Source organism: Trifolium pratense, linkage group LG7 (assembly GCF_020283565.1).
Source record: "Trifolium pratense cultivar HEN17-A07 linkage group LG7, ARS_RC_1.1, whole genome shotgun sequence".
Lineage (NCBI taxonomy): Eukaryota > Viridiplantae > Streptophyta > Magnoliopsida > Fabales > Fabaceae > Trifolium > Trifolium pratense.
Window position 1 is genome coordinate 25,350,268 of NC_060065.1, and position 72,089 is coordinate 25,422,356.

Sequence of the window (72,089 nt, forward strand, 5' to 3'; positions counted from 1 at the left end):
GCCCAGCCTCTAAAAGGCCAAGGTTTGATAATCGAATGCAACTCACTGGCAGGGACGTGTTGTATCCCTGCGTGTTTTTGACACTCTTGACAGCCTTTCGCATATTCTATGCAATCCTTAAGCATGGAAGGCCAATACAAACCTTGTCGAAACAAAAGCCATTTCATTTTGTGGCCTGCTTGATGGGCACCACAGGCTCCACTATGGACATTTGAAATTGCTACATACGCTTCATTCTCATTTAGGCACTGATGGTTATTTTTCGCAAGTGCACGAAAGCCACGTAGTAATAAAATGTGAGTTGTCGATCCACAGGAATTGTGTGATTAAACGAGTTCAAAAGTATCTATACACATTATGCAAAAGTAAGACATGTATCGGGGGTTTGATTGAGTGATCAATTGGTAGAAAATCGTGCTTAGAGATAAATGGAAAAGCGAGGTAGAATCATCGGAATCATCTAGTCTATAGCTAAACCACATGCAATCTACAATATCATAGGAATTACTCAAGTGTTCACAACTAGATCGACAAAGTAGTGAATCGCAATCTCTTGTCAAAATCCACTCTATTCGTTGTCGATGCTCCCCCTCTCGGGTGCTAAGCTATCTACAACGAATGAGGTTTAAGCGCGTCGATCGTTCGCTACACTCTATGTCTCAATCTCTCGACCGGAGACACTCGAGTATTAAACGCAATCCAGTTCAGACATTAAATCAATACTCTCGCACGTGACTTAACTCGAAATCATTATAACACTAATGAAGGATTATAAAGCATTAAGAACAGAATTGCATTAGATGAACACTTTGAAAAGAGTACATTCTTACAATATTGCAGGTTACAAGTAATTCATCTACATCCTAAACTATCCTAGATCCTACCTCCAAAAGAAGCTTAGCTCCTCATGTTGCTTCGTTCGCGTCCTAGCTTCAACTTCATGGCTTGAGAATCCATGCCTATTGAGGTGCTTGGAGCTATCCTCTGGAGTCTTGAATCCCAATCTTCTAGTTTCTAATCCCAGAATGTAGATCAAAATTTGCAGAATTTTCCAACCCAGATCCAGAAAACTGACTTTTCCATATATACTGACTGCAACCACGCTGCGCGTGAGATCTACCACGCTGCGCGTGGTTGCTGAAATTAACACTACGCTGCGCGTGAGATCTACCACGCTGCGCGTGGTTGCTGAAATTAACACTACGCTGCGCGTGATAGATCTCACGCCGCGCTTGACTAAGTCAGTGAGCAAGTCTTCTCAGGTCAGAGTTTCACGCCGCGCGTGGACACTCCCCACGCTGCGCGTGATCAAAGCTGGTTTTTGGTCTCTCTGTGATAAGCATCACGCTGCACGTGATGGACCACGCCCCCAGCGTAGTGCAAAACTGTATTTTTCTGCATAATTTCCTGCTTTCTTGTATTCCAAGTAACCTTGCTTCCAAGTTGATTTCTCTTGATTTTATTGCTTAAAACCCTCTAAAATGAGTCTAATGTCCCTCAAATAAGCATGGATTATGAGAGTGTGACGATCCGTCATCAGGCACTTCAACAAAACCCCTTCAGGAGTCTTCTTAAATAGCTCATTTCCCATGATTGTGTAATTCAAGGCTCTGTACTTAACCTTCTTATCGGCCATACCCGTTGGATTTTCTATGTATTTAACAATGGGTTGTCTCCAATCCTTGTCAGCCAAATTGTCAATCACGAAGACTTCAGTCATTATTTCATCAAAGTGTGCATCAGCCATTTCGGACTCCCTTTCGACATTTAGCTCATTTGCCCCCAGCTGATGGGGTATTACCTCACATGAGATTAGTTTTTCTTTAATTTCAACTATCTCATCTAATTTTTTCCATGTTACCTTATAACCAGAAGCAATTTGGGCTAAGTCATTTGCTTCTTGGTTTTCGATCCGAGGCACGTGTTGAATGTCACACGAATCGAATCGTTTTAGTAACGAGAAGGCAATGACAAAGTATTTCATCAAATGTTCTTGAATGCATTTGTATTCCTTTGTCAATTGTTTTATTACTAACTCAGAATCTCCTCTGATTTTAACATGTTTTGCCCCCAAGTCTAAAATAATCTTTAGACCTGCAATTAAAGCCTCATACTCGGCTTCATTATTAGAGCATGTTCCATTAATCTTATACTTAAATTTTGTTGGAATCTTTAAAGGAGAAATGATTAAGATTCCAATTCCTGTACCATGTTTGTGCTTCGAGCCATCAAAGTGCAACATCCAAGGTTCATGTTCTACATATGTTATTGGGGTCTCAGCCACCGAGTGGTCAACAAGAAAGTCAGCCACTACTTGACCTTTTACAGCCCTCAGGGGTTGGTAAGTCAATGAAGATTCAGTTAAAGCTAAGGCCCATTTCCCAATTCGACTATGCAAAATTGGTTTTAATAACATATGCTTAATGATGTCGAAATGAGAATAAACATAAACATGAACTGGTTTGATATATTGCTTAAGTTTGGTACAAGAGAAATACAAACATAGACAAAGCTTTTCAATTGGACTATATCTAGTCTCAGCATCATTCAAGATTCTACTTAGATAATAAATAGCCTTTTCTACGCCATTTTCATCCTCTTGTGCGAGCATGCTTCCAATAGTCGAATCTGATGCTGCGATGTACAACTTCATTGCTTTGTTTCGAATAGGAGGCATTAAAGTTGGAGGCTTCGACAAGTATGCCTTGATATCATCAAATGCCTTTTGTTGTTCCGTTCCCCATTCAAATACATCACCTTTCTTGAGCCTCAGCAGTGGAGAAAAAGGTTGAGCTTTGCCACTTAGGTTTGATATAAACCTTCTCAAGAAATTGACCTTTCCTAGCAAAGATTGAAGCTGTTTCTTCGTTCCTGGAGGTTTTGTCTCCATGATAGCCTTTGTCTTATTTTGGTTAATTTCTATGCCCTTCTTATGCACAACAAAGCCAAGGAAATCTCCTGCATGTACACAAAAAGCACATTTCAGTGGATTCATTTTTAATCCACATTTTCTCATTCTTTCGAACGATTTTTTAAGATGTTCGATATGTTCATCTTGGGAGGAGGATTTCACAACAATATCATCAATATAAACCTGCATAAATATTTCGATAAAATCATGAAAAATTAAGTTCATGGCTCTTTGGTATGTTGCTCCAGCATTTTTCAATCCAAAAGGCATCACCACCCACTCATAGGTGCCTAAAGCACCAGGGCAACGAAATGCGGTCTTTGGCACATCATCTTCGTCAATAAAGATTTGATTATAACCTGAATAGCCATCTAACATACTCAAATATTCATGCCCTGCTGCTGAGTCAACTAACATTTCGGCTACAGGCATGGAATATTCATCCTTAGGTGTAGCATTATTCAAATCTCTAAAGTCTATGCAAACCCTAAGTGATCCATTTTTCTTAATAACAGGAACAATATTAGCTAACCATTCCACATACCTGGTTGTTCGAATGAACTTGCATTTGAGCAACCTTTCAATTTCTGCTTTGATCTTTGTCATGATTTCCGGTGCAAACCTCCTTGGAAGCTGCTTTACAGGTTTCTTATCTGGTCGAAGGGGTAGCCTATGCTCCACAAGATTTCTGCTTAACCCAGGCATTTCGTTATAGTCCCATGCAAAGCAGTCTCTGTATTTCTTAAGCAACTCGACCATTTTTTCTTTTAGGGTTGGGTCTATATTGGCACTAATGTAAGTTGACCTTTTAACAGAGCCATCCCCAATATCAACCTCCTGCAAAGGATCTTGGGCTTGCATTCTCTGAATCGAACTATGTGGATCTTTCTCAAAACCCAAAGGCTCATCATCATAGATGCAATCTAACCTTTGCTTTTTTCCATCATTTACTTCACTAGCCTCCAAGGCCAGTTTGTCCCTTAAGTCATCATTGACTTCGACAGCCATATTTTCTTGAACATTAATGGCCTCAAGAGCCATTTTGATTCTGTTCTCGGCTGCGTAAGCCGTAATTCGATCCCATGCTGGGGACTCAATCATCAAACTCATCATGGTTGACCCATCCAAACACTGATGGGTCTGCATCCTCACACAAGGGTTTCTCTATGTCTTCCCTTTCCCAACAAAAGCCATGGGTTGGATGCAACTTAACTGAGTGGTATACATTTTTTGATACCACTTCATTTGGATCGAAGGCAGCATCTTGCTCACCACAAGGAGCAATCAAAGCCAGGTTTTTGTCGAAGTTCTGTAAAGTCACAGTGCCTGTCTCTGAAACATATGCACTTTGATCTGCCTCTACATTCTCGACTAAACCATCTTCTCTCCAGATGATTAATCTTTGGTGCATGGTTGAGGGAACAGCTCCAACACCATGTATCCATTCTCTGCCTAATAACAGATTGTAATTAGGTTTGGCAGCTATGACCATAAACAAGGTCTTTCGAACTGTACTACCAACACAAACTTCCAATTGCACTGCCCCCAGGGAATGGCCAGTTTTTCCCTCATAGTTGGCCAACACCACATTGTGGGAATGAAGGTCTGTGTCATAGAGACCTAATTTCTTCAACATGAAGTGAGGCATGATATTCACCACAGCTCCTCCATCCACTAAGACTTTATTGATTCCCACATTATTGACTTTTGCCCTAATGAACAAAGCTTTCAAGTGGTTCTGCATTCCCAGATCTGGCTTTTCGAAGACAGCTTTTTGCTCTTCGACACAACCATTTTGCATAACATAGTAACACATTGGCTTATGATCAGCCAAATTAAGGGCTTCGAAGTTCTCTTCCAACTCATTGACTTCAGTAGGCACATCATATTCTAGTGGCAGAATAGACACCACATTGACCATGACATCAAAATCAGACCCCTCATCCAGGAGATCATCATCCTCCATGTCATCCTCATCTTCTGCCCCTCCTTGGGCATTTTCGGCTATTGGCTCTTCCAATATTATGGAAAGCCTCTCCTTTACTGGCCTCTTGGCCATTTCAACCTTTTCAGCCTTCTGGGTTGCAATAACCTTGCCCCCAGCCTCGACCTCTTTTGCTGTCAACTTTTGTTTCCTCTGGAACCTTCGCCACTGAGTGCGGGTCATAGGATTTTTTCCTTTATAGTTATTCCTATAAGAGTATTTGTTGACTTCAGTGGCAGCATTCATTGTTTCCTTCCCAGCTACCACTTTTGAACCCTTAGGTTCAGCTACAATGTTCACGTTAACATTGCTAGAGCTTCCATTTTCCATCATCCTTCTATTAAAAGTGACGTACTGTCCACTCACCCATTGGTTAACAGGTGCTCTCCCAGATGGTTTGAAAGTGTTTTGGGGGCCTAGCCTTTGCTGGATCGAAAGGCCTTTGGTAATAGGTTTTCCCCAATTGGCCCCTTTGTAAGGCCAAGCTTTTTGATTTGGCCTAGATTTTGGCCATTTTCTCTTGTTTTCAGCATACGGTACAACACTTTGAAGGCCTGCAGTAGCCTCTTTGTCGCACACAGCACTGCATCTAGGGCAAAGCATCACTTCAGCATTCTTCAGCTTGCACCTATTTAGGAAGTCCACCAATTCTTCCTCAGCATTGGGGTACACCTCACGTACCCTCTTTTCATACTCCTCTTCAGGCACAACCTTGATTGGAGCAGCAGCATCTATCACTTCAACCATGTTGCAGTCATAGACTTCGACATAGGTAGCGTCTGCAGGTGGCAAGGGGTCTGAATCTACCTTCATTGGAGGCTTTGCCTTATCAGCATACTTCAGCCTTCCTTCATTCAGCGCTTTTTGCACCAAATCCCTGAAAACAACACACTGATAAGTTTTATGTCCCAAATAATTATGAAACTTACAATAACCTCTTTTCTTTCTTTGTTCTATTGGTGGTATTTTCATGTCTTTTGGCACAATAATTTGGCCGTCAGTCACCAATAAATCAAAAATCTCATCACATTTAGTAATATCGAAAGTATAAGTCTTCGTAACAAACTTATCATTTTTTGGTTCGATAGGATTTTTTCCATTCGACGGCCTCAACAATTTGCAAGTGTAAGGAGGCCCAGGCTTTAATTCAGCCACATTAATATCACTATCATCGAAATCTAAGTATTCATCACTCATTTCATAATCAATTTCATTATCATAGGAATCAACAAAACCTATTTCTTTCTTTTTCTGAAACTTAGAATTTCTAACTTTTTCAGCTTTTAACCTTTCGATTTGTCTCACTCTGTCAGCCAACTGTGACATGTCTCGAAGGTATTGGGTATCCAATTTCTTTCGAATTGAATAATCTAACCCACCAGCAGCCATTTCCACTAGCTCGTGTTCAGGCACTTGAGTAAAGCACCTGGACTTCAGCAAACGAAACCTATTTAGATAGTCATCAATTGACTCTTGGTTTTTTCTTTTTACACTGGCTAACTCTTTCAGACTTATCTTGGTTTGGCCCATATAAAATTGCTCATGGAAAGTTCTTTCCAATTGGGCCCAACTATGAATCGAATTGGGAGGCAAAGTTGTAAACCAAGTAAATGCATTCTTGGTAAGCGAATTAGGGAAATATTTCATTCGCAAATTTTCATTATTCGCCAAATTCCCAGACTCAGCTAAATACCTAGCAATATGTTCTACGGTTGACTCATTAGTGTCCCCAGCAAACTTGGTGTATTTTGGGACTTTCCAACCTCTTGGTAACTCTGTTTGCAGCACGTATTCAGTGAAGGCAGAAACAAAGTTTGGCCTTCGACAACCCGTGTTTAGGCCGTTTTGGGCCAAAATCGTTTCGACCATGTTAGCCAAATTGTGTTGGCCAAGCAAATTATTGTTTTGCACCTCTCGCACTACCTCGTCAGGATCCTGGTTCCTCCTAACCATTACCACTGGGGGGTTCTGATGTACCACTTATGGATTTGGGTTGATAACAGGAGGGTTTTGATTTACTACTTGAGGCATTTGATTAACCTCGTGAGGATAATAGGTTTCCTCTTGTACAACTGGCGTAGGTGTTGGGTTAGGAACTGTTTCAGTAGCCACATAAGTTGGCCTTTGCTGCACTGGAGTCGAAGACATTGCAGGTAATATTACTTGTGGAGTAATGGGATTTACTCTAGGATGTGGTGGAGGTGTCCCAAAAAAATCTGCAATTCGACTCATTTGAAATGCCAACATTTGATAACTCTCATTGGTATTCTGAATTAATGGATTAAACACAGTACCAATTTGTTGTGTTAAGAGATTAACCATTTCGTGGTTGCTCTCGTCCATTTGCTGTCTCAAAGACAGCACAGACGCAGTCGTTAAGGGTGTGGGGGTTACCCTTGACGAAGTATACCTATCAGATTCGAAACTCGGCATCCCTAAGCCAAGTGTAGGGGGAGGTCCATACATAAAACCCTGACCGGATGGTGGTTTCGAACGTCCAAAACCAGCAGTCACGGACGGAATTGCCATAGTTGGTATTGGCAAAGTTGGAATAACATCATGCACAGTCGAAATGGTTGGACTGGAGAATATTGGAAAATTCACCAACTCAGATGTTACCAAACTTTGTGGAGGTGGATCGACTCCACCACTCGAACTTGCTTCGCTACTCATCGCACTAGAATTTGGAGTTTTACTAGGATTAGATCTCTGAGTAGTTTTAACCATAACCTAACTTATCATCGGTTATATGCAAGTAACAAATTTTTATTCCACAACTTAAAAATAAGCACAACTTTAACAAACACAAAACCAGTCCCACTGGGCATGCCAATTTGTTTACGTGAGAATTTGGTAAACAACCGCTAGTTTAAGTGTTTAAACTCGCGAGATCAACTAGTAAATCTCAGGACAATTTTGTGTTTATTCGTTTTAAGAAAACTGTTTGAATGTTCGTTTTAATAAGGAAACGAACACTTAGGAATTAAAATGTTTTAAAGCATACAAGAGAAACTAATTCGAATCGCCTCGAAGTAGCAGTTTCTCGAGCAAGTATCTGAATTTAAACTTGGAGAAGATTACTGGAAAATAAATTGCATTGAATGAAAAGCAATTACAAATAAAGATGGTTCACAAAACATACATTTCTCCTCTGAATTCCGTTCGTTCGATCGCTGAGTACTTAGAATTTTAGAGAGAGTGTTTGCATAAAATTTTTGTGACCCTCGTTCTGAATGAAAAACTACTATAAATACTACTACAAAGTGGTAACTGTTTCTTGATCATCTGGACGCTCCTCGATTTGCCACGTCGACCACGTTCTCCACTTTCATCTTCCATTCCTTCAGCGCGCCAATGCCTTTTGGGCCGCTCGTTGTTCCGTCTTTGGGCTTAGCCCAACTCTCTATCGGTTCGATTTCATACTTTCGATAGCCTTCTGGCAAAACCAAAACTGGACGCGTTATCCATATCTTTCGAAGCGCTCTTTGGCTTCGACCCAGTTGGCTTTCGACGCCAACTTTGAAAGTTTTGTTTTGACAATATCACCTCCAAATAAATATTGGACCCACCAATTATATTTAATTGATAAATACCAAATTTATATCCAACACAACCCCAATTACTATCGTTTTTTTCTCTTTTTTTTCAGTTTTTTTTAATTAAAAAAATAATAATTATACATTCATTAATGAATTGACAATAAAAAAATAAATATAAAATAAATTAATTCCACTTGTACGTGCCACGTCATCAATTTTGTCCAGTCAGCATCCATGTTATCGACTGAGGGGGTAAATGATGGAATCTTCATTTTACAGGGGGTAATCACAAAAAAAAAAATTACAGGGGGATAACGCAAAACTGGCCTATTTTACAGGGCGTAAAATCCTATTTACCCTTTATAAAGACTAACAAAATATATGATAAATTTTCGCTCTAACCCTGTTCCTTAATGAATTTTGATATTTTAAAGAATGCCCTTTGACGTGGATAGAATGTTCGATGGTTGTGTAAAGAACTACTATTACAATAAATGCTCTTTGTTATCTTTTCCTCTTCAGACTTGAGATCAAGATTATAAGGTTTTATCCAGTCATTGATTTCAGACCGTTGAATGGTGGACTCCGTTGAGGAGGGGACACATTGACGATCAAGTTAATAAGCACCGAATGTGAGAGGTATTAGGGTTTAAATATTGCATACTTGACCAGTGGCGGAACTGTAAAAAAAAGTTGAGGTGGGCAGACAAAAAATTATAATGTATAATAATTTTATACTAATTGTAATAGTTTATTCTGCCAAATCATTCTTTTGCATCTCATTAAACTCTAAACTAAATATAAATTTATATTTCATACAAAAAATTAAGTCAATAAGCACAAATTTGATCATCAACAAGTTAAATTGTGTTATTTTAAATAATATATTTTTTTTGGAAAAAAGATAGAAATTGTGCTTCTTTTCTTTTGTATTGATAAAGCTAAAAATATAAGGCTTAAATGCACTTTTGGTCCCCCTATTTTCAAAAAAAATGAAGTTTTGGTACCCCAATTTTAAAAATCAGTTTTTTAGTCCCCGTATTTTCAATTTTTTTTTAGTTTTGATCCCCCATCCTATTTTGGGGTTAATTTTGTTGATGTGGCCTTGTAACTAATGATGTGGCAACATTCATGTGGACAAATTTAATATCCATGTCATTATTATATATTTTTAAATTCAATAAAACTTTATTTATAAAATATTTTAATTATTAGAATTATATATTCAACTGAAATAATAATTGTTAAATCTTATAAAATATGAAATTTGAAACCTTAATTATCAAACCTTCAATTACTAGAATTTTATTCACCGTCAGAGAGAATCCTTCCTTACGGATTTCATCAATCCTATGGTTTCCGTTCAAACTCAACAATTTCTGGATTTTTAAAAACGATAAGAAATTAGAGATGATTTTGTGTTTCAATAGAAATTACTCATACTCTTTAAACTATTTATGACTTTGGATGAGTTTGAATGAAAACCCAGAAATTGTTTTAAGTTTGAAGTTGAATTCTAGATTGGTTTTATATAAAGTTGGATGATGATATGCATTAGTGGCAATGCCACATTAACAAAATTAGCCTTAAAATGGAATGGGGGATCAAAACTCAAAAAAAATTAAAATTGGGGGACTAAAAAGTTGGTTTTTAAAATAGGGGGACCAAAACTTCATTTTTTTGAAAATAGGGGGATCAAAAGTGCATTTAAGCCAAAATATAAATTCTTCTTCTTTTGTATCGGTATATATACCTATGAATATTAGATTTTTTTTTTAAAAAAAAGGAAAAGAAAAAAAAAGAAAAAAATGAAGAAAAGAGAAGAAAAAAGAACAAAATGTACACCTGCTATGCAGGATTCAAACTACCATCCTGGGCATGTAATGGCATGCTACAAGCCAGTAGGCTACGCCTCCATTTTATTATTGTTTGCGTAACTAAATATATATCTAGTATATTGGTTTTATTTTAAAAAAATATCAAGGGTATAATAGTAATTTCCTATTTTTCCGAGGGTGGCCGCGGCCCACCCCAACCACCCCCTAATTTCGCCTCTGTACTTGACCTAGACTATGAGTTAGGCTTTTATAAATAGATAGATAGATGATGATGATGATGATGATGATGATTAGGGTTTAAGGGAATAGCTTGAAGTCTTTGTTGAACTGGAAGTCTCCTCCATTATGATTGCTTCATTGTTTCTGGGTATTGGCGCTTTTGAGGTTGTCAGACCTTGTAGGTGACATGTTTTACTCAAAGTATCGTTGAGTTGTTGACCCATTGAAATCTTTCTTTGGTGACGTGTTTTTGCATCTTCCGCACTTTATAAACAACAAACTTGAAGTTCTAAGATTTTGTCAAAATCTTCCAAGATGCAATTTTGGCTGTATGTTTCTCCCTTAAGTGTTTGTTCTGAATGATGAAACATAAGAAATAAGGGTTTGAATTTTGTTGGTGGATGTTGACATTTTCTTAAATAAAAACATTTGAGCTAAAATACTAATTTAGGTTCATTATCAAAACATTTAAGTTCGATTTCAATCACAAATTGAGTTTAAATTAAACATTTTGTGCGATGGAAGCGCTTTCAGATCGATTCACGTCTATCATGAACGTATTGGTAAAGATTTATATGTGAGATAAAACCATTTATCGACTTACGATGATTATAAGTGCGCTAAGTGAAGATTAATCAATTTTTTAGATGAAATTTGAATAACCAATTAATTTTTTTTTGAATAACTCGCTCTAGTTTAACAAGTTTCCAATTCCTAAGTTCTAACCCTAGCCGTCACCTTTTTTCTTCTTCTTAGTTTATCAAAGAGGGGTGATTTCAGGTCAAATCTTGACCTAAAATCACCCATCCAAATTGTTTTTTCTTTCTCGTTATTAAATAAGTGTGATTTTTCACATATTTGTTTGGTTTTGTGTTATTTGTTATCCCGTCCTTGTGCGGTGTATTCTGTTGTGCCGTCTCTGTGCAGTGTATTTTGTTTTCCCGTCTTTGTGCGGTGTTCATTTGTTTCAGGTTGAAGGATTAGATCCGATCAAGTACAAATCTATCCAATGTCGACTTTTGTGTCATCAACGCTGTAGATCTGGGGGCATGGACATTCCAGACACTTCAATATATATGTAGGCTTATGTAATTTGCCGTTTTATGCTATTAACATGGATGCTGTGAGTTTGTTTGCAGATTCATCCTTTTTGTTTTTAGCAAATTTGAATTTGTATTACATCGATGTACTCTATCAGTTTGAATGAATGAATGAATATCCTTTATTTTTAGTAAAAAAAAAAAAACAAGTTTCCAATTAAGCCAATATATGGAAAAATTCAATTTGAAACTTTTATTGAGCAATTGGTGTTCAAGCTTTCAATAGGTTTATTAAAAAAACAAACGAAATTGACATCAAGTGTTTTTATCACACACTTGGTGTGCAATATTCAAAGAGTTCTTGCAAAACACAATGAAGCTTGATCAACCTATAGGTTCCAAAATAGACAAATAAGACCTGTTGAGGACAAAATCCTTATTTGATGTTTTAAAGATAACAAACATGTTAATTAATTTTAATTATGATTATCTTGTTATCTACTAATGTGTTTTGTGAGAAATGTTTCAACGATAATGATATCATCTGTCAACGGTAACGTTATGAATGATGAACTAATGGACAAGCAAAACATTACAAGCATGAGTAGCAACAAAGGTCTTGACTTAAATGATGAAGTGCTTCACAAAGATATTATTCCTTTGCCTCATCAAAAGTGGTAACATTTTAAGGAAACACTTATGTAAGGAATATGCCAAACATGGCATAAATTGAATCATGGGCCATAAAGCCTTTTTGGACTAAAGTAAATAAAGGCCCCGTTGAACAAACAAAAGAAGTTTCCATCAATGATTGAAGAAGATTTGAAATTCAAATAAAAGCCACATCACACAATGATGCCTTGGACGAAAATTGGCCAACAAGGTGAAGTCACACCATAAGACAAGTTGTAGCTAGTCTCATTCTCATCAAGGGAACATAGAGGGGACAAGAATCCAACAAGAGTTATCCCTTTGTGAACAAAGGACAATGAGTCACCAAAACAAGTACAATAATTACTTGATATTTTTTCCCACTTGCATACAAGTTGTCCAACCCTAAATTAGGAAAGATTCCTTCTTATGGACATATATGGGCCACGTAAATGCAATGGTTGCCTTAGATTAAAAGTGAAGTGCAAATTTCCATAACGGTAATGTTACTGAAGCAACGATAACGCACTATTCACAGCAAATTGACAGCACAACATTGTGACATGTCAAGTTGGATTTGAAATTCAAATCCCTCTCTCATACGCTCCTCCAAAGGTCATATTTGCCTATAAATAAAATGGAGCTACATGAAGGAAAGATTAAGAGTTTGCAAAAAGAATCAATTATATACTTAGTTGAAGCAAAAATCAACAAGTCATAAACTCTTCAAAAGCAAAGCAAATCATCAAAGATATCATTCATAAATTTGTGAAAAACAAATAGATAAAGCTTGCTATTATCAATCTCTCACTTGAGTTGATTTAACCCATATTCCCCACAAATATTGTAACCCTCTCAAGTCTTTCTTTCATGTTAGATTGAGTGTTTGTGAGAAAGTCTTTTCGAGTGAAGAAAAACATTTTGAGTGAAAGTCTTTTCGAGTGAAGAAAAACATTTGTGTAAAAGTCTTTTCGAGTGAAGAAAAGCAGATTGTATTGATCCAGTTGTGATCAAGTTTTTGATGCGAAGCAGAAGGTTCTGATCTTAGCATTTTTTAGTGGACAATCTCACAAGGACTGTGAGGACTGGACTAGCCCAAGTTGGGTGAACCAGGATAACTTCTGTGTGTTTTTCTCTTGGACTCTAAAATCCTTAAAACATACTAAACTAACTAACTGAGTAATACCAGAGTGCTCTGGGCCTTAAACATTTATTCATTCAGCAACTAACTCAGTATTTATATTGTTCAGTTATATTGTTGCTAACTATATTTCTTTTTATATTGTTAATTGTTAACTAACCAATTAAAAGAAATATTGTCTTGAGTTATTTTAAACTAACTTAAAAGATTTTAAAAAGGGTCACAATTCAAACCCCCCCCCCTTTCTTGTGACATTTATTGTTACTTCAATTGGCATCAGAGTCTGTCTCTATAGGTTTATACACTTAACTAGTGTTAGAGGAAGATACATTCCAGAAGGAGGATCTGCTTCAAGACCACCCTTGTTCACTGGAAAAAATTACTACTTTTGGAAAAACAAAATGCAATTGTTTTTAAAATCTCAGGAAGTAGGAATGTGGCGCATAATCACAGAAGGAGATTATGTTCCTACAGTAACTTCTGCTGAGGGAGTCATTTCAGACAAACCTGAAGATGCATGGACAGCTGCAGAACAACAAAAGGTACTCCTAAACTCTAAAGCTCATTTATTTCTATCATGTGCTCTAAGCATGGAAGAAAGTGAAAGAGTAGATGAATGTGATACTACTAAAAAGGTTTGGGACACTTTACAAGTTCACCATGAAGGAACTAGTCATGTAAAAGAAACAAGAATAGACATAGGAACTAATAAATTTGAAACTTTTGAAATGATTGAAAACGAAACTATTGATGAAATGTTTTGAAGATTTACTACTATCATAAATGAATTAAGATCTCTTGGAAAAACTTTTTCAACTAATGATAGAATTAGAAAACTTTTGAGATGTCTTCCAGTCACTTGGAGACCAATGGTTACTGCCATTACTCAAACTAAAGATTTGAAAACACTTCCCATAAAAGATCTTATTGGTACTTTAAAAGCTCATGAAGTTATTCTTCAAGGAGATAAACCTTTAAAAAAGGAAAAAAACCATTGCTTTAAAAGCTTCTCAAAAAGATATAAGTTTTTTAGAAGATGACTCTAAGGAATTAGAATCTACCCAAGAAGAGGCAGAAGGAGAACTAGATCTCATTTCTGGCAAAATCCAACGTATGTTAAGAAGAAGAGATCAAATTAGAAGAAACTTTTCTTCAGGAAAAGATATGCAGAAAAATGACTTTGATAAAAGTCAAGTGACCTGCTTTGGTTGCAACAAACTTGGACATTACAAATCAGAATGTCCCTTAAACAAATCTCCCAGAAATTTTCCCTTCAAGAAAAAATCCATGTTAGCTACCTGGGATGATGATGATGAATTTGAAACAAATAAAGAAGAAGAAGAAGCCAACATCTGTCTAATGGCAGATTCAAAAAATGATGAGGTATTTCTCTTTGATAAAACTCATCCTTATGAAGAATTAGAAACTAATTTTGATAGTTTATTGCATGATTCTGAATTCTTATCCAAACAATGTTTTTTATTACAAAAAGAAGTTTCTGAACTAAAAGAAGAAAAGAAAAAACTTCAAACTAATATTCGTAATTTTGAAAAGATTAACAAAGACTTAATTGAGTCAAAAGAAAAACATGTTTGCTCTAGTGATTTATCTAAGAAAATAGATGAAAATGTTGTGTTAAAAAATGAAATAATGGAACTAAGAAATGATCTCATTGGGTTCATAAAATCAACTGAAACTTTTCAAAACATTATGGGATCACAATCTCAAGCTCTTAACAAAAATGGTTTAGGTTTTAATGAAGTTAAAAACAAAATTTTTGAAAATGTTCTTTTGCCAGCAAATAGAGAACTTAAGTTGAGATGTTCATTTTGTAACAAAAATGGTCATCATGAATCAATTTGCTATCAAAAAGAAAGTTATGAAAGTTTTTACTATGAACCAAAACGTTATCGTCACTTAGAGAGAAAAAATAAACATCGTTCATTTTGCAAAAACTTTGGACATCTTGAAAAAGAATGTTATTTTAAGAATAAACAAATTGTGAAAACTAACCCTTAAGGACCCAAGTCATTATGGGCACCTAAACGAAAAATTCAAAATGCAGGGATACTATCAAGGTGCAAAGAAAAAGCCTTGGTTTTTGGACAGTGGTTGTTCAAAACACATGATAGGAGATAGAAGGTGTTTTCTCTCCTTCATCAAAAAAGAAGGAGGGTCAGTTACGTTTGGTAATAATAATACTGCACAAATAAAAGGAAAATGTATTATAGGTAATAATGATTCTGCAAAAATTGAAGATGTTCAATATGTAGAAGGTCTAAAACATAATTTACTTAGTATTAGTCAATTATGTGATAGTGGTTTTGAAGTTATTTTTAAACCAAATATTTGTGAAGTCAAACAAACTTCATCAGGAAAAGTTTTCTTTTCCGGATCAAGAAAGAAAAATTTGTATGTTTTATACTTAGATGACATTCCAGCTGAATCATGTTTTATGTCTATCGAAAAAGATAAATGGATTTGGCACAAAAGAGCTGGTCATATAAGCATGAAAACAATTTCAAAATTATCTCAACTTGATCTAGTAAGAGGTCTTCCAAAAATTATGTTTGACAAAGATAAAATCTGTGAAGCTTGTGTAAGAGGAAAGCAAGTCAAAAGTAGTTTTTATCCAAAAGATTTTATTTCAACTAAAAAACCTCTAGAACTACTTCACATTGATTTATTTGGTCCTGTCAACACCACTAGTCTTGGTGGAAAACAATATGGTTTTGTTATAGTTGATGATTTCTCCAGATACACATGGGTTTTGTTTTTGAAAAATAAAGATGAATCTTGTGATGCTTTCAAAAACTTTTGTAAACTTGTTCAAAATGAACAAAGCTCAAATATCATCTCTGTCAGAAGTGATCATGGAGGAGAATTTGAAAATTCATCTTTCAAATCATTCTTTGATGAAAATGGTATTTCTCATAATTTTTCTTGTGCAAGAACTCCTCAGCAAAATGAAGTTGTTGAAAGAAAAAATAGAACTTTACAAGAAATGGCGAGAACAATGTTAAATGAATCAAATGTTGAAAAATATTTTTGGGCTGAAGCCATAATTACTTCTTGCTATATTTTAAATAGAGTTTCAATAAGAAAAATTCTAGATAAAACTCCATATGAACTTTGGAAAAATAGAAAACTAAACATATCATATTTTCATATTTTTGGATGTTTTTGTTATATCTTAAACACAAAAGATAATCTTGGTAAATTTGATTGAAAATCAGATAAAGCTATTTTCTTAGGATATGCTACTAATTCTAAAGGATATAGAATTTATAATTTGAAAACTCAAACCATGGAAATAAGCATGAATATTATCTTTGATGAATTTGATGATCTTATAATGCCATCAATTGATGATGAGCAAGAAAGACTAACTTCTCAGGATGTTCCAAATCAAAAGAAAGAAGATGATCCTCTTCTTCCTCCAAAAACCTTAAGAATTGTTGGGAATCATCCTCAAGATCAAATCATTGGAAGTTCCACTGATGGAATAAGAACAAGACTATCATTCAAAGACAATGATAACAACATGGCAATGATCTCTCAGATAGAGCCAAAATCCATTGGCGAAGCCATTATTGATAAATCATGGGTAGAAGCAATGAGAGAAGAACTTCTTCAGTTTGAGAAAAATCAAGTATGGTTACTTGTTCCATCTCATACAGATCATTCAATCATAGGAACAAGATGGGTTTTTCGAAACAAGCTAGATGAAGAAGGTAAGGTTATTAGAAACAAGGCAAGACTTGTTGCTCAAGGGTATAACCAGCAAGAAGGTATTGATTACGATGAAACTTTTGCTCCAGTTGCCAGGTTAGAAGCAATAAGAATTCTTTTAGCATATGCATCACATAAAAATATTAAATTATTTCAAATGGATGTTAAAAGTGCTTTTTTAAATTGTTTTCTAAATGAAGAGGTGTATGTTCATCAACCTCCTGGTTTTGAAAATGAAAAGAAAAAAGATCATGTGTTCAAACTTTCAAAAGCTTTGTATGGTCTAAAACAAGCTCCAAGAGCTTGGTATGACTGATTAAGTGCATTCTTAATCAAGAACAATTTTTCTAGAGGAAAAATTGACACAACTCTTTTTACAAAAATTGATAAATTGGATTTATTAATTGTTCAAGTCTATGTTGATGATATTATTTTTGGATCAACAAATGAAAAATTATGTGAAGATTTTTCCCATCTCATGCAAAATGAATTTGAGATGAGCATGATGGGAGAACTGAGATATTTTCTTGGTTTACAAATTAAACAAGAAATAAATGGAATTTTTATTTGTCAAGAAAAATATATTAAAGATCTTCTCAAAAAATACAAAATGAATGAAGCCAAAATTACGGCAACTCCCATGCATCCATCTACAAATTTGGATAAAGATGAGGAAGGAAAAATTGTTCCTGAAAAGGAATATAGAGGTATGATTGGATCTCTATTGTACTTAACTGCAAGTAGACCAGACATAGTTTTTGCAGTAGGTTTATGTGCACGTTTTCAAACTTCTCCTAGAGAATCGCACCTAACTGCTGTTAAAAGAATTTTCAGATATCTTGTCGGTACTACTAATCTTGGTCTTTGGTATAGCAAAGATTCTATTTTTGATTTAATAGCTTATTGTGACGCTGACTACGCTGGAGACAAAATTGAAAGAAAAGTACAAGTGGTGCATGCCAATTTCTTGGAAAAGCACTCATAAGCTGGTCATGCAGAAAACAAAACACGATAGCATTATCTACCACTGAAGCTGAATACGTGTCAGCTGCAAGCTGTTGCTCTCAAGTTCTATGGATTAAAAATCAGCTTGAGGATTTCTCAATAAGGTACGAAAATGTACCTATTTATTGTGATAATACTAGTGCAATTAATTTGTCAAAAAATCTCATTCAACATTCAAGATCCAAGCATATTGAGATAAAACATCATTTTATTAGGGATCATGTTAATAAAAAAGAAATTGAATTAATTTTCGTTGACACTGAAAATCAACTAGCTGATATCTTCACTAAACCTTTAGTAGAAGATCGTTTTAATGAGTTAAAAGATAAATTAAAAATAATTCAAAATCCCATTAAAAGCTAGTAATCCAGAAATATCTAAGGTGAATTAAAAAAAAATTATCCTTTAATAAGATGACAACCCATTAATAATTTCCTTTCTTATTTAAAACTTTTCATCTAACCTACTTTACTAAGTGTGATCACTACTATCTGAAAAGGGGTATCTTTTCAAGATAGCACATCTAATCACCTTTCTTAACCTTCCTCGGTTACTTAAACCAACCTCCCTCATTACTTCATCTTCATAACCTCTTCCTCTTCCCATCCTAACCGAGTTCATCATCATTATCATCTTAATCTTTCTTCTTCCTTCATCTTCTTCACATCGCAACAATGAGAACCAAACAAACAGCCAGACGAGCTCCACCATTTAACCAAAACCAATCACCACCACGATTCCGCAACCCATCACCACCACCATCTTCATCGTTACCCTTGAACTTAAAACCCTTAAGAACCTTGTTTCCTCCTTACTATGATCAGCCACCACCAAATCTAGTTCAAACACCACTAAATCAAAATCAAACTCCACCACATCTCAAGCCAAAATCAAAGAAAAAACCTTCTTTTTCTGCTCCTCCTCGCCGTTCCCAAAGGTTGAGAGAAAACTTTGCAAACCAAAAAACACAAAGCAATGCTGAGAAAGTCTACATTAACTGTGATTCCACAGAAGAGGACGAAACTGATGAGGAAGAAACTGTCATCCCTCCATCTTCAAAATCGTATTCAAACTCTTCCTCTGATTCCTCAAGTGAGGAAACCAAGTCAAACTCTTCCATTCCCATTCAACCACAATCTGAGAAAGGAAAAGAGAAAGTCTGTGAAACTACTTCAAACAAGTCAAAGAACAGAACACAAAAAGAAAAATCTGTTAATGCCTTGTCTAAAGATGAAACTCCAATGTTTCCATCAGAAGCTGAAGAATCAATTTTTCAAGAAAAATGGAGAACAAAACCTATTGCACCAGGAAGGTTCTTCAATTTTGAAGCACTCAAGTCACACCCTCTCGAGATTAAGGCCTACACTGACTTCCAAGGTTGGTCTTCTTTTCTTTCTCTTAGAGAAACCTATTACACTAAGTTGATCCAAGCCTGCCTTTTACTTTAAGGCTAAGTGTGATCGTGAAAATAGCACCATTAGAACCAATGTTAAGGGAGTAGAGTTTGAACTAAACCCTGACATTATTGCTGATATTCTTAAAATTCCAAATGATGGTTTTAGGTCTTATGGTAAAAACTGGTATAGCTTAGCTAGAACCACTTTTGAAGAAGTTAGAGTTCCCATTTTCACTCTAGGATCACCTACAGACTCTCGCAAAACTTCTGACCTAAATTTTTTACCTAAAATCTTTCACATCATAACTCAAGGGAGTGTCTTGCCAAGACAAGGCAAATATGCTGAACTAGATGATAATGAACTCATGGTTATTCATAATCTTTTTGAAAGAAAAAAGCTAAACCTTCCATTCCTAATGATCAATTTTATGATGGATATAGCTAGTAAGAATAACAAGAAGTTCTGTGTCTCTTATGGCATGGCTTTAACTAAAATCTTTGATCATTTCAAAATACCTGTTGAGGGGGAAATTGCTGATACTGAACACAAGAAATTTTCCTTAAAAAACCTCAAACATTTCAAAAATGAACCTATCTCCCAAGCTCCTGTAAAAGTTTACACTAGAGCCAAGAGAAAGAGAAATGAGCAGTATGATGACACTGCACAATCTCAACAAATCCCTGAACCTTTTGTTGAAAATGAAGTTGTTCCAAATCCATCTTTTGCGCCACACTCTGTTGAAACAGAAATCCCTCAAAATGAGGCTTTTATTTCTTCATCCTCATCTCAAATGTTAGGTCCTAGAGCTGAGATAAACTTGAACATCCCTCTGGCCTATCCACAAAATGAAATACCAACTGAAGCTGCACCTCAACTGAGCCATAACTTGCTCCAAATCTTGTAGAAACTCAACTTGTGAACCAACCTGACTCTGACTCTGTGCTAGAACATCTTACAACCTCATCCACTAGTGCTCCACTTTTTTCTTCTCCACCAAGCTTCAATATTCCACCTATGTTTAATGAAAGCCTTACCAATCGCATTTTCAACTTCTCACCTCCTCCAAATCTGTTTTCACAACCTTTTTTCACTCAACATATATCCATTAATCAACCCACTTTGAATTTACCCAACATTTCAAATTTCAATGCTGGACCATCAAATGCTGCACCTAGGTCTCTACCAAAAATGCCAAGATCCAAAGTTGAAAGAACCACCTCCAAAACTAGGAGTAATGTGAAAAAATTATTCCAAGCTATGCAACTCCTTGACTCTCATCTGACTTATAACACCCTTGAACACTCCATCATGAGAGATTGGATTTCTAATGTTTTCTGTGAAAGATTCAACCTTCCAAAACCTCCACTCAATCCATATACAATCCATGTTCATGTCATGCCTCAACCTTCAACATCATCATCATCAGATGAATCATCACCATCAAGGTCTGCTCCTTAGATCACTTTTTGATGTGACAAAGGGGGAGAAAAAGAACAAGAAGGAACAAGCTGCAGATGCTGGCACAACAAAAAGAGCGCACCTCTTTTCATCATTATCTTTGTTCTATTTTATCTTATTTTTCATTTTGAACTGTGATGTTAAAAACTATGTTTTATGATGCATTTTCATTTGTATTTTGAACTAGTGCGCCAGTATGTTATGCTATGATAGCATGCATCTCCAAGTTTATTTTGAATCCATATATGAAAAACTCTTGCTGCTATGAAATGAATGATTTATATGTTATGATATTAAGCAGGTTTGTATGTCAGTAATATTTGATCACAAAGAACAAAGCTATGCTTTTTGAAATATGCAGTTGAGAAATACCTCAACAGTTTTTATCATGATCTTTTTTTTCTGTCAAACTTATGTATGGCAGTTGCAGGATTCATGTTGAAATATTTCACATGGTAATATGTGATAAAACTGATATGCATATGTCTTGATTCTCTAAAAACATGCTAAGTTTGATAAAACTATTATGTTGAGAATCCATCATCACTTTCTGCAATGAAGGCAGATAAAAAATATTCAAACAAAAGGACAAGTAATGCTCTAATCAAAACATACAAATTGTTTTGGAAATATCCTTAAAAAATCTGATATGAAACATATTTTCAAATTTTGAGCAAAACCATCATAACCATAAACATTCACTTTGGTAAAAGAATGATTTGTTCAAACTATCATATTATTTTTAATCAAAGTTTAAACTCAATTTGCTATTGAAAATAGAATGCTTAAATTGAGGGGGAGTTATTGACAAATCAAATGCAAAAGATTATCAAAATCTTTTTATCAAAAACTCAAATCAAAATTAAGTTAAATGTTTGTCATCATCAAAAAGGGGGAGATTGTTGAGGACAAAATCCTTATTTGATGTTTCAAAGATAACAAACATGTTAATTAATTTTAATTATGATTATCTTGTTATCTACTAATGTGTTTTGTGAGAAATGTTTCAACGATAATGATATCATCTGTTAACGGTAACGTTATGGATGAGGAACTAATGGACAAGCAAAACATTACAAGCATGAGTAGAAACAAAGGTCTTGACTTAAATGATGAAGTGCTTCACAAAGATATTATTCCTTTGCCTCATCAAAAGTGGTAACATTTTAAGGAAACACTTATGTAAGGAATATGCCAAACATGGCATAAATTGAATCATGGGCCATAAAGCCTTTTTGGACTAAAGTAAATAAAGGCCCCATTGAACAAACAAAAGAAGCTTCCATCAATGATTGAAGAAGATTTGAAATTCAAATAAAAGCCACATCACACAATGATGCCTTGGACGAAAATTGGCCAACAAGGTGAAGTCACACCATAAGACAAGTTGTAGCTAGTCTCATTCTCATCAAGGGAACATAGAGGGGACAAGAATCCAACAAGAGTTATCCCTTTGTGAACAAAGGACAATGAGTCACCAAAACAAGTACAATAATTACTTGATATTTTTTCCCACTTGCATACAAGTTGTCCAACCCTAAATTAGGAAAGATTCCTTCTTATGGACATATATGGGCCACGTAAATGCAATGGTTGCCTTAGATTAAAAGTGAAGTGCAAATTTCCATAACGGTAATGTTACTGAAGCAACGATAACGCACTATTCAGAGCAAATTGACAGCACAACATTGTGACATGTCAAGTTGGATTTGAAATTCAAATCCCTCTCTCATATCCAAATGTCATATTTGCCTATAAATACAATGGAGCTACATGAAGGAAAGATTAAGAGTTTGCAAAAAGAATCAATCATATACTTAGTTGAAGCAAAAATCAACAAGTCATAACCTCTTCAAAAGCAAAGCAAATCATCAAAGATATCATTCATAAATTTGTGAAAAACAAATAGATAAAACTTGCTATTATCAATCTCTCACTTGAGTTGATTTAACTCATATTCCCCACAAATATTGTAACCCTCTCAAGTCTTTCTTTCATGTTAGATTGAGTGTTTGTGAGAAAGTCTTTTCGAGTGAAGAAAAGCATTTTGAGTGAAAGTCTTTTCGTGTGAAGAAAAGCATTTGTGTAAAAGTCTTTTCGAGTGAAGAAAAACATATTGTATTGATCCAGTTGTGATCAAGTTTTTGATGCGAAGCAGAAGGTTCTGATCTTAGCATTTTTTAGTGGACAATCTCACAAGGACTGTGAGGACTGGACTAGCACAAGTTGGGTGAACCAGGATAACTTCTGTGTGTTTTTCTCTTGGACTCTAAAATCCTTAAAACATATTAAACTAACTAACTGAGTAATACCAGAGTGCTCTGGGCCTTAAACATTTATTCATTCAGCAACTAACTCAGTATTTATATTGTTCAGTTATATTGTTGCTAACTATATTTCTTTTTATATTGTTAATTGTTAACTAACCAATTAAAAGAAATATTGTCTTGAGTTATTTTAAACTAACTTAAACGATTTTAAAAAGGGTCACAATTCAAACCCCCCCTTTCTTGTGACATTTATTGTTACCTCAAGAACAACTAAACAACACAAAAAGTTTTGTTTAGGGAGTTCTCGGATTTCTCGTCCTCGCTTTTTCGTTACGTCTCTCCCAATTCCCAAAAATAGAATTGAGCAATTTATTTCAAAATAATTTGAAAAAGAATACAATCAAAGGTTTAGAGATCCAATTACAAAGATGGAAAAACCACTTCTTCAATCCTTGATCAAAGTTATCACCAATCCCTTTGATTCTTGATCTTGCACGAAGATAATACCCAAGCAATGCAAAATACGTTAAAATAGTCGATTTTTCACAAAATACAAGTAAAAAACCACCATTTTTGGGAGGAAGAGGGTGCTAGCCATCACTTATTACCCTTAACCATCATACCAGACTAGTAAAAATAAAAAAGCTAAACAAATTTCGTCATGCTTCAATAAAAATGCGAAAAACATAAACAAAAAGATAGAACTTACAAGTTAGAGAAAATAGGAAACAAATGTGATGACAGTAATGGCAATAGAGTTCCAAACTTCAAGCAAACAACGATCCAAGAGCACAAAAACCTTCAAGGGAACTAAGAACTTAAAAGTCGTTTTCTTCAAAAACTTGAGAACTGAAAGGTTGAGAAGTTGAAGGGAAATAAGATGTTCAAAAATCCCTCCACTTTCCTATTTATAAAGGAATCGCCAACTAGCGCACCTGTACGAATTAAAACGACACCTTTCCCATATGAAGCGTCGCTTCAATCCAAAGGCTCTAGTCGAAAAGATGCAACGATCTAGATCTAATCACCGAGAAAAGGAAAGGGCGCGTTGATCCAACGATTCACAAACTCCTCGGGATCAGAAGCTAATAGGAGTATGCACTCAAGTGCGTCAGAATAACATCTACACGTGGCAGCAGGAGACGAAATGACTTGTCCCCTCAAGTCATGTCCTTCTGATCGCACAAATCTAGCCGAATCCGAGAACCATTATTTTAGAATATCTTCAACGAAAAAGAAAATTGTAATCCTCAACGAGATTGACGGATCCATAATAAATTATTGAAAGTTCCATCTTCAACAAACCTTCGTTTATGCCCGTCATCGAATACGCTCCTTGTAAACAATCAAATCTATTATACTCGTCGAAGATACACTTCAGCAAACTTTGCTTCTACGTGCAACGCAAACATGTGCGGCGGTTATGCTCGCATAATCTCCACGACTCAAAGCATCAATGCTCGATACGATAAAGACAACCTCAGCGCGTCACTCGAATATGAACGTTTGCTAGCTCGACATCTGCAATCGCAACAAACATCAAGTCATTATGCTCCTGCTCAAGCATAGATGTTGGAACAAGTTTGGTTCTGCAACAACATCCTTGGAGTTTTGATGATAACATAAGAAAACAATTTTGTGCACTAACCGTTTTATTAAGTGTGCAGAAAATAAGTAAAGAAAGGATGATTCTAAGATGATAAAAGAAGCGATTTTGGACTCTCAAGTTCAATGGACTCTGAACGTCAAGACTCTAACTCTGGACTAGGTGAAGCAAAGGCTCTGGACATGATATGTTTTGGACTATGTATCACTAGAACTAGAAAACAGAATCTGAGCAGCAAGTCAACATATACGCTACAAGAATCTAAATCTTAGATAATGAAGGAATTAACTAAGGAAACATGATAAAGCTTCAACTTAATTACAAATAAGAAGTCAACGATTCAGAAAGAGAAAGGAAAATCTACAACAATTTGTACAAGAGCATCAAATAAGAAAGTATTTCATTATGGAAATCAAACTTGGTGAAACCAATAAGGAATATACTACAACGGTAAACTTGAAAACTTGTTATGGTGCAATTAAATCAGTGAAGAAGCTCTCAAATCAAATTCCAACGGCACAATCCTTCATCAACATACTCGCACAAAAATATACATACATACATACATAATCATTCTTCAATTCATTTGTAAATCCTTGTAAAAAAAACACTTAGTGTTGTAAATTATCTATGTGTATGAGCTTAGGGATGACAAAAAAACCCAAACCCGAGAGACCCACCCGAACCCGAACCCAAGTCAACGGGCGAAACCCGATTTGACTGGATTTGGGTTTGGGTTCGGGTGACACCCGATAATATGGGTGTGGGTTTGGTATCAGTCAAACCCACACCCGAAACCCATACACCCACCCGAAATATTTTATAATTATCTAATTACCCCCATAGTCTCCCTCAATATCCTTGAAAGACCTTAAATTTTAGTTGTAATTTAATTTCTTGAAAGTCTATGTTGTAATTTCTTGAAAGTCTATGTTTGAATTTTCTTGGAAGACCTTAATTTTAGTTGTAATTTAATTCAAAAAGTCTATGTTGGAATTTAATTTCTTAAATTTGCAAATTATTTTTAAATGTGCTGCGGGTTTGGGTTTGGGTGAAAAAACCTGAACCCAATGGGTGTGGGCGTGGGTGTTATTTTGCCACCCGAACAACCTTTGGGTTTGGGTGATGATTTCGGGTGTGGGTTTGGTAATTGTCAAACCCGCACCCGTGGGCGCCCGTTGCCATCCCTATATGAGCTTAAGGTATCTTTGTGTAATCTGCTTATCAAGAAGCAATTCTGTAAACAGAGGGAATTGTAAATGAACAATGGTTGATATCCTTGAGGGACTAAGGTTAGTCAGCTTCCTCGAGAAGTCATTGACTGTGGTCAGTGAGGTTGTAATCTTTCTAGATTAGTGGAGTGGACTGGAGTAGCCTCATTAACGGTGAACCAGTATAAAAATACCTTGCCATCTTTATTTGTTGTTGTCATTAGTTTTGCTCATCGTGTCTTTGAATTTGGGAAAAAGTTCAAATCCTTAGAAATCCAATTCAACCCCCTTTTTTTGTTTCCTGAACCTTCAATAACAACTTGGGGGGCTCCTGTCCTGGACTGGGCTTGAGGCCCAATAGCTGAGGGGATCCTCCTCCTTAATCGTCGAGCACGACCCAATTACAGAGCAGCCTAAGATCACACTAGCCAGGTCAACAGATAACATACCCATCGTATCATAACACCCGACATCAGAATGATGGGCATTTACTGCCCATCAAGGCTCCTCGGTCGTTTTTCAACAGCCATTTATGGCATTAACACGCGCCCATCAATGGTCTTAGCCATTTAAGGCCTAAATGCAGTTTTACCTCCTGTTTTGAATAAATCGGAATTTTACCCCCCATATTTTAAAATCCGGAATTATATCCCCTATTTTAAAATCCTGAATTTTTCGCCCCCTATTTTATAATTTTTTGGATTTTGGCCCCTTCCAAAATTATGCACAAACTCTACTTCCGAGCCTCAACTTTAAAGATTCACACGTAACTCAATTTGGATTAATAATTCACAAAACTGATAAAAAAAAATGACCGTAATCGAGTTAGCTTTTTACAGAATCAAACCCCACTAAATTTGGAGTTATAGAGAGAGATTAATTCTGTTTTAGTTAAGATCTGTCCAATTACTAATTTTGCAGAAATATGCTTCTGATCTTCAAATCCAACATCGTCTACCGAACGCATCGTAACTCCAAATTCGATGAAATTTAAATGTCACCAAGGGTAATTTCGTTAGCTTTCTAGACATGTAAATACTACTCAAAAATGAGTTACAGGGTGAGAGACATGACAAAAATATTAGTAGTAGTTCTATACGATAATTAATTTGGATATACCTTAACTAAAACGTTAATTAATCTCTCTCTGTAACTCCAAATTTTGTGGAGTTTGATTCTGTGGAAATCTAACTCGATTACGGTCATTTCGGTACTAGTTTGGTGAATTATTGATCCAAATTGAGTTATGTTCGAAGCTTTGAAGTTGAGGCTCGGAAGCCGATTTTGTCTAGAATTTTTTTTTTGGGGGGGGGGGAATCCAAAATATTAACATATAAGATCTTGTTCAATTTGTTTTGTTGAGTATTTTCAAAATATTAAATTTTTATAATTTTTACGAATAGACAATTAAATATATTAGTAATCAAAATTGTGCATTGGCATTTGGCGTACGCGTAGTGGTCAAACAAGGTCTTATAATTATGAACAGAGGTAGTATAAACAAAAGTTACCAAAATCAACTTCATTTAATGTTATTCTTCCAAATGTACCCTTATTAATTGTTCTACGTTTTAACATGATTGTAGAGTTCCGATGCATATTTAATATATTGTAAGATCATTTTAGGAATTTCAAAAAAAATACCACATAAAATCAAGATAAAAAGAGTACTCCTTAATAAGTGTGAAAAAAAATTTGCTTACAAAAAAGGCCGGAGTAGTACATAAGGATAAAAATAGGGATGGCAATTTGACCCATACCCAGAGGGTACCCGCAAAAATTACCCACAACGGATAGGGTAATAACCCACATTTTGGGTACGGGCACGGGTATGGGTAATGACCCGCAAAAATGAACGGGTATGGGTGCGGGTACGGGTACCTTAATACCCACCCCGCCCCATATCCGCATAATATATATATATATATATATATATATATATATATATATATGGGATATGCTACAAGACACCCACTAAGGTGTTTTTTAGCAATGAACACCTTTTTGTTTGGACCAAAAAGCCATTCTTTTCTTTATAGAAGCTATTAAATATATAGGTTTAATTGTAATTTACAAATTATGTTTTTAATTATTAATAATTTTTTATTCCTCTCTCTTGTCGGTTCCATTTCCATCTCTGCAACTAATTTCTTCTTCCTATCCTCCTCACCAATGATCTCATTCTTTGAATCAAATGGAAACAAATTATACAATCTCATGTTTTGGAATTAAAAAACAACAACCCATTTTTCTTATATAAAACAAAATAAAAATAAACAAATGAAAAGAGGATAGAATTTTGTAGTTCTTAAAGCCAGTAGCTTGCTGCAACTCCCCTTGTTTTGCGTCGTCACAAGCCATCTCATCACTAGCCAATTTTGGGTAGTTCTTCGGGTATATAGAGACGTAACCACCGGTTGGCGGCGACAAACAAAATTGGGCATAAAATTGGAAATTGTAGAACTTCGATTCGACACATACTAGAACAAGTTCGGGATCAACTAGAGTGGATATGCTGCTTTTCGAGCTGCACCGACGAAGTGAGCTTTCATCACTTTGGTAATGGCGTAAAGTACAATAGAGGAGAGCAAAAACAAAAATAATATTGAAAAATTAATTAAATTTTGAATTACTTAACTACCCTTAACCATGACTTGTTTTTTAAAAAGAGAAAGTGGCAGTTTTGGTCAAAATAAAAAGGTGTTCATTGCTAAAATACACCTTCACCAATAGTAGAGGGTGTCTTGTAGCATATCCCATATATATATATATATATATATATATATATATATATATATATATATATATATATATATAAATCAATTTAAAACAATACAACTCTACTAAACTATTACATATTTTTAATAAAAATGTTTATTTATAACGTAATATAAAAATAATGTGAATATTTAACATAAATATGAACTTTAACATAAGGTGAGTAATAATTTTGTTTATAATTTTCATTAGTCAATATTAAAATCTTTGAATTTTTTTTAATTCTATTAAAATTATATGATATTTTATAATTGATCAATTTATTTTTAGTAAAAACGTGGGTACCAGGTACGGGTATGGGTACCTAGGTACCTATATGGTATGGGGACGAGGACAAAAGTTGTTACCAGAGCTGTCAAAAAGGGTCGGGCTATCGGGCCTGCCCATTAGCCCTATCCTTTTACACGAGTCGGACTTTATAAAAAGGGGGCCGGGCCTTATCGGGTCAGGCTTTTTCATGGGCCAGCCCACAGGCTTTTGGGCCGGCCCCTTAAAGAATTAAAAAAATTATTTAAAAAATTTTCACAATCTTTTTATCGTTATATTTTGGTCCTATTTTTATGCATAAATTCATATATAATTTTTTTTATTATTTTTGTTGTTTTATTGTTATTATCTGTGTTTTGTTCCTATCTATAATCTGTTTTATTCTTATTTTTAAGCATATCATCTTTTTTATATTTTTTTTAATTTTTTTTTTGTGCAATTATAACGAAGGATATAAAACTTGGAATATGGTTATTTTAAGCCTATCATCTTTTTAGTGTATTTATTAAATTCTTTCTATATTTTTGTGTTTTTTTTACTTAAATTACAATGGATGAATGAAAGATATAAAACTTGGAATTTTTTTTGGGTAGTAATAATAATAATAATATGATGAAAAACTTATTGGATTAGAATGAGATTATTTGTTAGAGATTTGTTTGTTTGTTTGATGAGGATAAAGAGGAAGATATTGTTGTTTGAGAGATTATGTGAGAAAATATAGGAATACGAATTACTTCTTGAAGATTTAGTTGAGAAATATAACATAAATTTAGTAGAATATGTTTTTTTTTTTAAAAAAATACTATGAAAATTAGTGGGCCGGCCCATCGGACTATGTAGGCTTTTGCTTATCGGGTCGGTCTAAGCGGGCCGGACCATGAAGTTAACGGGTCTGACTGGGCCGACCCCTTTATTTGACCGGGTCAGGCCAGACCGGACCGGCCCCTTTGACAGCGAGTATAGGGATGAATACGAATATTTTTTCAATCCGCAGGGATGGGTACTATAGTACCCTACGTCCCTACCCATTGTCATCCCTAGATTGAAAAAGAAAAAAAATGATGATACAATGATAGAAAAAAATAAATAAATAAGCGAGGATAGAAAGTTCTTGAACAAAAAAAAAAAAAAACAAGAAAGTTGCTTACTTAAACCCTTGCTGTGTTTGCCCGGTGACACGCTCATCGGTAACCGATTTATCTCCATTTCCCTGCTCATATATTGATTCCCACAAAATTTGACCACGCCCTTTCTGTGGCGTTCAAGTTTTCATCTGTTCCCTACCCTTTTTGTTCAATTTTCTGCAATTACACGTACGTCTATATATTTCATGTTTCTGTTGTTTCAATTTTGGGCATACAATTTTTTATTTTTATTATTGTTATTAGTATGTATATAATCTAGTGAAAGATATACTACTATTTTGTGAACAGCTGTTTGTTTGTTTATTAAAAAAACTAGATCCTTCCTTCCTTCCTTTTCTGTTATTGCAGCTCTGTCCTTGAATTAAATTGGAATTTTGGAGAACTTGAGGATTTTGACTTCTTCTGAGGTGTTACAAACAAGCTCAAAATGAATTTGAAGGTTAATCGTATAAATTGGGTGGGGAATATTTACCAGAAGTTTGAAGCAGTGTGCCAAGAAGTGGACGGTATTGTAGGCCAGGTGCTGTTTCATTATTGCTTTGCTATTTGTCTTTTTATTTTTTATTTTCTTCATTTACGTAGTTATTGTATGAAACTTGTTACTATTTTCTCTCATTTGTTTTGAGTCAGGATGCTGTTAAATATCTCGATAACCGGGTCCAGAATGTTGGAGATAGTATGAAAAAGTTATATTCTGAAGTTGTACATGAGCTACTACCTTTTCCTACCTTGTCCAGTCCTACAAAATATGAAGCTCGTTCATTTCCTTTGAAAAATAATGTTGGGTCCACAGCTGGTTGTGTTGAAGATAAAAATAAAGATAGAAGTAAAAACGTGGGTGAGGAACAACCTGTCAATAATTTTATCGATTCATCGCAGGATTCTATTGCAATGGATCTTGCTAATGATCAACAAGAATATAATCCTGAAAAACATGAGCTTGTAAATCAAGCTAGTAGCACAACTTGTTCAGATTCTGCTGAGGTGGATGATTCTTTCAAAACTCGAGAAATTTTAGCGGAACTTACAATCATTGAAGAGACTGCCCTAAAGTCTGCATCCGAGCTAGTGAATTTGATATCTGATAGAGAGAAAGAACCCTTTGAATTCTCGATACATAATCAATCCTGTTCTGGTTCTTCTGATACTGCATGTGGAGGAGTTTCAGTGAGAACGGAAGAACTATGTTTGATTGTTGAAGAAAATAATATGAATTCATCTGCTGAAGTGTTAAATTTCAAGACAGAAAAATCATCTGATGCTGTTAAGGGTGATAACGGTATACTAGCTGGAGTTTCATCTGCATCATGCAAAAGGCCAAATATCACAGAGACGGTATCTTCATACTTCAACAGTTCCTTAGTTTCTGATAGTCCATATTCAGAGTCCGTAGGAAGCTACCCCTTTGAAATTGAATCTTACAAAAGAAATTCAGGGGAGGTTGTTTTGTCTATTTCAGATAGTTCCATGGCACATGTATGCTGTGAACCCCCCCAAATAGCTAGCCAGGTCAAGGAATCCCGTGATGTAATCGTTTCTTCTTGTCGATGTCAATCAGCAGAATCAAATGGTTGGTTTTCTCAATCCCATGATGCAATTTGAAATCTTTTCAGGGTTATGCTTACTTGAAGTTGTATTGTTACTACTGTTGTTCTTTCAACATTTTCTTTTCCTTTGTATTTATTTTTTGGCAAAATTACGCTACAAGTCCTTTATCTTATTTTTTTGTAACACTTTGGTCCTTTATCTTTTTTTTGTAACATTTTGGTCCTTTATCTTTTATTTGTAACACTTTAGTCCTTTATTTTTTTATTTGTAACACTTTAGTCCCTTTTTTTTGTAACAGTTTGGTCCTTTATCTTTTTTTATTTGTAACACTTTGATCCTTTATTTTTTATAAATAAATAAGATAAGGACCAAAGTGTTACAAAAAAAAAGATAAAGGACCAAATTGTTACAAAAATAAGATAAAGGACCAAAATGTTATAAAAAAATAAGATAAAGGACTTGTAGTGTAATTTTGCCTTATTTTTTTATATATTACTTTGGTGATTTTTCTATCTCAATCATACCCATGTTCATATATACTTTGCTACTTTCATTCTAGTTTTCGAAAAATATTTTATTATATGGATAAAATTCAAATAAATGGAGGACATGAGAAACCGGAAATTTCTTTGAAATCCTATAATTAATGATCTTCATGTGATGTTCGAGTGTATTGTCACTTGTCTGATATTGTTTTTGCTTGAGCTGTTGTTCAGATGAATCATGTTCTATTGAGTTAAGGTTGGAAGACGTTCAATTGAATAATGATACAAAGCTTGAAGAAAGCTGTGTATTTGTGAAAGATAGTGAACTCTATGCAGTCTCGTACAGGATCCAACAGCTTAGATCGTATCAGGTACTCCTTAGTCTTTTCTAATAAATATTTCAATGAATTAACTTATTAGTTAAGTAGTTTCTATATATTAGGTATTTCTTGTGTATTTTTCTCAGTAAAAATTTGATATCTGCCTATTAACAACTAAAAAAGCTATAGTTACTTTTAGTTATAGGAGAAAACTTAGTTTCTTTGTCATGGCTTCCTCATTTCCTTTATTTTTATACAAAAAAAAAAAGGTGTAGGAAAAAATGAAAATGAAGTTTATTTTATGAAAAAGTTCTGCATTCTGCTATTAAGAATGGTGATGCTAACAAGTGCCCTAAGGGCATTGATTAAGAAATACTTGAAAGGAAATTGTCTTGGAAATACGCAGTACGCATTTTCCTTAAGAAAATGAAGAAATCTTGTGCACTTCATTACCTTTCATTTTTCATCTGGTAGAAAAGAATCCAGGATGCATTTGCTTCAAAGAAAAGGTTAGCAAAGGAGTATGAACAACTAGCAATATGGTATGGAGATGCTGATATGGAGCCAAGTCAAGATGTATCAGGAACTCGCTTGCCATTTAGTTCCAGAACATATACAAACTCGAAGGATTTGGAAGTGCAGCAAGCCTCTGAAACTGAGTGGGAGCTGCTGTAAATAAGAATTAGGTGCCATGTAATGTAAATAAGGAAATAGAGCTAGGGGGCTCATTTATTTGAAATTATACATGTCAAATGTGGCGGTGCTTACTTAAAAATGAAAATCATATTGTTTAAGTTTCCATGAAAATACAGGGTAAAATAATAAACTGTTCATTGTCAGAATAATAATCAGGTTCTTAGAAATGTTTCCCCTTAAATTTGTTTCTCAATGTTTTCCTTTGTTTACGATATTGTCTCTCTACATTTATAGTTAGTTAATCTGTTTTCTGTTATACAATCTAAAAGATGTTGTAAAACAAAACAAAATTGGTGAACTGATGAAAATTACAAATGTGTTCCCCATCTGAGGTAATGGTTATTAGCCATGATGTTAAGAAAAGTTTTGATGGTTCAACAGATAAGCATATAAGATTTCATTCCATGTATCAGGGACTCCAGGCAAACACCAATGAATGCAATCAGCAAAAGATTTTGGATTAGCTCTCTGTTCTTTTGTCAAGAGCTTTCCCTTTCGCTCGCCGTAAATTGATGTGTGAGCATCTTTTCTGTACTCTGATAACTGTGTAATGTTCAACAGCGTGACATCTATTTTCAGTTCTTGTAGTGAATCATGTAATATCTTCATAATCTCAAGATTTGAGCCGGTACCCCAATATGAACCTTCTTGGATTGGATATGATTCATTGAAGCAGTTTTCATCGCTTCCTGGCTTCCATTCCCAGCTCCTGGAGAATAATATAATTTTTTTTGGGAGTGTGGTCCAAAAACAACAATTAAAAGGAAAACTGAACTTTTGAATTGATTGGCTATATTTTCTTCAATAATTGTAATTTTTAACATCATTCTTTTTTGTTGATGAGAGATGTTAATAAATCTAGTATATTCTTCGTTATCCTTTCACATCATTCAATTTCAAACCGTCTATGTAGAAAAACATTGGAGGATCTGAAAATTATGGGAAGGAAGTTGGGAACAATAGAGTTTTGTTCATCCTCAAGATCTGAAAATCACAGTGAAGGAAAGCTAGGTTGTGGGCACTGTGTAGCCACTATAGTGAATGCAATATGAGGTTTAAAATTTCTTGTGGCCGCTGAGAGTATTAAAATTTTATCCCAAACATATCAATTCATATATTTTAGGAGGGAGAAAACTTACCACAAATGTGTTGGAGACATACTCATGAAAAACACATTTTGAGTGAGCGGTTGGATATTTGATTCTAACCAATTTGCCCATGTTTTCAACGCCAACCTGTATGCTGTTGTCACATTATATTCTCGAACTTTGTCCGGTGATCCATATCTGGAACAAAACATGTTTTAAACCAATTCAATAACTTGTGTGATTATTTTTTCGTTAACACTTTGTTCTCAAGGGAAATAGGTCCCGATAATCCAGAATTCGGCGATAAGTAAAGTTCCTACCAGGAATGGAATTTGGGATCTCATGAACAAGTTCATTAACCATTTAAGCCCAATTTCTTGGTTATTTGTGTGATTTTTTTTAATAATGATTGAAAAACAATCTAATTTAATTTTAAGATAAGACTTTTGTGGTGAAATTTCACATTAATGTTCATTCAACTAGATATGCAGGGTCTAAGATATAATACTCACGTAGCATTGATGAAAGGGTTGTGCATCCACCAAACATAACTTTCGAACACCAAAATGTCCACTCCTTGCCAATGTTTTCCATGCTTAGCTATTGAGTCAAGCATCACCATTCGTTTATGTACTGTATGATTTGTTGCATGATCCGAAATTGATTCTACGATGAATGGAGCCCAATAATATTCAATCGATGCATTAAACTCCTGGCAAAAAACAAAGCTATAGAAAATTTCAGAAATTTGGAATTTCATGACAATGACAATTTCATCATTTAATTAAATTTCATAAGTATTGGCTTAGGACATAGTAGTGTTGCTCCTCTTTAAGGTCTCAAGTTCGATTATCTCTGGTGCCATTTTGGGTGCGTTAATTTAGCTTTTTTAAAATAAAAAAATTCATAAGCTAGCTATTTTTGTTTTTTGTTTCTTGTAGATAGACGAAATGACAAGTCATTAGAAACTCACACACACAAAGTGGATAAACCGGGGTTCAAACCCCCATCATGGCGTCTGATCCAGAAATTTCGGTATTTCTATCAATTGAGTTAGAATTTATGAACCATAAGCTAGCTATCTAGCTAGGTAAAATATGACAAAAATTGTTGTTATGATTTGTTTAGATCGACTTATTGAAACTTATATTGAGATATATATTTCTAAAAACTGTTTGGGAGAGTTTATGAAGTAACTTATGATGTCAACTTTTAATGAAAACAGTTTCTCGAAACAAGGCTAGTGCCCTAACCAAAAAAAGAAACAAGGCTAGTGTTTTGAAAAATACATATGAAAGGCACATTTTTATGTACCTCAACTCTAAATATCTTCATAGGTGGAATTCTTTGGAGGGATTTCTTTCCTTCAGGAATTACAGATTGTACCAAACAGATCATAGACTCAAATTGGCCTCTTTGCAATGAATCTCCAATAAACATCATTCTTTTGTCCCTCAACATGTGCAACAACTTCAAAGGATCAAACCTGTAGTCAAGAAGCATAAGGAGTCTTGTAATTCTCTCAAAGAACTTAATTACAAATTGCTTAAGTTCCTAAATTCAGAGACCCAATTATTAAAAGCTTTTTAGTTTAAGGGCCTAATTACGAAATTATAACAAATTCAAGGAATTAAATACAATTTGTTTTTTAGTTCATAGACTTATTTAAAAACCTCAGTTAGTAATTAAGCCAGTTCCTGTGAGCTTAGTTCAGTTGGTTGGGACAGCGCACTATATGTGCAGAAGTTGGGGTTCGAACTCAGAACACTCCACTTATTGACCTTTAAAGTGGAATTTCTAGCCACTAGTCTACTAGACCAAGGAGAAAAAAGAGTAATTAAGCCAAAGCTAAAATTTCAAAAGTTATTATTGGTTACCTTGGGAGATTGCATCCATGAGGCTGCCACCTCCAATTCTTGTAGAAAGAATCAGATCTCCCATTTTTCTTGCAAGTGGTCTGCTTGACCAAGTAAGCGCAACTCTCTTCTTCATAAAAAGGATAGGACACATTATCCCATACCCATCTCCCTTCAAATACATTGCAACCCTCCTCAATGCGTTCCTCCGGCAACACGATGACCGGTAATCTATTCCTTCCACCAGATGACATGCCATAAAGCCGAGAAAGGTGGCTTTGCTTGCTCTTCAAGTTATCTAGAACTAACCTTGCAACTGCTAAGATTAGAATTGAATACAATAAAATTGGGAATAGTGACCGGATCCGACGATCAATCAGAGACTTGGGAGACAACATTGACATGGGATGGTCGAATGAAAAATGAAACTGCTGAGATTCTAATTTTTGTTGCACATGTTTTCCAGTGCCTGAATTTCGTACATACTATATTATTACTTTGAGTTTAAAGTACGTTCCCTTTGCAACAAACGGTTGGTAAGACCAAAGATTAGGTGTTGTAAATATTAAGTTTGAAGGAACATAGGCAATTTATAGAATGTCGTGTTTTGAAAGTCAGTTTTGAAAGTCAATTTCGTATGTAATTACATTTCTTCTATTCTTTCTTTAAAATCAATTTTTTTTTAAGCAATTTTTTTTTTTTTTAAGATCTGCTCATATTCTTTATTCTCTATTATATGAGTTTAATTGATATGCACTGACAGTGTAAAATAGTTTTACACGATCGTCCAATAAATAATCATCATTTTGCCATGTCATGTCAAGAAAGTGAGGTGAAGTGGTAGAAAACGTGGTTGGTATTGGTTGACAGTATAAAATTTTTTACACCGTCGGTGCATATCAATTTTTTTTAAGCAATTTTTTTTTAAGATCTGCTCATATTCTTTATTCTCTATTATATGAGTTTAATTGATATGAACTGACAGTGTAAAATAGTTTTACACGATCGTCCAATAAATAACCATCATTTTGCCATGTCATGTCAAGAAAGTGGAGTGAAGTGGCGGAAAACGTGGTTGGTATTGGTTGACGGTGTAAAATTATTTTACACCATGCAAAATTAGAAATTTTTCGTTTACTCCCTGCGCGAATTTTTTTTTTTCTGTTTTCTCCCTACAATGCGAAGATTTTCTCATTTTGCCCCCGAGCTCAGTGTGGTGATGTCAGTGGTTGGTGTCAGCGGTATTTTAAAAGGGACTATTAAACAAATAGTTAAACTTAAACTCCAATAACCACAGAATGGCACAACATCACTGTTTTATAAATTGTGTTTCATTCATACAGACATGAAGTACATTAACAGCACACACATTTATTTAGTAGAAGATTACATTATTAATTTTGTATTGCCAAATTCATGGCAATTACATTTGCATATATTCCTTAATGGCCGCAGGTGCAGTTAGTGCAAGTGCAGTTAGAACCACACTTGCAATCATGCTCAACAGCTGGCATGACAACAGTCTCCACGAAGCTGCACGACAAAACAATAAACATTCTTATTATGAATTTTGTTGTTGTGATCTGCTAGTTTTGCATTGAGTCTAGGAGTTATTAGAAACATGGATTAACAAATACAATGAACACCAAAAGTATGTTTTTACCTCTCAGTCTCTACAATGGTCACACCGTAGTTGTTTCCCTTCCTGAAAATAGCATATACGAGATTATGAGGGAGGATATAGTTAATTCAAACGGTTCTATTATATTCAATACAAACTACAGGCCTCAGACCTGTATGGATTTGTTAATTTGAGCTTATCTGCTGACATAAATATTTGTGAGACTTTTTAGTGTTTTCAACTTATACCCATGAACTATCCATGATAACTTACGGAAACAAATTATAGCTTACATAAACACAATTTAACATTATTTTAATTTTTTTATTAAAATATCTTAGACATATGTCATAAGTGCTTATGCTATAAGCCTATACGTGATTAATTAAGCTGTTTTTCTAAAATCTATATACATATGAGTGAATTCTATTAGAATTCTCTGGAAATATACTCCAATATAATACAAATCATGTTGCAGTACAAGATGAAGGAGCACTTACTCGCACTGGCTCTTGTCAGCGCAGTCGCAGTTGCCGCATGAGCTTGACATGTTTGGTTTTGTTGAAGAAAGAAAAGCTCGGAAAATGAAACTGACTGTAGAATTGAATGATGTTGCTGTGCCTCGAAGCTGTTAACCGTTGTCAAGTATTTATAGTGGAAGAAAGAGCAAATCATACTAGGGAGGCATCATAGATTAGAGTTCATCTTTTATTGGAGACCTCACAAAGCATGTGATTTGAGAATATTTATCTGAAGGTATCCAAATCATGGAGGCATAGCCTCCTCTGCTCCTCTCATGTCAATTTCATTTGATTCTTAGTTGAGGGAGACACGTATTCATATTCTGAGATTCCATTACTTTTTAGCTGTTTTGTTTTTCTAATCTCTTTTAGAGTTTATTAAAAATTAATTGAAAACACATTACCCTTATTAATGCTAGACTGAAATTCTGTTTACTAGTTTATTCCACTTTGAAGTGAGTGTTCTTTCTTCATCATGTTAGTAGTCTCTTTTTTCAATTCATCATGTTAGTGAGTAGTCTAGTCTCTAAACTATCATTCTCTATCCAATTTAGTCTAATGGCTAGAATTTCACTTTTTAAGGTGAAATAGTGGGAATACCAAAGTTCGAACCTCAGGCATTTTACATACAATGTCCCTATCAGCTGAGCTATGCACACGGGTACGTAAAGACAAATTAATTTACTATAGAGACTACTTATTATATTACTTCGTAATGGATTGAATTAAAGTGATGGTGATAACTTATAGACTAAATTTATGGTTTAACTTTATTCCATCTTTATTAGTTTCCCACCAAGTTAATATAATTTCATAAAGTCTTTTAAAATCTGAAAGACTTTTTTTGCCAAAATAATCTTTCAGAATCTCAATCCAATACACGTCTTAATTGAATATCATAAGATTTTTTTATCATAAAAAACTCTTATCCTATGAAATCCTAATTCAATCCATCCGCCTAAAGTTTTTTTTTTTTTGTACTTAATATACTCCCTCCGGTCCTATATATACGAAACATTTGATTTTTTAGGTTCATTGTAAAATTTATGTATTTAGACTATATTATTGTCTAAATACATTAATTCTAGAATGAGTCTAAAAAGTCAAATGTTTCTTATATCTAGCACATGAGGGAGTATTATATTTTTTTTGTACATAACATATTAAGTTTATTGAAAATAGAAAGTATGTGTAAAAAATAAGAATTTATCGGTGGATTAAAATGAGGGTATAATAGAGAGAAAAAGTCGAAAAATACACTTGCTAATTTTTTTTTTTGAAGAAGCCAAAATGAAATATATTAACACAAGCAGTCACCCCAGCACAAGACGTACCGAGGTAGACTAAAAAAAGTTTACAATAGAGTCAAAGAAATGCAATCTCAAACAAATTATACAAGGCCCAAACACAACAATGGACTAGACCACCAGCTATGGTAGTTCGAAGCTAACGTAAAACTCGTCGTCTTCAACCACCTAAAGGAAAAAAGCTTGATCTTATCCAACAAAAGATGAGGTGTGTCTGTTGAGTCTTTGAACAAACGATGATTTCTCTCTGTCCATATCACCCAAACACAAACTAGCCAAAGAAGCTGCAAAAAGGACCGTCGCGCTCGAGATACACTTGTGGAAGCTGTAAACTGGACAAAATGATCACGCAAAGTAGTAAAATCCACCAGAGAAATGCCAACCCACGTACGAACTAAGTCCCAAAGAGAGCCAGCAATGCTACAAGATAAAAATAAATGATGGGTCGTCTCAGCCACTACACAACCAAAAACACAAGTATCAGCGGTAGAAGACAAAGCACCACGAGTAACCAGGTTGGCTCTCGTGGGCAACCTGTCCCGCAATAATCGCCACGCAAAAATGGAAACCTTCAACGGAACCTGAGAGTGCCATATAAGGTTTTCCGCATCATGTAAAGTAACTGAAGCCTGATGAGTCAGAATCTGATAACCTCCCTCGACAGTATAACCTGCGTCAGGATCTGGGCGCCACTGCCACCTATCCAAAGTTTGATCCTGCAAAGAAATGTCAAGAAGTAAAGACTGATACTCCCCCAACAACTCCTCCTCCCACGCCCTCAACCGCCTCCGCCACACCCACGCCTCTCCATCTACCCCCCACCCTAAAGCAAACATCTCTGCGACCGAACGAGATTTGGTCTCAGCCAACGCGAAAAGGCGTCCAAACCGCTCCCTCAACGAGATCCCATCCAACCAAGGATCGGTCCAAAAAAGAGTATCTGAACCATCCCCCACTCTCCTCAAAACATGCTCCCCAAACCAACTACCACCTAACTCACCCTCACCCTCCCTAATACGCACTATCTCCCTCCACCACGCTGAACCTCGCTGACCTCCCTCGCAAATACTACCATCCTCAAACCCATACCGAGCTACCAAAACTCTAAACCACAAGCCCTCTCTGTCCACCAGCATCCTCCAACACCACTTATCCAACAACGCTAGGTTGAACTCACGCAACTGTCTAACCCCCAAACCTCCAAACTCCTTACGCAAACAAATGGCATTCCAACTAACCCAAGAGATTTTCCTAGAATCCTCACACCCCCCCCCCCCCCCCCCCCCCCCCCCCAACTTTTTTTAATGAAAATAGATTCAATAGAGGAAATGATACCTGAGGGAACTTTGAAGAAAGAAATAGCATAGACAGGTAAAGAGGTCAAGACAGACTTTAACAGAACCAGACAACCACCAAACGACAAGAATCGACTTTTCCACCCAGACAATCTATTCTTTATGCGAGACAACACCGGTTCCCAAAACACCAAACGTCGCGGATCACCCCCAATCTGAAGACCCAAGTAAAGGAAATGAATCTTTCCCACTTTACAACACAGGACAGACGCAGCTTCGCCTAACCAGGAATCAGGAATATTAACGCCAACCAATAAGCGCTTATTAAAATTTACCTTCAAACCCGATATAGTCTCAAACAGCACTAAAACAGCCCGAAGATCCCGAACATTTGCCCAACTTTTAACCCTCATCAAGAGAGTATCATCCGCGAACTGAAGATGTGACATCATGATCGACTCCTGTCCACCAATACTATATCTCGTAAACAAATTACGCGCTACCATCGCTTCCATAAGCACATTAAGACCCTCAGCCGCCAAAAGAAAAAGGAAAGGAGAAAGCGGATCACCCTGCCGAAGACCTCGCCGAAGAGGAAATTCATCAGTCGGACTACCATTAACTAACACAGAAGCTGTAGTTGTGCAAACACACTCTCTAATCCACTTTCTCCACAAAGTTGGAAACGACATTCTCCCCATGACGTCATCAAGATACCCCCAATTCACCGAATCATAAGCTGTCTCGAAATCAACCTTAAACAATATAAGATCCTTTTTAGACTTGCGCGCCTCATCCACAATCTCGTTTGCAATTAGAATACCATCAAGGATTTGTCTATTCTTCACGAACGCAGTCTGGGACTCGGATATTACATTGCCAATCACTTGCCTCAACCTATTAGCTAAAACCTTTGCCAGAATTTTATAAAGGTTTCCCACAAGCGAAATAGGCCGAAAGTCGTTCAACCGTTGAGGGCTATCCATTTTGGGGATCAGAGAAATGAACGTGGCATTGATACCTTTAGTCAACCTACCATTCCGATGAAAGTCAGAAAGAAAACGCATAACGTTACCTCGCAACTCGACCCATAAATCTTTGATAAAACCGAAATTAATTTCGGGACCCGGACTTTTATAACTATCACAATCCCACACAGCTTGTTTCACCTTAGCCTCCGTAAAAAGGTTTGATTAAACCTCCAATCTCCACCTGGTTCAACCGCTTAAATTGAAGGTCGTCAACCCCCGGCCTCTCCACATTAGGTGCCTTAAAGTGAGACTCAAAATGCGAAAACACCGTCTGCCTAATTGGAATCACCCCCTCCAACGTAACACCATCAACCTGAATAACGGATATAGCATTCCTACGGCGGCGACTTGCCAAAACCGAATGAAAGTACTTAGAGTTAGCGTCCCCTTCCTTAAGCCACAACGACCGAGATTGTTGCCAACTGATGCTGGCATGCAGCTTAGACAGCGAATGAATATCATACGAAACCCCATGAAGCTCGGCTGACTCCGCCTCAGAAAGAGCATCTTCCTCCCCCTTCTCATCGAGGGCTGACAGCCTAAACTTCAAAGATTCAATGCGACTAGGAAGATTTTGAGCATGAGCCATGTGCCAATCTCTCAGAGCCACCTTAATCATCTTGAGTTTTTCCTTGAGCATATAACCACCCCAGCCATCAACCTGAAACGAATTCCACTTTTCTCTGACAAACGCATTATAACCGGGTATATCCTTCCAACACTTAAGGATCCTCGACGGACGAGGTCCCCAATCTTCCTTGTTCGCAGACAAGATCAGAGGACAATGGTCAGACAACCCCCGTAACTTGGCTGCTTGCTTGCAGATAGGCCAAGACAAGCACCACTCCTCAGATAAAAGAAACCTGTCAAGACGGCTCATCGAAACACCGTCCCCTTTGAACCAAGTAAACTTACGTCCAATTAAGGAAAGATCAATCAGAGAATTATCTTCGATAAATCGATTAAAAGGGATATGATTCAAGGATCGATGCCCGTCCCTAACCGACCTTCTTTCATCAATGTGTTTGATAGCGTTAAAATCCCTGCACACACACACCTTCTTCCCTACCAACGAGTCGAGACGCACCGAGAAATAATCCCACAACCCTTGCTTAGCCCCATCATCGCAAGGCGCATAGACATTTGCCACATGAAACTCATCCCTGGTCCTAAGAAACCGACCATGACACCACAAAACATGCTCACGGCTTTCAGTCGACCAAACCTCCACCTCAGAAGATTCCCACAAAGTTAAAAGCCCTCCTGACGCCCCAATTGATGGGCGGTAAGAAAACCCGTGAGGAGAGCTGCCCCAGAGAGTCTTACAAAGAAAGTCATCGAGATTTTGCAATTTCGTCTCCTGGATACAAAGAATAAAGGGTTTCAATTCTCCCTGAAGGAAAATAGTGATTAAAAAGGGCAGCGGAATTTAAAATTTTCCTTTGTTGATCCTTACGAATGAGCATGATTCGTGTTAAGAACTTTTACCTCTTGTGAAGGATGAGATTTGATTCACAATCAAAATTGATCACGAGCGTTGAAGATGAACGGAAACGCCTCTAGCTAGTCCACACGAACAACAACCTTCAAGAAGAGTGCTAGCTCCAAGGATGAAGGTTTTTAGTGAGAGGTGGGAGGAATTAGGATTTAGGGTTTAGCAAGAGAATTTGCTTCAAGTGATTTTCTCACTATCACAAGGGTTCTATTTATAGAATTCCTTGTCTTGTGCACCAAGACAAAAACACTTGTCATTGGGCCCAAATTACACTAAAGCCCTTTTCATTAAATAATCAAAGGGGCGCTTGCCCCATGTGTCATGTACACATGGACGCTCCCTCACCATACCATATGGTGTACCGCTTATTTAATTACCGTGATACCCTTATCACATCTCCATATTCCTCTGAGGTACACCGTACATTACGGTGTTCCTTATCTCACACTAGGCTGTCCTTATGTGTGTGACCCTTGTAGGTTTCCGTAACGTTGATAGTTATACATTTAATTATAACAAACAGTGAGCGGTATCTAGCAACACATCACTGCTACCCAAGTCACAGAAATGTCTTGTGATCTGACAAACCTTATTCGTGATAATGCTTACGTGCATAATTACCCTTTTGCCCCTATGTCTATATTGAACACAAGGCATACACTGTGTCACCCTTGTTCGATTCAATATTGGGCCCTTAGACATTTATCCTGTTATGCAGGACGGACAAATTCCATCTAGGTCACTCATGTCCCTCAGTATGCTTTGTGAAGTACCCATTAACTGTCTTTATGGTTATCCTGTTACGGACAACGTTTGATCAGCAACAAAGTACCTGACTCTACATTTAGGGTCCATAGTGGTTTCAGGTCGGAGGGTGATATACACCACTATCACCATGAGAGCAACTTATGACATCTTGCATAACATTATATGTAGTACTCTCATAGCGGGTCAATCCAGTATAAATATTACTCCTAATATTTATACCTATGTGTCGCGGTGATTTTTGGACGCCAAGCTATTGGTTAGCTTTGGTTCTCAAAAAATGATTCACCACCGAACTTTAATTTATCCAAGGGAAGGGAAAAAGATCGAATAAACCCAAAATTAAATTTTTAGAGATTAAAAGGTTCGGGGGTTAGTTATACAAAGGGAAGGTATTAGCACCCTTTGTATCCGTAGTACTCTACGGGAACCTCTTGTGCTATGTGTATTTTGTGCTAAAAAGGATTTGCTTGTAAATAATTGTTTATAAATAATTGGGATAATGAGAAGAAAAAGAAAATATATTTTTTATTAATTTTGATTTGGGAAGACGTAAGGTCTCTTGCACTACGTACCCGTTAAGGATCAAAATCCCGTAGTTCGGGGTAAAAATTGTAAAATGGTTTGTTTGGTTGTTTTTTTAGGAGGAAAGACGAGTCGTCATCTTAAGTTTTAAACTCCTTTTAATCCACCACAAACATGCTAAAATGAGATTTTTGCTTCATAATAGGGAAGGGCTCTCACTCGGAATTCATCGTCGAGTATGCCACTAACTCTCCTAAATGAAGAAGAAATCACATTTTTCATTGTTTTAATGTTATGGGGAATATTAGAATTCTCGACCATAGAGATGACTCATGTCTAAACTCTTTTGTGAAAATGTTTTAAAATTAAAAGCCAAGCGGCAAAAAGGTTTGAATTTGTTTTTTATTTTTTAGTTTCTTTTGAAAAATATTTAAACATGCTTAAGTGTATTAAAGCATTTATTTGGAAAAAAGAAGTTGAAAAAAGTCTCTCGATGAAAGTCGAGGTTTATTAGAAAAAGATTCTTTTTGAAAAGTATTTTTTTATTTATTTGAAAATTTTTGTTTTGTTATATAAAAAAGGGTATTAACATTATTTAAAAAAAGGGTATTATTTTTTAGCGTCAATTACTCAGACCGCAAGCCATCCGGCAAGAAATCCAAAGTAACCGGAGAATGGAAAGTCATCCGTCCAACCACTCCATTTCAAATCCTCTTTAGAACAAAACTTTTTATTTCGAAGAGACAAGTAAAAAAAAATAACGCGAGGTTAACGAAAGAATATTTATTCCCTTGGATAAAAAATAATCATACAACACATACTTTTTGCATTTAAATAAATAAATAAAAATTAACCAAAATAAATATAAGACAAAAATTACATAAAAAAATATGATGAAATGATACCAAAAAAAGAAATAAATAAATAACATAAATAAATGTTAGTAGTTAGATGGGTTATTAGTTAAAAAGAGCCTCAACATCATGCTTTAAGAGGCTGAAAAAGCTAAAAATAGCTTATGCCAAAAGCACTTATTTCATAAGCTCATAAAGGGGATAAAAGAGATTAATTAACAATAAATAGCAAATAATTAAAATAAAATCACCTAAAAAAATTAAATGGCTTAATTTTGTTCAAATGACTAAAAAAAAGTCACTGAAATTGAAAATCCATTCTTGGAGTAAGCTAAAAACAACTTAAAAAATTAAGCTAAAACAGGGGTGCAGATATCAAAGATGTAAAAAAAAAAAGGTGTGAATAGCAGCAGATCACTGTTCATCATCTTCTCCGGCACGAAAATTGCATAACCGGGCGGAAAAATTTCCGGTGCGGTGGTTACACTGTCGGAGTCGCATCCGGACTCCAAAATCAACAAGTTATATATGGTTTTGCTCGGTTTTTCGCATAGATCACAAATATGAGCTTAGATTTTGCAATAGGTGCTTGGAATTTGAAAAACGAAGCAAAAACTTCAAGAACACAATAATGGTAAATACTCAAAAGGGGACCAAAACACACGAAACAAGCTATGATCTTGCTTGTTTCTTCCTCCTGATCACGAATCCATGACTGGATTTCACATTGGATGTGTGAAACTTGAAAAAACGAAAAAAGAATAAGAAAAACTCAAAAATACAAAATTTAAAAATAAGCAAAATCAGAACAATCTAAACCGATAGAAAGCTTCTAAACATGATGGGTAACAAGTTTCCAGAGGAACCTATGTTTTTGGATTAATATTCGGTCTATGGATTGCAAGCTTTTTCTTTGCCACAGTGAGCTAGGATTGTCACGGTTTTGGGTGTTTTTTGTTGTGGTTTTTGAGTGATTCAAGCTTCTGAAATGGTTTAGAAGCTTTATGAATGAATGGATTGAAGTTTTTGATGGGTTTTGATGATTTTGGATTTTTTATGAATATGTGAGTTTTTTGAGCTTTTTGATATGGTTTTTTGTGTTTTTTTATTGCGGAATTTGGTGAGATATAATTTTAGGGAGAAAACTCTCCTCAAATATAGGGTTATATGAAGAATACTAAAGTTCTTGTTTTATTCATTATGCTTATGGCTCTATATATAGAGCTACATAAAAAACAAATCATATATTTTAAAACAAAACTAATCCTATAATAAATTCTAAACAAATCTTAAATATTCTAAATAGAAATATAAATCATAAAACCTAATATTATCATATTTTAAATATAAATCTAAATAATATTTAAATCTAAGATCTTTCAAAAAAGATATATAGGCATTATTCCCAACACTCCTCCTTGACTGAATATCTTTTTGTTGTATCCAATCTGAGATTTGCACTGAAATTTTATTGTATTTTTTGTTTATCAAGCCTCTCATCTTTGACCGAATATCTTTGTGTTGTATCCGACCTGAGATTTGAGTTGAAAAAACTTTTTTTTTTTGAACACTCCTCCTCGACTGAATATCTTTGTGTTGTATCCGGCATGAGATTCATGTTGATTTTTGTTGTTGTTGTTGTTCATCCACATTCTTTGTTGCTGTTTTTGTTTAACACTCCTCCCTGACTGAATATTTTTGTGTTGTATCCAGCCCGAGATTCATGTTGATTTTTGTTTTTGTTGTCTACATCTTCATATGAGACTTGAGCTTTTTTCATGTATTTGTTATGGTTATACATGAAACTATCTCGCATATAACATATGAAAGATGCAGGTTATGGTTATGGTTTTTCTACAACTTCATATGAGACTTGAGCTTTTTTCATGTATTTGTTATGATTATGGGTTATATAATACATGAAACCATCTCGCATATAACGTATGAAAGGTGTAGGTTATGGTTATGGTTTTTGGCTATGGATTGTTTTTCTCTTCTTTTTCACATCTTCATAATAAAGATGCAATCAAGGTTATGGGTTGTTGATTTCATGGTTTCTTCTTTTTTCTTCGTCTTCATCATCTTCTTCTTCCATCTTCACGGGTCCTTTTGAACGACGGCGCTCTGATGCCACTGATATGGTTTTTTGTGTTTTTGTATTGCGGAATTTGGTGAGATATAATTTTAGGGAGAAAACTCTCCTCAAATATAGGGTTATATGAAGAATACTAAAGTTCTTGTTTTATTCATTATACTTATGGCTCTATATATAGAGCTACATAAAAAACAAATTATATATTTTAAAACAAAACTAATCCTATAATAAATTCTAAACAAATCTTAAATATTCTAAATAGAAATATAAATCATAAAACCTAATATTATCATATTTTAAATATAAATCTAAATAATATTTAAATCTAAGATCTTTCAAAAAAGATATATAGGCATTATTCCCAACACTTTTGGATCTAAGAATTTTTCTCTTTTTTTTCTTCTAAAAAAGCCTCTAATTTTCACCTCCTCCTTTTTCAATTCTGCTGGATCAATTTATAGGCAAATTTAGGGTTTCTTTATCCATTGGATTGAAGTGTTTGAATTGGATTGAGTGTGAGAATTGAATTTGGTGAGAAAAGGTGAAGAAAGTATGGTGAGGTGAAGGAAAAAGCTGAAACAGGGGAGGGGGCGTTGCACTGTGTTACTAGTTACTACAGTGTTCTGCTTTTTCCTTTTGATTTTTGCTTTTTTTTTCATTATAATAATACCAATAATAATAAATAATAATAAAAAGGAAAAAGGAATTTTTTTTTAAAAAAAAAAAAAAAAAGAAAGAAAGGGGAACGGAAAGCAGCGTGCTGCTCCTTCTCTTTTATGTGTTTTTTTATTTTTAATAATAATAATAATAATAATAATAATAATAATAATAAATATAATCATTATAATGGTAATAATAGAACTAAAGATATAAAAATAAAACAAAAAGACTAACACTAAGAAAAAGGACGAAAGGACACTTGAACCAAAACGAAAATGAGGTATTTTAAAATACCTTTCTGCCGAAATTTCGTTTAAAAAGTAAAGGAATATCCCGGACAAAAAATATGAAAAAAATGTGAATGAAACGGGATCTTAGGTCAAAAATTGGGGTATGACAGATGCCCCTATTTAAGTTTCTTTATCTGGAGATATGAAGATGAAATCTTCGTCTCGACAGGATAAAGAGACTTAAATATAGAATACCCAATTTTTGGACCTAAGATACCGGTAATGCTTATGATGTAATACTAATGCAAGGCTCTGAATCTTGCGGGAAAGTGGGATCACAAGAGATAGATTTCATTATTGGGGAACACATGAATGTACAAAAGTGACTCAACTGGAGGGAAAGACAATGAAAAGGGAGAGGAAAAAGATTCGGCTCCATTGGGAAACGACGCAGCTTCATTGGGAAGAGATTATACATTATCCGCTTATCAAGATAATGATACCAAAATTACCTGTTTATCAAGGTAATATGGAAAGAGGACGGACATTATCTGCTTATCAAGACAATGAGACCGAAAATACCTGTTTATCAAGGTAATAGGAAAGAGACGGACATTATCTGCTTATCAAGACAATGAGACCGAAATTACCTGCTTATCAAGGCAATACAAAGAGACGGACATTATCTGCTTATCAAGACAATGTGACCGGAATTACCTGCTTATCAAGGTAATATGAAAAAGACTATCAAGACAATGCGACCGGAATTACCTGCTTATCAAGGTAATATGAAAAAGAGACGGACATTATCTGCTTATCAAGACAATGTGACCGGAATTACCTGCTTATCAAGGTAATATGAAAAAGAGACGGACATTATCTGGTTATCAAGACAATGAGACCGGAATTACCTGCTTATCAAGGTAATATGAAAAAGACGGACATTATCTGCTTATCAAGACAATGAGACCGGAATTACCTGCTTATCAAGGTAATATGAAAAAGACGGACATTATCTGCTTATCAAGACAATGAGACCGGAATTACCTGCTTATCAAGGTAATATGAAAAAGAGACGGACATTATCTGCTTATCAAGACAATGTGACCGGAATTACCTGCTTATCAAGGTAATATGAAAGGATGAGAATTACCAACCTTTACTGAGGGTAACAAATACAAGTTGTTCCCGCTAAAGGGACTGCCACTTGTTAGGAATTGGGAATCAATAACTCCACCGGGGATCTTTAAGAGTGACGCGGGTGGATTAGATCGTAAAAACGTCTGTAAGGTTTTTAAACAGAATCTCTTGACAAGACTCACTGGGGATAAAAACACTTGAGGAAATTGAATGAAGAGATATCTGGTGACATACAAGTTGCTCAAATAAACAGAATACCACTTGCTGCTTGGGGTCGGGATTCAATCCAGGGACGAACTGGAGAGGAACGATCAAACAAGACCCTATACCCAATGAGGAATGAACTCGACTGGGGGTCTTCCCATCCATGTATTTGGAAAGGGAAACAACTGAAGCAACCTTCTTCCACGAGGAAGGAACTCAGTGGGGATTTTAAAAGGATATACGTTTTCTGCTTACGGCTGACAATCTACTGGAGAGAATGACACACCCAACCAAATTTTTGGAATAGACACAATTAAGACAGTTGAATTATTGAGCAACAAAATGTAATTATGCATGAATTGATGCAAATATGTATGCCAAGTATGAATACCATGTATGAATGTCATGTATGCATTGTGTATGCTGACAAAACTGACGGGATATTTGAAACAAAAGATAAGCCAACATCGCTACACAATACTCGACAGATCTTGACAGAGTGCAGACATTGCTGGAGTATAAGCCATTGATGGAGCAAAGTCCGGCTATGAGGTATACCCTTTTTTGGGGACAAACAAACTGTTCAAATAAAGAACTGCCATTTGATGTCGGTGAGCAAACTTCTCAAAGAGATTGCCATTTGCTGTTGATAATTGAGATATCCGGAAGACACAAGCTGTCCAAAGAGACTGCCACTTGTTGGGGATATAATTGATAATTTTAGCAAGGCGAGCTAATGCCGGCGATTCCACTAGGGAAAAAAACTGTGTTGTGGAATATCAAGTTTGCAAAATAAATGCAATCTCCTGAACCATCCTCCAAACAGCAACTGTTGGGGGACCAACATTCAATCCAGGAACAAGCTGGAGAGAAACAGTCGAATAATCAAGACTTTAGTGAGAAAATAACTCAACTAAAGGGTTGTTCTATCCAAATATGAACTGGAGCAGAACACTGAATAAAATGCTTCCATAAGGGGTAAGCTTAATGGAGATTCAAAACAGAGGAATTTTCTGCTTAAGGGGTAAACTCTAATTGAGAGGAGTACATACACCTTATGACGAGAAGGAACAAACATCAAAAATGCAAAAAAGAGCAACGAATATACATTCGGCTATGCATGATGAATGCATAAATGAATAAATGCATGAATGTTATGATGTGTATCATGTATACGCTGACAAAATAGTCAAAAAAGACAAATTGGCGATGACCAAACAATATAGTACAATTGAACACTCAGCCATTCTCAATCAAGATGGAAACATCGCTGGAGAGAGATAAGACCACCGATAAGTAGAGTCCTTCTACAATGCTCAACTCTCACTAGGGAGAGGATAATACTTTTGTAGGGAGGAACCTCTAATACCTCGGATCCTGTCGAAAGGATAACAACGTGGATTCTTCTTCGAGGCTTAGTCGGGGACCACTGGGGAACGTTTAAGCTCAGTATTTAGTTGCGGGAAATGCTGGATCATATACCCAACACTCTACTTCAGAGAAAAATGCACATGTCCCAAAAGATCAACTCTATCGGAGAATGATTCTTGGCTTAAAAAGGAAGAAACACAACAACCATCTTGACAGATCTGGATTGCCCCTAGAAACCACTTCGGGTGCCCCTAGTTCATTGTGCTGATCATGGTAGCCTTCAATTCACAACTTGCCCCAGACCGTACGGCCTCTACGATAAACCGTTTGATCAATGGATTCACGGAGAGATGCATCAAATCTCGAGGTAACTGCCCCAGATTGACGGTGCTTGACGTATTCTTTGCTCAACAAATGCTTTAGGCAACATGCCCCTTGTTGATGCTCATTTGTAAGTTCCCTTGATATCAAGCAAATGTTTTACAAGCAGAAAAAGTTTATCTTGAGAATGAGAATTCTAATACAACAGTTATGTAAGTCTTGAAGATTTTAAAAAGATGTCGCAAAACCTTGTGACTGAATCACCGGTTAGGATATGACATTGATTTATTATTTTTTTGAAAGACAAATATACAAAAGCATATGATACCATCACAGATTTTGAGCAAAGCTCATGGGAGTCAGGAACGCTTTAAAGTATGCTATCGAAATAAACCTTGTTTCAATTAGGACTTTTGAGGGTTGTAACGTGGCCTGGTTCACGGTTTTTAGAAAAAAAGGATTTTAAGGCTTAAAGGTTATTTGTGCCCACCCATTCTTCGTGATGTTCTCCAGTCCTATGTTCATTTTATTCAACCAGAGTGTTCATTTCTCAAAAAAGATTTTGACGCTTAAGGAACCAAAGAGGCTTTCGGAGTAGCAGTCACCTTTTTTGTCTTTGTTGTTGTAGTCACACAGATTTGTTCTTTTTGGTATTGAAGACCTTGGCTTTAGTAACCCTTTCGCTTTTCATTTTCCCTAACTTTTGCCTGAACTCCTTCTTTTGAATTGGTAGTCCAGCGGGATGCCCTAACTTTTGCCTAAGCCACTTGTTTCCAAGCTTGGTCTTAGCGGGCTTTTTCTTTTTGCTTCTTTCTTTTGATTGATCTTTTGATATCTTGATTTTGAACAAATCATATGACTTTGTCTTAAGTTGTTGAAAAGGGTTTTGTCTGCCTTATCCCTTGATGGATGAGTGATAACCATTGTGGTTTCACACCCCTTTTTTATCTCTTGAAGAATGAAGGATAGCTATTGCGGTTGATCCTCATAGGTACATATCTTAATGAAATCTGAACACTTGGTCAAATAAAATGAATACTACCCATGCCCCAGGTTAAATGAAAGGGTTATGTTTTGTATTGAAAAGAAACTCCTACTTCAAAGGCTCAACAAGGTTAACGAGGGATTATCTTCCTTATATCTCCGGTGTTTGGGAATTGAAACAATGCATGTACATCATCAACAGGGTTTTATTCAAATGCACACAATCATAGTTTTTGCGTTTTCAATCATCATCCTCCCTCCAATTTCTGCCTAAGCAAGAGGATTGGTAGGTATTGATGACGGATCGTCACACTCTCTAATCCATGCCTATTTTAGCAACATTAAATGCTTTTTAGTAGGTTTTTAGCAATAAATATAAGAGAAATCTAATCAGAAACTTGATTACTTGTTTTGCAAGAAAAGAGGAAAAATTGCAGGAAATTACTGATGTTCACTACGCTGGGGGCGTAGCCCATCACGCGCCGCGTGATGGAGATCACAGGGAGCCAAGTTTTCACTCTGATGACGCGCGGCGTGACACCTGACCACGCGCGGCGTGAAGCTTTGTTCAGGAATTGGTTTGCTCTCTGACTTGATCACGCGCCGCGTGATACCGTTACCACGCGCGGCGTAGTTGATGGATTTGCAACCACGCGCGGCGTGATAGATCTGACGCGCGGCGTGGTTGCGATGTTATATAAGGAATTCTGTTTTTCTGAAAAACGGTTGGAAAATTTGGGAATCTGATCTTGATCTTGGGAGTTCCAGGGACGATTTGAAGACTGATTCTGTGTTCCAGAGGCGAAGGGTGGCTAGATTGGAAGCATTCAACATAATGGGAGTGGATTCCTTGAAGTTGGAGCAAGAATTGAGCTACTTCACGATGAGAGGCTAGACCTCCATTGAGGTTGGATCATGATGAGGAACTAAACTAATGTATTCCATGTAATCAATTGTATCTGTATTTAATCTCTCTCTTATGAATGTTATTCAATGAAATTCTATCCTTAATGCTTTACAATTTATGATCAATCTTGCAATGAACTTAGATTTTAATTATGTACGAGAGTATGAGTTGAAATCAGAACTAAATTCATTGTGCATTTGAGTGTTTCCGGTCGAGAGATTGAAACATAGAATGTAGCATACGATCAACGCGTTTTCAAATACTCCGCTACCGGTAGCTTCCATCCAAGAGATTGGAGAAGTATCGGTGGAGGATAGGGTGGATTTTGACAAGAGATTGCGATTCACCATATTGTTGATCTAGTTGTAACATTCGAGTGATTCATTACGATACAATTGAATTGCATGTGAATACTATTGTTTAGGGAATTGTCGACGATCCAACCTCATTCTTAATCAATTGATTTCTCAACATTTTCGTACAAACACATCATTCAAACCAAACCCCCAATTTATGTGTATTCTTTGCATCATGTTTATGAACACTATGAGACTCGTTTAATCACACAATCCCTGTGGATCGATATTTTTATTACTACGTGGTAATTCGTTCACTTGCGAAAATTATCCATCAAGTTTTTGGCGCCGTTGCCGGGGATTGTGATTGATTCGACAAGGCAATAGTGTTCATATTTTCTGTGTTTTCCTTATTTTTCTGTTTTATATTTTTCTACCGGAGCGTTCTACTTGTGTGTTTCCTTGTGCATGCGGAGGACAGGTCCCATTGAGCTACAGTTCGATCCAGAAATTGAAAAGACAGCTCGCGCAATTCGGAAGGCAACAAGGGAAGCTCAGGCTTCAAGAGAAAAAGCTTTGCTAGGTGGTACACCGGACTGTCAAGGACAGAGTTCAGCTACAATGGAAGAAGAGCAGGATCCACCGGTCCACGTTCCACCGGTTCCTCAACCACAAAGACATACTCTTGGTGATTATGGGAGAAGAGACGACGACGCGTTGGCGAATCAAGGCTTTCAACCGGCGAATCCTGTCTCATTTGACATCAAGAACACGATCCTCTCCGCCCTAAAAGAGAATCCTTATTCAGGATCGGAAGCTCAATGCCCGAACCTACACTTGTCTCACTTCTATGAAGCTTGCGACTATACCGATCCACCGGGGGTGAGTGAATCGGACAAAAGACTGAGGTTATTCAAGCATTCTCTCACCGGCCGTGCTAAAGATTGGTTGGATACGATACCCGCCGGAACGATTGAAACTTGGAGACAGCTGGAGCGGAAGTTCTTAGATCGTTACTTTCCCATTCACAAGTTTCTAGAAAGAAGGGCTGAGATTAGTAACTTCGAACAAATGGATGGAGAGACGATGTATGATGCTTGGGAGAGGTTCAAAGTTTGTCTTAAAAGGTGTCCGAATCACAGTTTCGATGGCCACAATCAGATGCAAATGTTTACCCAAGGCTTGAGGGCGCAAACGCGAATGATACTTGACGCATCAGCCGGTGGTTCGTTGAAGAACCGTGACGAAACTGAAGCGAGAGAGTTGGTGGAAAGTATGGCTCAAAACGAGTATAGAGCTACTAATGATAGAGGAGCCAAAAAGAGAGGCGGAGTGTTGGAATTGGATACTCAAACAACCCTATTAGCACAGCAAAAGCTAATGACTAGCCAAATGGAAGCAATGATGAAGCTGCTGTCCAATCCACAAGTTCAAACTTCTCCAATAGGTAAAATTGACAATGTGCGTTGTGATTTTTGTTTGCAGGACCACCCAAATGGCGGATGTTTCCCGGAGGGTTCAGAGGAGGCTCGCTACTTAGCCAATTTCCGGAAGCCGTACAACAACAATAACAACGGGTCCGGGTGGGGGAACAATATGCAAGGTCAAGGTGCACCGCAACTGCAGCAAAGGCCTCCATCAAGGATGGAAGAGACTCTAAATCAGTTCATGCTCATGACCCAAAGCAACTTTGAAGCAATGAAATCGAGTCAAGCAACCTCTAACAAGAATCATGAAGCTTCTATAAAGAATCTTGAGGTGCAAATGGGTCAACTCTCAAGACAGTTTTCAATGTTGCAAAACCAAGGAGGTTTCGGTGGAAATACTCATGATAATCCGAAAAATGAAACTTGTAATGGAATCACTTTGAGGAGTAGAGAGATACCGGAAAGGCCAGCTGTGGAGAAGCCTTTGAAAAAGAAGGTCATTGAGGGAGAGGTTGAAAATAAGCAAGAGGTTGTAGTTGAAAATGAGAGACATGAGGGAGAAGTGGAAAATGAAAATATGTCTAAGGAAGTGAAGATTAGTGAGGATGAGGAAGAAGAAGTTGAAAAACAGAGGGAGATAAAAGAAAAAGAAAGCAAGAAGGTTGAGAAAGGCAAGGGAATTGATGAATCGCCATATGCTAGGATGCCTTATCCTAGGAGAAAGAAAGTTAAGAATCTTGAGCGAGAGAAGGAGTTCAAGAAGTTCATGAAGGTGTTGAACAAACTTGAGATGGCTATACCATTAGTTGAGGCATTGGAACAAATGCCAAGTTATGCAAAGTTTTTGAAGGAGCTGCTTACAAAGAAAAGAAAACCACTAGATGATGAAATGGTAAGTATGACGGAAGAGTGCAGCGCCCTCATCCAACGAAAGCTACCTCAGAAAAAGAAAGATCCGGGGAGCTTTACAATTCCATGTTCCATTGGAACTCTCACTATTGAAAAGGCTTTGTGTGATTTGGGTGCTAGCATAAATCTGATGCTGTTATCAATGATGAAGAAGATACCGGGAGCGGTAGCAAAGCCGACAAAGATGAGTCTCTCTTTGGCGGATAGATCGATTGTGCACCCGGAAGGTATTCTCCATGATGTGTTGGTTAGAGTTGCTGGATTTGTGTTTCCCGCAGATTTTGTGGTCTTGGACATAGAAGAAACTAGGGAGTGGGAGCCTTTACTCCTTGGTAGACCCTTCTTAGCAACTAGCCGTGCCCTAATCGATGTAGAGATGGGTGAACTCATGCTAAGGACCGATGATCAGCAGGTTACATTCAATGTCTTTGATAAGATGAAGTGTGATGATGGAGACCCACAATGCTTTAAAATCCAGGTTTATGATCATATTGTTAAGGATGCCCTTAAGTTACCTTGGAATGCACATTACTTGCCACATGGTGGCACTACTTTTCCTTAACCCTTAGGGGCATGGAACGTCAAGCATCGGGACGTTAAACAAGCGCTGGTTGGGAGGCAACCCAACGGTTTCTAATGTTTTAGTTGTTTTGTTTTTGAAGATTGTAGGTAGGTATGCAGCAGAAGCAAGGACTGAAGCAAAATAGGGCAAAACAGAGCTTAACTACGCCGGGGGCGCAGCACAATCACGCGCGGCGTGCTCTTTCAGTACAGAGGAAGGAGTTTTCAGAATCTACTACGCGCGGCGTGGGGGTGCATCACGCGCTGCGCAAAGCCTGGAGAAAGAAGGACTCTCTGACTAGTGATTACGCGCCGCGTGATGGTGATCACGCGCGGCGTGGCCTTTATGAAGAAATTCTTGACCGTTACAATTTGTACTACGCGCGGCGTAGCAGGGGTCACGCGCGGCGTGGCTGCACAGGAAAACATGTAAAATTTGAATTTCTTCCTCTTCCCTCAACCACTTCACCACCACCAACATCAATTCATGCTTATGCTCACACGGTAAACTCCATTGTTAACCCTTTTTCATCTTCCAAACCTCTCCAATTTCATCTCTAATCACTCCAAATCATCCCACTCCTTCACATTCACATACAACCCATTTCACTCACTCCTAATTCACTCCAAATCCCTCATTTCACCACTTTCCCAAATTAACCCATTTTAATCTTCATAATATCACCATGTTGACACGGCTAACCGGGAAGGGGAAGAAGAAGAGTGACGCTAATCCCCCACCAGAACCACCAAAGAAACAAAGGACAAAGATGAGTGCAAGCAAGGGCCAATCTTCGCGGTCCGCTCAAGCATCTCCTCCTTGCCGGAGCAATGTGACTCAACCACAGGTCCACCCTCACTTCATCAGTGAAGTTCATGAGAAAAGGTACACACAAATTCGAACCTTTACTATTAATCAAGAGAAGGGTTTTGGTGAGGATTTGCTGAATGGTGTAGCTGAGATAGGAAATGAGATTAAGTCTAGGGGATGGGAGAAGTTTAATAAGTTGATGATGAAAGATGAAATTAATCCTGGCAATCAGATGTGGGTTAGGGAGATCCTTGCAAATGCCTATTTACCGGATCAACCAATGTTTCCGGAATATACTTCCGTGGTTAGGGGTGTTAAGGTGAGTTATTCTTTTGAATCTATCAACAATCTGCTTGGTTGTGCTGCGGGAGGTGTGTGTGAATTCTTGCGTGATAGAGAAAGGATCGACAAGAGTGGTATCGAAGTTAGGGAGGAACTGAAAAGTATCGTGTGTCGACCGGGAGCAAGGTGGCTAGCCCACTCACCAGCTTCTCTCCCTAGAAGGATGAGTTTAACAAGTTTTAATCCTGTTCACCGAGCTTGGGGTGAATTTTGGTTGAAGAATGTGAGAGTTGTTGGTAACAATTCAGAGATTCAACTTGATAATGCTTACGCAGTCCGATTGTTGGTTGAAGGGAAATACATTAATCTTGGGTATTGGTTACAAAAAGATCTTCATGAAATATCCAATCATCCGAATCCGACTTTTACTTTGGGGCATTGCAACTTAATTGCTGCTTTGTGTAGAGCAAACAATGTTCCAATGGAAGTGCAAGAAGGTGATCTTCATCCTGTTCGCCCCTTGTCATTATCTTACTTCATCAAAAAGTTTGAGAGAGGTCCTATTGTGCCCCGGGGAGAGGGGAATGCTGTGTGAGAGGAAGCTATGAGGGAAGAAGAAGAAATCAATAGGTTTGAAGATGGTGATTATCCGGACCAACAGGGGGATCCGGTACATGAGTCTCAAGAGATACCGGCACATGCTCCTCCACTTTATTCTCACGATGTTAATCAGCTAGCTTCTATGTTGCATCAGATGGAGATTTCACAATACTCCGGGCTGCCTAATCTTTACTTTGATACCGCCTCTTCCATGTACACCGAGGCGATGACTTACCGTTCTACTTTCCCTCCTCCTACTTTTGGGGCTTTGTATCCAGTTGATGCTGATTGGGAGGCACATCAGGCGAGGGAGCTGACTTCATTCCAGGCCAGACAAGTTTACAATTCTGGTTTGAGAACTTCTGAGTTGGCTGAGATCGAGAGGCGCCGCCGGATTGAGCAGGATGAGGCAGCTGCTATGGAAAGGGAGATGCTGGATGTGGACGGGCTGAATCTGAACTTGAATAGCCCTTTCACAAACTACTTCACTGGCCAGCCGGATGACACCGTTTGACGTCTTTGGTTATGATTCTCTGCTGCTGCTACTTTACTACTCTATCTCTACCTTTTACTTTCGTTTACTTTACTTTCGTTGGTTTGTAATAATATTTTGATGTTGCTTGGATTTGGCTGGATGTACTATTTTAACCTTGAATTTGAACTTTGTCTTGTTTGATTGTGGAATGGTTTTTACTTTTAGAGTTTGTTTCAATACTTTGGCATGTTCCTTCTAGTTACTTGAGTATCAATTGCTTGATTTTTTCCGTGTGTGATATGTGAAACCTGCAGTGCAATAGCTTGTTGCACTCATGTGATCAAGAGGCAAAGGAGGGGAACGCACACTTTTTGACCGGTTCTTTGATTCGACCCAACCGAGAGGTATTGAGCCAAACACTCCTTTTTCTTCTATGTGTGATATCCACTCATGTATTGTCTCTCGATTTTGCTTGTCGTCTTTTTATTTGATTGGTACTTTTGTAGCACACACGAGGCATGTTCCTTGGTCCCTTTGAGCCTTTCTATCCACCCTTACATATAATTATCCTTTGCTTAACCAATTTGAGCTGAAAAGAATATGTTATTTTGCACAACCTTAAGAAAATTTTGTTGAAAAAAGGAACGACTTTCTTGGAGGTTAGGCACCTAATTAGTGGTTGATGCGCATTGCTCACCACTAAGTTTGGGGTTGCTTTTTGGAATTAGCAAACAATAAAGTTTGGGGTGAGGGTACTAGAGAACTTACAAAAGTTTGATTTGAAAAATTGAGAAAAATTTTCAAAAATTACAAGGCTTTATGTGGAAGAAAGAAAAGAAAGAATAAAGAAAAAAAAAGAGAAATGAATATTGAGAAAAAGAGAAAAGAAATGCAAAAAGAAGTGATAGCCTTGAGTACAAAAAGAATTGCAAACTTGTGTGTTGAAATGAAAATGTTCTCTAGTCCACTATGTTTCAAAAGAATAAGGGTTGGTTTATGAAAATTTTCTTTGACTAATAGGGGGATCTAACTCCAAGTTTTTCTACTACTTATCCAAAATGTCACCATCCACCCTAGCCAAGCCACGTTATAACCCTAAAAGACCTCTAATGTGTGTGCACAAAGTGAACCGAATGAATTCTTAGACTACTTGCAAAATTATTGTTGACTTGCATTGATGTGTTGATTTGAGTGAATTACCAAAACTGAAGAGTGTATGTGAGTAGTGTGATGAAATCATAGAGCCTTGGTCGAAAAGTGTGAACTACTTGAAAATGTCTTGCGGGAACGATTGTGCAATTGAGCGATGTTGCAGGTGGATCATTGATCATCAGGTGATTCTCACGTATGTATGATTCGAGTGAATTTAAGGAAAATGCCAAGGTCTTGACACAAAAGCTTGAGGTAAAAGTTGTTTCCTTGAGGACAAGGAAAGGTTTAAGTTTGGGGTTGTGATGACGGATCGTCACACTCTCTAATCCATGCCTATTTTAGCAACATTAAATGCTTTTTAGTAGGTTTTTAGCAATAAATATAAGAGAAATCTAATCAGAAACTTGATTACTTGTTTTGCAAGAAAACAGGAAAAATTGCAGGAAATTACTTATGTTCACTACGCTGGGGGCGTAGCCCATCACGCGCCGCGTGATGGAGATCACAGGGAGCCAAGTTTTCACTCTGATGATGCGCGGCGTGACACCTGACCACGCGCGGCGTGAAGCTTTGTTCAGGAATTGGTTTGCTCTCTGACTTGATCACGCGCCGCGTGATACCGTTACCACGCGCGGCGTAGTTGATGGATTTGCAACCACGCGCGGCGTGATAGATCTGACGCGCGGCGTGGTTGCGATGTTATATAAGGAATTCTGTTTTTCTGAAAAACGGTTGGAAAATTTGGGAATCTGATCTTGATCTTGGGAGTTCCAGGCACGATTTGAAGACTGATTCTGTGTTCCAGAGGCGAAGGGTGGCTAGATTGGAAGCATTCAACATCATGGGAGTGGATTCCTTGAAGTTGGAGCAAGAATTGAGCTACTTCACGATGAGAGGCTAGACCTCCATTGAGGTTGGATCATGATGAGGAACTAAACTAATGTATTCCATGTAATCAATTGTATCTGTATTGAATCTCTCTCTTATGAATGTTATTCGATGAAATTCTATCCTTAATGCTTTACAATTTCTGATCAATCTTGCAATGAACTTAGATTTTAATTATGTACGAGAGTATGAGTTAAAATCAGAACTGAATTCATTGTGCATTTGAGTGTTTCCGGTCGAGAGATTGAAACATAGAATGTAGCATACGATCAACGCGTTTTCAAATACTCCGCTACCGGTAGCTTCCATCCAAGAGATTGGAGAAGTATCGGTGGAGGATAGGGTGGATTTTGACAAGAGATTGCGATTCACCATATTGTTGATCTAGTTGTAACATTCGAGTGATTCATTACGATACAATTGAATTGCATGTGAATACTATTGTTTAGGGAATTGTCGACGATCCAACCTCATTCTTAATCAATTGATTTCTCAACATTTTCGTACAAACACATCATTCAAACCAAACCCCCAATTTATGTGTATTCTTTGCATCATGTTTATGAACACTATGAGACTCGTTTAATCACACAATCCCTGTGGATCGATATTTTTATTACTACGTGGTAATTCGTTCACTTGCGAAAATTATCCATCAGGTATCATAAAAAACAGTTTAATTGAAAGCAAACATGAGTAAAACAAATGGATTTCTTCAAGACAAATATATTCATTGTACTAAGATTAGCATTCAAATATAAACAAGTTATGCATGCAATCTGTTATTGATCAAAACAAGAAAAATTACAAATAAGCATGCAGGTCGGTATCCCTTAGGCATTGAATTGGGAGTCTTTGGTGAAGAATCCTCCAAGATGGTCAAACTTTGCCAAGTGTGATTACTTGCCATAATCCCTAACTTTTGTATAGATCGCCCTTTCGGGTTTTCGGTCTATCGGGATGATTATTTTCTGTTTATGTCTCTAATTTTTGCCTGGACCGCCTTTTCAGGTTTTCGATCCACCGAGACGCTCATTTTTGCCTAAGCCGCCCTTTCGGGTTTTCAACCTAGCGAGCTGTTTTTTTTTTTTTTTTGGCAAAGTATTTCTTGATTGCATCGGTGTTCAAGGCATGCCCCCGAAAAATTCATTGGTTATTTGATGCTAGGAAACACTAAATGGAGGCACATAAGCTGGAGTAGCAACAATTTCTGAACTGACAATTGTTTGGAACGTTGTTACCTCTTCATGAAGCTCAATATTTTCTTGGATGCGTCCATTCTCTTTTTCAGGTTTGCATGGTGTTGTACTTTGTGACCGACTCGAAGATTGGAGAGAAAAGGCACGAATAGTTCCCAGAGTTTGAAAACTTGAATGATGCATGAAATGCAATGCCCATGATTTATTTTTATTGGTTTTCAAGGAACTCAATATTTTAATCGCAAACATCATAAGGACACAATTCCTTTTTTAGAAAAACGTGCCACCTTTTACTGAAGGAAAAGAGAAAAATGTACCAACATTTACTAATGGTAGAGAAAAAACTAGTATGAATGGTAACAAAGCATACCAACGTTTCTAAAGGTGGAAAAGAGAAAAAACTTCATTTCATTGATAATGGAAGGATTACAGAACCTATGACGTTTGCAAAGGGAATCCCAAGTTCTTTGAAAACCAAATTAAAATTTTTCATGAATGCATGGATGCATGGTTATGGATGCAAGGGTATGGTCCGGGATAATTTCAAGTCATCTAGTGTTAACTTTTAAAACATTTGGACTACCACCCCCTCACACGTTGGTTCTAAGTTTCTTAATGGTCCCTAAAATCATTGATCTTTATTTGAAAATATTGCAGCCATTGCAAATCCTCACAAGACTGCAATCATTACAAACGATCTCTTTTAGGTGTGGCCTTCGCGTCGACCCTACGAGATATTCACCACGAAGGTCAACGCTTAACCACCAACTAGGGCTCTAGAAATAAGTCCTTAATAACATGTTTCAAGGTTCTAGACCGGTTCAAAAAAGGTCCCTAGAGTCATGGACCCAACGAGGAAATATCATCGTCATTGCAAATCCTCGCAAGACAAATGACATCTCCAAGAGAGTCTACTCTAGGCGTGGTTTTCATGTTAACCCTACGAGGCATCCACCTCAAAGGTCAACACTCAGCCACTAACTTATCTTAAGTGTTTGCTCAAGTCCGGGTAGAGGACTTTTCTCTCATAGGTGATAAGCTCAAACAAATCAATATTATAAGATAAACAGAATATACAAGCAAATAATATAACACAAAATGACATATACACAAGTTAGGCTTAACCCTCTTGGGGATTCCCTAGTGAAGTCGCCATTTCTGTCGCGGTGATTTTTGGACGCCAAGCTATTGGTTAGCTTTGGTTCTCAAAAAATGATTCACCACCGAACTTAATTTATCCAAGGGAAGGGAAAAAGATCGAATAAACCCAAAATTAAATTTTTAGAGATTAAAAGGTTCGGGGGTTAGTTATACAAAGGGAAGGTATTAGCACCCTTTGTATCCGTAGTACTCTACGGGAACCTCTTGTGCTATGTGTATTTTGTGCTAAAAAGGATTTGCTTGTAAATAATTGTTTATAAATAATTGGGATAATGAGAAGAAAAAGAAAATATATTTTTTATTAATTTTGATTTGGGAAGACGCAAGGTCTCTTGCACTACGTACCCGTTAAGGATCAAAATCCCGTAGTTCGGGGTAAAAATTGTAAAATGGTTTGTTTGGTTGTTTTTTTAGGAGGAAAGACGAGTCGTCATCTTAAGTTTTAAACTCCTTTTAATCCACCACAAACATGCTAAAATGAGATTTTTGCTTCATAATAGGGAAGGGCTCTCACTCGGAATTCATCGTCGAGTATGCCACTAACTCTCCTAAATGAAGAAGAAATCACATTTTTCATTGTTTTAATGTTATGGGGAATATTAGAATTCCCGACCATAGAGATGACTCATGTCTAAACTCTTTTGTGAAAATGTTTTAAAATTAAAAGCCAGGCTATTCTTCCACAACTACTTGTGGTTCCTGCTCATGTTCCTCCATAGGTTCTTCAATGCTTTGTGGTTCTTGAATTTCTTCAAGTTCTACTTTCCTCTCACTGATTCCTTTGGAAATAAACTCCTTTTCCAAGAAGACTCCGGTTCGAGCGACAAACACTTTGCCCTCTGAAGGATTGTAGAAGTAGTACCCTTTTGTCTCTTTAGGATACCCCACAAATAGGCATTTGTCAGATCTGGGCTCAAGCTTTGTTGAGAGTTGTCGTTTCACATAAACTTCACAACCCCAAATCTTCATGTAAGACATGTGTGGTTTCTTTCCACTCCATATCTCATATGGTGTCTTCTCAACCGTTTTAGAAGGAACGCGGTTAAGTGTATAAGCTACTGTTAATAGAGCGTGTCCCCAAAAAGAGTTTGGAAGATCAGCATGACTCATCATAGACCGCACCATGTCCAAAAGGGTTCGGTTTCTCCTCTCAGATACACCATTCCATTGTGGTGTTCCAGGAGGAGTGAGTTGGGATAGGATCCCACACTCTTTTAGATGGTCATCAAATTCTAGGCTTAAATACTCACCTCCCCGATCTGATCGAAGGGTTTTGATTTTCTTTCCTAGTTGGTTTTGTACTTCATTTTTAAGAAGAGTGTGATTAAAAAGGGCTTGAATACTATTTTGATAGAATCGTCTTTTGTATGATGACTTTGATTTATATATTTAATATATATAATAAGGCATTTCAAACCTACTTGGGGTTGGTCGAGTCGTGTTGACTTGGGTCCTTGGAGTATGCTCCTCTCAAGGTCTCAGGTTCGATTCCCACTGGTGCCAATTTCGGTGGGCTAAGTCCATACAGAGTAAAAAAAACTCTGGCTTTAAATGGGGCCCCCGCAAGTGGGCGGTGGGATTGGTCCCCTTGGATTAGTCGGTCCTAAGGCCGGATACCAAGTTTTCAAAAAAAATATAATAAGGCATTTCTTTATTATGTTTGTTTCAAACTAATAAAGTCCCTAGAATAGCTAGTCTAATTAATGGAACATTAAGTGTGACTTAATAGTGAGACTCCATTAAACATAATGACACTATTCTTAAAGTATCCATAGTCAAGTTTTACTGTGATGTGGGATAACAGTAAAACATAGAGACTACTATGTGAGTAGACTGATGACCTCATCTCACGAGTCATGGATATGAGATATCAAGTCTTCACATAGATATAAATATTAGGAGTAATATTTATATTGGATTGACCCGCCATGAGAATACTACATAGTATGTTATGAAAAGTGTCATAAGTTATTCTCATAGTGATAATGGTGTATACCACCCTTCGACCTGAAACCACTATGGACCCTAGATGTGGAGTAGAGTGCTTAGTTGCCGTTCAAACATTGTCCGTAACAGGATGACTATAAAGTCGGTTGATGGGTACTCCACAAATCATGCTGAGGGACATGAGTGACCTAGATGGAATTTGCCCCTCCTACATAACAGGAGCAATATCTGTAGGCCTCTTGATGGAATATGACTGATAAAATGCGTGGCCACGCCGAACTAAGTCAATATGAGATATTGAGCTTATTCGTTGCTCAGTATATTCTGGGATCAAGAAATAAGATATTGAACCATACAAGGGTGACACGATCTATGCCTCGTGTTCAATATAGATATAAGGGCAAAGGGGTAATTATACACACGATCATTATCACGGAAAGGTTTCGTCAGATCACATGACATTCTCGTCACTTGGGTAGCAGTGATGTGTTGCTAGATACCGCTCACTGTTTATAATATTAAATATGTGATTTAATAATAATATTATTGTCAACGTTACGAGAACCTATAGGGTCACACACAAAGGACAGATAGATGAGAGAAATAAATAAGTAAGACTTATTTATAAAATTATAAGTAAGACTTATTAATAATTAAATAATTAAGTATGACTTATTATTTAATTTATGAAAATAGAGAAATGCGGTTCACCGTAAGGTACGGTGTAGTGCTTGGCTTGATGACCACACAAGTGGTTCTATAAATAGAACCCTTGTGATGAAGTTTAAAAATAGCTTAACCTAATTCACAAAGTGAAACCTAGCCGCCACTCTCTAAACCCTATTCTCTCGGAATCTCTGGTGGAATTGGCTAGCACCGGTCATCGGAGAAGTTCTGTTCGTGTGGACTGAGTAGATGCATCGCTACTTTGCTTTGCTCGTGATCAGAAACAGTTTCTACTTCAAACGTTCTGCACTTCAAGAGGTAAACACATAAACTTGTGGTTTTGTGTTCGTTGATTTGTGATTAATGGTTTAATCAAGATCCGTTCATCGGGATTGTTCCGCTAAGAGGATTAAATTTTGTGAAAAACTCCTCTTAAATCCCTTCAGTGGTATCAGAGCTTAGGTTCTGATTAAATCATTAATTCGATTCAATATAAGAGCATGTTGTGAATCGGTTGCTCTGTCGTTAAATTATATATATGTGATATATGTATGAACGATCGTGTCTTTGAACTTTTAGTCTGAAATCGTTTTGGATTTAAAAGGAAACATGTGTTATTGTTTTATTTATTGAATATGATTCAGTCATATGAATATGTGTTTGATTAAATATGTTTAATCATGTATTTCCAGAATTTCAATTGTTGAGTTTAAAATATGACACCAATTACAGTTTCTAGACCAATCTAGCTATATATGATATTTAAAGGTCGGTTTGAATAGCATACGTGATTATGTGATAATTGTGTTTGATTCAAATAAAACTTGGTTTTAGATATTATGTATACATGTTATTGGTATGGCTTGTCATGATTATTCAAGAGTTAATTCAAAAAGGTGTTTTGAATTGGTTATGAACCGATGCTCATATTTTAATCCGTCACAGGTTCAAAATTAAAAATTATTTTGGTGACATATGCCGTGTTAATTACTTAAATTTCAGTTAATTATTTATAAGGTATATAGTTATGGCCTTAGCGTATTTGACGTTTATTGGTTTAAATACAACCTGTGTGTCGTGGTTTATTTAAAAATACGGCCTGCGTGTCGTGATAATTTATTTATATTATTTTATTTAAATAATTTGTAAATTGTTCGTGATGACGAGAGACAATGCAAAACAAGGACGCTGGTAGAGAGGCTTGAGAAGTTTGCTCGAGGGTCAAAGAATTGTAATAAAGTAGTTTATTTAATTCTTTCGTTTTAGAAGGCCATAACTATACTACCTAAGTTTATTTTATGTATGTGATGCATGAGATGTATGTTTTAATTATATATGTCTTGAATATTTTATATAATTGTTAAACATATATTTACATGAGTGTCATGTAAATTGAAACACGTTTTGTATGAGATACAAAATACGGTGATATTAAATTTAATTAAAATCCCTTATAAGAAATATTAAGTTGAAAGCTTTCCAACATTTAGCACTCATCAAGACTAATATCGAATTATGTGGGTTCGCCAAAGCGAGGTGCATTTTCTATACTAGTAAGGTGCGATAGGATAATTGTAATATCCGACTGCTATGTTTTGGGTTAACTTAACTAAACTAATTATAATACGATTATAAAAAGTTTAGAAGCAAGAGTTGGGAACAATCTATATGATGGATTAGAATAAGGAGTTATTCACCCAACTAAGTAATATTCGAGAATTGTATAAGATACAATTGGAAGGAGTTCCTACCTAAATAGCTATGTTTTGGGTGATCAGCCAAAGCTGACTCAAGACATGGTAAAATACGGATCTCGGCCCACTAGAAAATCTTCCAACAGGATTTTCCGAATTAAATGTGAAGGGTCATTTGGTTTGAGTAAAATAGTGGGAGCATATTTAATTAAAGGCCTAGTTAAATATGTTTTAATCATGATACAAATTTTCTTATTTTTGTAGTTAGATATATTTAGCATATATTTTATATTTTACTGTAAAATGTCCTAAGGACATAAGGTTCAGAAAGGAGTTTCTGAATTGGTACATGTATTGAGAATCGTTCTCTCAAATACGAGAAAAACTACTAATGATTTTGAAAGAGTTAAAGTTTGAAGAAAGAAGTAAGACTTCTTCATAAACCTTGTTGTAGAAAGTTAAATTATCCACTTTTTATCTTAGGTATATGATACCAATTGTTAATTTCATATTTGTTGAAATATGAAGTTGTTTTAACGAAGTGAAAATTTGACTATAGATAAAGGCAACCTACGTTTAGAATGAAATAGTTTCATTAATCGTAGAAGTTGCTTTTGACATGGAACCAAATAATTGTTATTAAGTTTCCTTTAATAATAGAAACATTGAACATAAACCTTGTATTGACAAGAAAATGACTGCCTGCATGAATAATAGACAAGTGTTGTTACATTATTCCAACAATGTTTTCTATTCTAGTGTTCTAATCAAGTAATGGAATTGAGTTCCATCAACTTGATAACCTTATATATAACAATCATGAAAAAGAATCAAATAAGATTTGAACCTTATGCATATTAGTAGCAATATTGTTTAGTATTAATAAGTGAGACACACATTTCTAGATTCCATAGATAGGAATTTTGGACTCATTTGATTTATATCATTTGAAGGATATGAGTTCCACTTTTGAAAATAGTTCAGTGTGTCTATTACCAACTAAGACAAAGTGACATTTGATCTATTTGAAATATATATTTGAGATGTATATGAACCACTAAACTAATTTGCTAGATATAATTTTATTTCTTTTACTTCATTTACATTACTAATTAGCTTAGTGGATGTGAATATGTGTGGTTGACACAAAGTATGATTCTTTGAATTTGTTCAAAGAATTTATGAATGAAGTAAATGAATAATTTTGAAAAGTATTAAGACCATACGAACAAGTCGTAATGGTAAATAATTACTTAGATAAGGAGTATAGTAACAACTATTTATATTACATCATGTTTGACATGATTACAAATAAGATAGTTCGTTTATATCTCCAGCGACTCTTTCGAAAATTTATTTTAATTAGAGTTAGTCTTTACCCACAAAAGTTCCAATAAAAGAAATCATAAAGACACCATATTTGATATGGAGGTATGAGTACCTAGTTCGACTTTATGATAGTTTGAATTGTAAGGTTTATTAGATAAACTTAATTCCGACTTGGATGAATGTGTATTTGTGGAGGTATCCTAAAGAAACTTAGGAATACTAATTCTACAACGCTCACTATGACAAAAGTTGTTTTGTTACTACCCAACACCTAAAATATCAAATAAACAATTACAAGCGATGAATAATCCATCAGTTCTGATTAAAGCGTGATCAATAAACAATGTCAAAAACATCTCTAAGTGAGAAACTCAATGAATCCTGAGCTCCCAAAAAAGATTTTAGAAAAGTACTTAACATGCTCCAATGCTGCTATCACTTGTATTTAGTAAGATTTCAAAAAAAAATTAAATAAGCTCTTGTCCATTCCTAAGATATACTTCCCAATTTTTGGGTAATACAAGAAAAGAACACAAAATAGTGATATTAAATTTAAGCACATAATCTAACTAACGCCATACCTGCAACAATAGAGTACTCTTCCCAACGCCGTAATCACCGCTAATCAAATTTATTTCAAGTTCTATAACAAGCTCATGAGGCAATACATTTATAATCAACAAGTCAATTTTCCATAATAAAAACATTGATCATAATCTATAAGACATTCTTAATTCATATATGAAAACATGTCAAGTTTCCTGCACAATAAAAACAAAGATAAATTATAATATATCAACTAGAACTAATGGTAAGTTAAATTATATTCTAATAGCAGAGGCATCATTATTGGGATTGAAAACATTATAAATTTATCTTTTTATCTTAAAATTGGAAATCATCACCTATTGTAACTTGCAAATATATGGAGAAGATGCATTTGAGCAGCCCTTCTTTACAAGAACCATTCCATCACTACCCAAAACTCATATAGTAGTTACCATGATAAATCCAGTGTCATCAGGGTCTAATTCTTCCATGATAAAGCAGCTTATTCCTCTGCCTACTTCTGTATGTTAGACATTTGTTTGTAGAGGCACTAAGGCAAATAATCTGTAAACATAAATGAACATCAAGAATAATCCAATTCTGACGGGGATAAAATTGCATACTAGATAAACTGTTAGTTTTAATTACCGATGAAACTAAAAAGTAAATAAAGGCCAATGCTTAGATTACTAATGGCTTTTCAAAGCCTTCATCAGTCACCAAGCTCAAAACTAGAAACACTACCAACCTGCCTCCAAGGACCAAATGAAATCCAAAACACTAAAAGATAACTAAGACACATAAAAGGGACAAAAACACACCTTATCAAGCTAAAACACACTCCAAAATTACATCTACACTACCAAACCAAAAAAAGAAGACAATCTCAAAGAAAAAAATTCAGCAACACCAACACAACAACACCACATCTAGAAACCACTCCTGCAAATAACAAACACACCACAGACTGAGTAACCTCTACTGTCACTAACATCAAAACAACAACAGCATAATCCCCAAACCACACAATTTTAATCAATCTGATAAAAAAAAAATAACAAAAAAAGTGTTGTTGGTTGAGCAAGACTGAGTAACCTAACCTCTCATGACAAGATGGCGGTTCAACTGCGATGAACGATGGCGGAATGATGAAGAGTTTCTGGGTAAACGTGTTCTGAAACGATGGACAATGATGAACGATTGGGAAAGATGGTTTTAGGGTTTCAGCGAGTTCTCAAGGTTCAATTGATTTTTATTTAAGGGTTTAAATGGGATTCTGGGTTCAATCGATTGACATTTTATGGGGTTTAGGGTTTCAATGAGTTTTTGGGTGAGTGAGGTTGGTGAGAAGAAGGTCGAAGAAGAAGGGTTCTGGATGGAGTGAGAGTGACGATGGTCGAAGAAGAAGGGTTCTGGGTTTCTAGGTGAGTGGGTAATTTGAAGAATCGAGTGAGATGAATGTTTCTGGGTGGTTTGAAGGTCGTTTGGTTTGAGTGAGATGAACAAAGAGAAGAGGAGAATTGGAACTAGAGGTGGGAATAGGCTAGGCCGAGCTAGGCTTTGCCAAGCCTGAGCCTGGCCTGTCAAAAAATCGAAGGTATGAGCCTGGCCTGTGGCCTATCATAGGCTTAAATTCTAGGCCTGAGCCTGGCCTTTTGAAAGTCTGATGTGGCCTGTTAGCCTGTTTAAAAGCCTATTTCATATGAACATATTTAAATAAATAATTATATTTATTTTGAAATATACTTATGAACTAATAAAATAATGTTCCATTTGATATTTTAGAGAATTTGACTATATATGTCATCATATTTCAATTCTAGTTTATAATAATACATTTATATATGTTAAAAACTAATGTAGATTAATAAACTTAAATTACTTAAAAAGTTAATAGATTTATAATTTAATCAAAGTATAAATTTTAATATATAAATAATAATCGTAATAAAAATATTATTCATGTTAACTTAAATAGGCCGGCCTAGTAGGCCTCAAAGGCTTTTTTAATGGCCTGCGGCCTGGCCTTTTTAGCTAAATAGGCTTATAAAAAAGCATTGGCCTGCTCTATTTAAAGAAATAGGCTGGCCTGGCCTGAGCCTATGTAGGCTAGGCCTTAAGGCCATGTAGGCCGGCCTGGCCTGTTCCCACCTCTAATTGGAACAAAGGAAACTGTGACTGATTCGATCAAAGGAAACTACAAGTTTTTTTCCCTATAAAATTGATATGTTTTTTTTATTATTCAGCAATCAAGGGGTCAAAGGTTCGACACTCATCCACTACGTATTTTAATTAATTTATTTTCTTTACTATAGCGCTCATGTAAAACCCGCTATTATAAAGTTCCGCGTATTTGGATTTAATAGCGCTTTTTTCAAAAGCGCTATTGTAACACCCCTAGGTTCAAGGTTTTAAAAGCGTTTCTACGAAAAGCGCTATAAAAAGGCTCTGTCGTTAAGTTTTAATAGCGCTTTTTCAATAAGCTCTATTAAATAGGCGCTATTATAGCTCATTTTTGTAGTAGTGATATTCACACTATCTCCCTTAAACTTGACCCCGATAGCTTTCCCGATCCCCCACACGTCATCCACCGCCATTTGGTCATTGCCTTGAACTGCCACCCAATTCA

At 36.2% G+C, this 72,089-nt stretch overlaps 3 protein-coding genes, 1 long non-coding RNA gene and 1 pseudogene across 4 annotated transcripts; 2 read left to right on the top strand and 3 right to left on the bottom strand.

The window, feature by feature from the left end:
• Positions 1 to 12,065: 12,065 nt before the first annotated feature.
• Positions 12,066 to 15,682, top strand: LOC123896128 (annotated as a pseudogene).
• A 14,357-nt stretch (positions 15,683 to 30,039) lies between these two features.
• Positions 30,040 to 33,411, top strand: LOC123895289. The gene is made up of 5 exons (XM_045945544.1): positions 30,040 to 30,363; positions 30,544 to 30,715; positions 30,826 to 31,765; positions 32,460 to 32,599; positions 33,023 to 33,411. The coding sequence occupies exons 2-5, from the start codon at positions 30,623 to 30,625 to the stop codon at positions 33,221 to 33,223; spliced, it is 1,374 nt and encodes a 457-aa protein (XP_045801500.1). The 5' UTR covers positions 30,040 to 30,363; positions 30,544 to 30,622; the 3' UTR covers positions 33,224 to 33,411.
• Positions 33,412 to 33,493: 82 nt separating this feature from the next.
• On the bottom strand, positions 33,494 to 36,804 carry LOC123895290 (protein trichome birefringence-like 31). Its single transcript, XM_045945545.1, has 5 exons — positions 36,210 to 36,804; positions 35,647 to 35,818; positions 34,845 to 35,044; positions 34,384 to 34,530; positions 33,494 to 33,953 (listed from the first exon to the last, which is right to left on the bottom strand). Exons 1-5 carry the CDS (start codon positions 36,590 to 36,592, stop codon positions 33,599 to 33,601), a joined length of 1,257 nt encoding a protein of 418 aa, XP_045801501.1. The 5' UTR covers positions 36,593 to 36,804; the 3' UTR covers positions 33,494 to 33,598.
• A 5,298-nt stretch (positions 36,805 to 42,102) lies between these two features.
• LOC123896129 lies at positions 42,103 to 50,096 on the bottom strand. The gene is made up of 3 exons (XM_045946559.1): positions 49,986 to 50,096; positions 49,745 to 49,870; positions 42,103 to 43,356 (listed from the first exon to the last, which is right to left on the bottom strand). Exons 1-3 carry the CDS (start codon positions 50,094 to 50,096, stop codon positions 42,103 to 42,105), a joined length of 1,491 nt encoding a protein of 496 aa, XP_045802515.1.
• Positions 50,097 to 69,307: 19,211 nt separating this feature from the next.
• LOC123895291 lies at positions 69,308 to 70,981 on the bottom strand. Its single transcript, XR_006804185.1, has 3 exons — positions 70,561 to 70,981; positions 69,817 to 70,024; positions 69,308 to 69,672 (listed from the first exon to the last, which is right to left on the bottom strand). It is a non-coding gene; the product is annotated as an uncharacterized LOC123895291 (long non-coding RNA).
• Positions 70,982 to 72,089: the final 1,108 nt, after the last annotated feature.

Coding starts and splice junctions, on each gene's coding strand:
- LOC123895289 (XM_045945544.1), top strand. CDS start 30,623: ATGAATTTGAAGGTTAATCGTATAAATTGGGTGGGGAATATTTACCAG. Junction 30,716..30,825: donor TGGACGGTATTGTAGGCCAG/GTGCTGTTTCAT, acceptor GTTTTGAGTCAG/GATGCTGTTAAATATCTCGA. Junction 32,600..33,022: donor AACAGCTTAGATCGTATCAG/GTACTCCTTAGT, acceptor TTCATCTGGTAG/AAAAGAATCCAGGATGCATT.
- LOC123895290 (XM_045945545.1), bottom strand. CDS start 36,592: ATGTCAATGTTGTCTCCCAAGTCTCTGATTGATCGTCGGATCCGGTCA. Junction 35,819..36,209: donor CATGGATGCAATCTCCCAAG/GTAACCAATAAT, acceptor TCTTGACTACAG/GTTTGATCCTTTGAAGTTGT. Junction 35,045..35,646: donor TGAAGATATTTAGAGTTGAG/GTACATAAAAAT, acceptor GTTTTTTGCCAG/GAGTTTAATGCATCGATTGA.
- LOC123896129 (XM_045946559.1), bottom strand. CDS start 50,096: ATGGATGGGAAGACCCCCAGTCGAGTTCATTCCTCATTGGGTATAGGG. Junction 49,871..49,985: donor CCGACCCCAAGCAGCAAGTG/GTATTCTGTTTA, acceptor AAAACCTTACAG/ACGTTTTTACGATCTAATCC. Junction 43,357..49,744: donor ATTTGTTACCCTCAGTAAAG/GTTGGTAATTCT, acceptor ATTTTCCTTCAG/GGAGAATTGAAACCCTTTAT.